Source organism: Dendronephthya gigantea, unplaced genomic scaffold, assembly GCF_004324835.1.
Source record: "Dendronephthya gigantea isolate DGI-Jeju-01 unplaced genomic scaffold, DenGig_1.0 000011F, whole genome shotgun sequence".
Classification (NCBI taxonomy): Eukaryota; Metazoa; Cnidaria; class Anthozoa; order Malacalcyonacea; family Nephtheidae; genus Dendronephthya; species Dendronephthya gigantea.
The window spans coordinates 854,231-926,319 of NW_021163021.1; the positions used below are offsets into that span (position 1 = coordinate 854,231).

General features: G+C 36.4%; 2 pseudogenes; both read left to right on the forward strand.

Moving 5' to 3' along the window:
* Positions 1-6,333: 6,333 nt before the first annotated feature.
* Positions 6,334-8,364, forward strand: LOC114518594 (annotated as a pseudogene).
* Positions 8,365-11,722: 3,358 nt separating this feature from the next.
* On the forward strand, positions 11,723-35,657 carry LOC114518595 (annotated as a pseudogene).
* The last annotated feature ends 36,432 nt before the right edge of the window (positions 35,658-72,089 follow it).

Genomic DNA, 72,089 nt, shown 5'->3' on the forward strand with positions numbered 1-72,089 from the left:
CTTCTTGCTACACACAACTGCCGATATATAGACATAGAGTTGCATTAACTCAACATATTGTAATACATATATTTTTTGTATTCTTTTTTCTCTCTTGTAAATATAGTTTACTTATCTTTTCTTTGAATTCTGGTTTTTCTATATTGATTAGATTGATTGACTGTTAATTATTTATGTAAATAGAATAAATGATCATCACTAGGGACCTAAATTAAAAAGTCTGCAAAGATTTCTAGTAGGTCTCTATCCCAAGATCCTGAAAATCATTGTAAATAAATTATATTCAGTTTAATGTACATGGGAAAATACAATAAAAAAAAAAAATCTAGTAGCTCTTCTTCGTGTTCTTCAGAAATAGTATTGCGACCAGGTTGATTGATCATTTCCACGGAAATATTCTGCTTCTGGTTTTGCTTGTAACTAACCTTGCAAGGGTTCATGCACAACTGATCATGCGGTTCCCACACTTTCTCATATGATGTCATATGACTCCGTAGCGACCGAGACCAATGATGAAACAGAATTTGTTCTCATGATGCAGCTAATGTATACAAATATACATAAAGGGTTTTTAACACTTTTCAGATTATATGTTGTCAAAATTTCAGAAAAACAAACATCTGTGGATTTTTGTCTTCAATATTTACCTAAACACTAATTATACAATTTCAGGTGGATGCTGGGGAGATATTACATTGGCACATATACTTCAGTTTGCAACCTCAACTAATGAAGAGCCATTCTTGGGATTCACAGTACCCCCTTCATTATATTCCAATAATTTAGGCCCATTAAATAAAATTTTAAGTTTTTCATCGCCACCCTCCCATGAAATATTGGCCGCCCGAATTATTTTTTTAAATTATATTATTAATCGGAATTAGTCGGAAGTAGTAGAAAACCGAAGATAGGTGGCCATATTGTTTCAACATGACTTTCGTCGTAGCTCAGGTACGAGCTGGATCAAAACCAGAGAAGCGAGCATCAAGAAAGAAGTTTAACAATGAAATTTAAGCAATGAAAGTAGAACTGTACAAGGCTACAAGTGACAATGAAAGTAGAACTGTACAAGGCTGCAAGTGAAAAAGGCTATTAAATTGCTATTTTCAATAGTCATATTCCTTGTGGTTCAAATTAATTGTTCTTGTTCCTTTAATAAATTTTTCATTACGCATCAGTGGTGCGCTATCACAGTACAACAATGTCTTCTATTCAGACATAGAAGAGTAAAAGGGCTCTTGACTGTGACTATTTCTTGCACAGACCAAATGTATGAAATGGAAAAAACCTTTAAGCGTGTTTTTTAAACAGGAAATACACTACTTCTGCTATTAGCGAAAAAAATAAAAAATAAAATAAAAAACCGTCCGCCCGCCCCATGTTTTTCAAAAAATCTGATGAAAAACTGAAAATTTTATTTAATGGGCCTTACTCAATCATTTTTGCCTACAATGAATACATGTGTAAATGCCATGACTCTACCTCATGCATCCATAACTGTTCAACTGCCTCGTGATCAAAAGCTGTGGGAAATATATGATGAAGCTCTCTTGAATGCATATTTTAAAAATATGTGAGTGTAATGCTTATAGCATTGTGATCATCAGGCTTCTGGTTAAATGGAAACAGGAAGTAATATAAATGATAGTAAAGCCACTACGAACTTTGTGTTTTGTTTCCTAATATTAGTTAAGGGTCCATACAGTATAAAAAGTTAATATATACATTGTGGGAGTCAAACAATTGAAATTAAATCTGTTTGCATGATTAAATTGATAATGAAAATGTTATATAATATAACTTCTGTATAGTACATTCTGCATAAGAAGAGGAGAAAATCTCATAATAATTCTTGTGCATAAGTTAAGAAAATCCCAAAAACTTTCATTCATTGTTATCTTTACAATGTACAACTGGACTACCTTATTCCCAATTTTCCAAGCATCTCTTCAGTAATAAATGGCAATTGTTTCCTTGTCTATTTTCTCAACTAAAATAAAAGGGATATTTCTTTAATTAAAAATACCTAAATTGTTAAGGGAAGTTTAGTAAAAGATTACTGATAGATAGTGATCCCAACCATCAGAATTGCTGATGATATTTTCCTGGCAATAGCTACAATCATTGACAAATTCATTGAAACGATGAATCATTTTGGCAAAATGAATCCCCCCCCCCCCCCAAAACAATGTTGTATTGTTTTGCAGCAAAAATTTTTAAGTGATTTTACCTCACTTACGTCAACATTGATTTGGGGTGTGGGGCGGGGGAGGGAATGAGGTGAATAATGCTAATTTTGAGACTTTCGTAAAAAAAAGGGATGTTTACATGCCATGTCCCAATATTTTTTGTCAATGATTGTCTATAAATTACCGAAGTATTTAAAACGCTTTTTGCAAACATTTAACATAGTTATTGAGATAATATTGTATTCCCGTTGAGAATGAGTTATGCATGACGTCACAGATTCAATAAGTGACGTCATAAACGTTTGGTGTATGGCTCAAGTTATCTAATGGCATTGAGAAAACGACTCACTGCAGAGCAGTGCGCTTTTGCATTATTCTTGTATAAAGAAAAAAACTACTCGCTGCGGCAAGTAGCAGTCAGGGCAAAAATGTCAAAGTCCAGTGTGTTTCGGATTGTTCGAAACAAACGAAAAACGATAAAAGATAAAAATTGTTGCAAACGTGGACGTCGTAGAGCACTGACAGTGCGTGACCGGAGAAAACTTAACAGAGCGGTACTCGCATTGTGGCTAGAAGATCCTAACTTCAGTGTAATGAATGTGGTTAAACGTAGCGGCATTTTACAGACCAAGGCACACTACCGGACTTTCCTTACGGAAATACACGACCTTGGTTATACGTTTCGACCCAGCAGAAGGAAGGGTATTCTGACGGAGAAAGATCTAAAATTACGACTCGATTTTGCGAAATCACGACTTAAAGAGTGCCCTCCAGAGTACTGGTCAAAACATGTGGCATTTTATTTGGACGACGTTTTGTTTATTTTCAAAGGGAATCCGATGAGTGACGCTGTAAAGCCAAAGGGAAGAGTATGGCGAAAGAAGGGCGAAGGTCTGACCATAACCACCAAGGGAAGTAAAGATCTGGCTGGAGGCAGAAGGCTTCATCTAATCGTTGCTATATCGTATGGCAAGGGAGTGATATTCGCGGAACCGTATGAAAAAATGACTGCGGACTTTTTTGCGCATTTCGTACGTTGAAATTTTCCAACACTTTTTGAAATTGCGGATAAAGAAGAAGAGGATCATAAGATTTTTGTTATGGATAATGACCCTTCACAGACATCAGCCAAAGCAATGGGTACTATAGCTGACATGGGTTACACAATGCAGAAAATCCCAGCAAGATCACCAGACCTAAACCCTATAGAAAATGTATTTCACGTTGTCCGGAAACGTATTGAGGCCCAAGTAAAAGAAAACAACATTGTCCATCAGACATGGGAACAATTTAAACAAATGGTTCAGTATAATATATGGTCGACGTCAAAAGACTTGATCGATAAAACAATTTGTTCTATGAATAGACGGTTGCACGAAATTGTCAAAACAAATGGTAAACGCACAAAATACTAAATATTCATTGTTTGAAGCATACTAGATGTAAGTACTTGTGTATATGACTGTATGGTGTATAATTTTATAAAACATTTCAGTACGGTTAGATGCTGAAATCACTCTGTAAGAATTTTGGAATAATACATCACTACACACAACGTATGAACATTCTAACATTCAATCCCTTGATCATTGACGCTGGTGCTCGCACTCGTCAAGTGTTTATAATTATCGTATTCCTATGCTTAACGCAATTTTGCTGGTCTCCAAACAATTTAGACAACATGAGAAAAACTCCCAGGAGGACACGACTACCTTTAAAACATGGCATAAATGACCTCACGTTCCTATACCTTATAGTGATTTCGTCACATAAAATATGTAGCGAAGTATAAAATTGCCTACTTAACCATGCCACAAAGATGAAAATTGTCTACCTTCAAATTACATGCACTTAACCGCACTTAACCACACTTAACCAAATAAAATTAAAAAAAAAAATAGCATTAACTTTTTTAACCATTTATTTGGTTAAGTGTGGTTAAGTGCGGTTAAAAGTGGTTAAGTGTGGTTAAGTGTCATATAGATGCTTCAACGTATCGGGCATACAGTGCTATTCGCTTATTAGTTCCACACATTTAAAAAAGCGAAAGTTGTTTACCAATCTTCTATGTGTGAAATTAGTCTCGCGAAGCACGATGAACACGGTTCCAAATCTTTTTGTGCACTTTCTGGAATTTGTTTCGTCAAGTTCAAAACCTTCCATCTGACGCTCATCATCTCAGTTTCACGATGATCCAGGCAGCCGTTTTTAACGTAAGTGAGCGGTCTTGTGGTTGTGCAAAAGATAGGTGTGTCTCCATCGAATGTAACATCTTTGGCAAAATGGGACTTAGGAGCAGGTAGGTTTACTTGTTGGCCTTCGAGTAGAAGCAGTTAGCTTCTTTGCAATAATAATTTGCGATACATCGTATGCTGACAGACGTCGACGTTTCCTTGCCCGGGATTGATTTGCATTCTCGGTATTTGATGTGCTAGAAACACCGTCGGCACTGCCACAGGAAACAGCGGTTGAGTCAGCTTTTTCTCGATATTTCCTTTTCCTCTTAATGGCATCATGCGCCTTTGACGTTGATGGTTCACCAGCATTTGAGAGATCCGGGTGAGATTCGCTTTGCTCATAACCTTCGTCGTCTTTCGTAACATAGCGCCATGCACTGTAATAATTTTTGTGTACATTTGAGAAGTGCACAGATATCCCGTGTTTATCTTGTAGGAATTTCTTAGCTGGTAACCAACGTTGGTTCTTGTTTAGCTTTATAGCTATATGGTAGTGGACACCAGAGCGCCTATGCTTTTCTTGTGAACAACACCATTGAACGACCGGTGTAGTCGGGCCTCGAGAAAACGATGAAACAACAGCCTCGGCGAATGATTTTCTTGTAGGGAACTTGCTGGTATCAGCCTGGCTGTATGTAACTAAATATACTTGTCTAACTTGCCTATTGCTTGCTCGTCCTTATAAAAGTCGCTGTCTGAAGAAGAACTTTCATACTGCTGTAGAGATTGCATGTTGATTTCATCTAAACCGTTTAATACTTCGTTCGAAAGCAGATGCTAATTAAAACCTATGCAAATGACCTGTCGAATACCGGTCATACTTCAAGTAAAATGTCGTTAAAACGTTGAATGTGGAAGGTATTGTGACATAAATAGGTAGATTAAATTCCAGACAATCATTGACAATTTCATTGAAACGATGAATCATTTTGGCCAAACGAATCCCCCCACGCCCCCAAAACAATGTTGTATTGTTTTGCAGCGAAAATTTTTAAGTGATTTTACCTCACTTACGTCAACATTGATTTGGGGTGTGGGGCGGGGGAGGGAATGAGGTGAATAATGCTAATTTTGAGACTTTCGTAAAAAAAAGGGATGTTTACATGCCATGTCCCAATATTTTTTGTCAATGATTGTAGGTGTTGCTAAATATTATATATTATGTAGCTTTACCACAGTGAACCTTATTTATTTAGTAGCAAAGCCAGTCCAATATTTGGCCATGGAAATGCTAATATCTTAGGGCTTGCATACTGTGAAACAATAAATTTCTAAACAAGACTTTACAGCCCTCGCTACTGTATTAATGTACTTTTAAGAGAAATAAACTGTTCTTGAAACCACTACAACATGAACTTCATAGTTCAAAAGAACTACATTGTACTGGGTCGTGTTGGTTACACTTATTTTCATCTTTACATTAGAATTAAAAGTATAAAAGTGTTAAAAACCACAACGAAAGTATATCTATAACCAAAACAACTTTCATAGCTAAAAAAAGAAACACACAAATGGACTGAACCCAAAGGCCAGACTTAGGGAAAATTACTTTTTCCAATGGCATTTATGGCCAAACAGTTAATGTCTTTCTATCATACCAAAAGGCTCATTATTGGAAAACAAAAAAAATTTGAGCGTATAGTTACTCGACGGCTGCTATATCTACTGTCTACTGACCCAAAAGGCAGAAACGTCCAAAACACATACATAAAATATCCTGTATATGGTTTTAAATTTATATACAAAACAAGTATAAAATACAAATAACACCTACCAGTTAGAGCATCTGCAACTTCACCCATGTTTTCACTTTCCAGCAGCCTCAAAACGTCATCAAATTTCGACATTTTATTTATTTTTTGAATGCAAATCTAATTTTTCTTTATACAACTTTGCCGATTAAGAGAATGTTTTGGCGGGAACCAAGCAGAGCAGCTAGTTAGGAAGAGGCCTGTATGGTGGCCCAAAACTGCCATTGGATTTTTACATAAATTATTTATTTATTTGATTTTATTTTAGAAAAAAAAGGGTTTTTTTATGAATTTAGGATTATTATACTTTTATTTGTCTTTTAATATATTTAATTTTCTTTATATCTCCTCAATAAAATTTGTTTTTCTAAAGAAATGTCATCTCACCACGAGGCCAAAACTGCCATAATATACCACAATGCGTCGCGCACATGCACTTTTGAATCATAATTTATATTTATATTCGCGCTTTTGAAAGATGGCGTACATGAGAAATTCTGATTGAAAAGACGATGAAAGACTGAAAGAAAGTTTGGAAAAATACAGTAGGCAAGGACTCCAGCGGCAGGAAATTTTAAGTTTTATGGAGAAGGACTTCAGCTTTTATTCTTGGTCTTTGCGAACATTAGACAGAAGATTGCGATGGTTTAATATTTACCGAACGGACAAAACAGTGACTGAAGAAGCATTGAGGGCAGCTATAACAGAGGAATTGGATGGGCCAGGAAAGCTTCTAGGGTATCGTGCCATGACAAATAAAATAAGACAGGAACACAATCTCAAAGTTCCAAGACAAATTGTGCATGCAATGATTTATGACGTTGATCCTGAAGGTCTGGAGCAAAGAGCGTTGGAAAATAGGAAAAAGCCCCGTGTAAAAGGAAGGTTTACCACAGCAGGTCCAAACTGGATCCTCTCATTGGATGGTCATTGCAAACTCATGGGATTTCAGAGGGATACCTTTCCCTTGGCAATCTATGGATGTCTTGACACTGCAAGCCGCAAACTACTATTCCTGAGGGTTGGAACTGGTAATTCTGATCCACGAGTTATTGGCCTATGGTATCTTGAATTCCTTTATGAGACCAAGCAAATTGCATCAATGATCAGGATCGATAAAGGAACTGAAACAGGGAAAATGGCTACATTACATGCATACTTGTGCCGCCACCACAATGATATGGACCCATGTCACACAGTTATTTATGGCAAGTCAACATCTAATCAGGTAATATAAAGTTATAAAAGTCAGTAAGTTATAAAGTGCAGTGGCAATCTTATTTTGATAAAATGACAGAACTGAAAATATGCATGTCCATTTTAATTTAATTTTAACATAGGGCATAGTAGAGATGCATAAACATTGTGCTGCACAATCTTTTGAGGAATATTCTGATCACATTATGGTCTATAGATTGAGAGGTGGTGGAGAGAGCTCCACGAAGACTAGAAAAATATTACAAAGAGAAGTTGTCTTATCTTAAAGAACAAGGTTACTACAATCCTGAGATTGAGAGAGACAGGTTTGTGTATTACTATTAAAGTGCAAATAACATGAATGGGTTTACTTACCTAATTCACAAATATAGACAAATTTAACCCTAATGATGCTACTTATAGATTTATGCTGGCTTATCTTTTTGTTCCTATCTTACAAAAAGAACTTGATGACTTCAAGGAAACAGTATGGAACAGTCATAGAATCAGGAAACAAAAAGACACATACCTACCAGATGGTGTTCCCAACCATATTTACCAGTTCCCTGAAGAATATGGACTTAAAGATTGCTGTAAGTATTTCTTAAATGTGTTCACAATTACATTTAACTCATTGAACACATGGAACTATGCAGACTAGTGATTAATAGTAATCCAACATTTGCATAATTCCAGCATGGCCTCTCACAGTTAAGCAGTTGAAAGAGGCTACTATTCAGTCGGAATTGTTGAACTATGAAGAGAAGTATATACCCGATGATATTAAAGCCAGATGTGAAGAATTAATTCCCAATCCAGTTGATGTGCAACCAAAGGATTGTGTTGATGCATTTCTATATTTAAAACAAGGACTGGTTTCCATTTGAGAAGTTTTTGCACAAAGCCTATCCATGATTTACACAAGCTGTAAAACATTGTTTATTTTACAGCATCTATGCATTGTAACTTTTTAAAACAGTATAAAAATGATATGGTCTTATTTGAACCAGAATCAGGCTGTTTATATGGCTTCAAGTTCTATGAACACTCTTCCAACTACCCTGGCAGAGAAAAATTAAATTCATATATGTATACATGCTTTTATACTCAGCTAATTTGGGGACAACCTGAGGGTTGGATTACATGCACAAATGAATTTAGTTATTCACAGTCATACAGTCAAAACACAGAAATTTGTTCTGAAATATTAGAAAATATTGTCCTAAAATGAATGACAATCTTGTCTCTAGGTAGGTATCCTGCCTTTCATACTGAAACCAGGCTGCAACTATGTAAAAAGCTCCTTAGAATACTCTAAACATTAAATTAGTTTTAGATTAACCTTTTATTAACTTGAATTTCTTCATATGCTTAATTTTAACTGTTTAGCAAAACATTGTACGTAAAGTTTATATTTACAATTCCATAGATACAACTTATTAAGCAAAACAATCAAATTAACACAACTTTACAATTTGAACTATAAATTATTGACAGTTTGCTCTGTAAATTATTCACAATCTCATATGTCTCATAACTTGTGTCAGTTAGCTTTCATCATCCCCTGAAGCAGGCTTGGCAATAGGGGTTAATCCAAGTAGATGGCAGAATTTATTGCATTCGTGATGTTCTATGAATACACCAATAGCTTCAGATGTTAGGTTTCCAACACCAAACAAAAATTCTGCATCTACTACAATGGTGGCAGATGCAATTTCTGGATCAAACAATGTGTACATACTACCTTGAATATCCAGAAGCATTAATTTCTGTGAAGACTTTTCATACGAGTAATGAACCAAGCACTCAGCTTTCTTGCATTCATCTGTTGATCTTTTGCCACAAACTAGGCCGGTATTGTTAATATACTTTGTAAAGTCACCATCTATAAATTCCTCAATGGTCACATATTCACCATCATCCAGCTTGGCCATGTAGATATCTGTATATGTAAATGACTTCCCAAATTGGTACTGGCATAGTTCCTTTACCTTAATAGTGATGAAAGTATTAAAATAAATAACAATTAATCCTATATCCCTTTAACAAGAAACAACTTGTAAGATGATAAGATTATACTTTGCCTCAGTTGCCTTTAGTGAATATTTTTTATATAAGACTATCAATTTTTGTTAGTCATTTGAAAAGGCCAATTCAATAATGATTGGTTAAATGATAATATATTCTCCTCTACCTTTGCATACATACAACCAGTTATGTTTTTTGCCAATGATTGCATTTGGACAGACTTTCTGGTGTGATCTTCTATCGTTTGCCCCAGTTGGTTGATCGACTCTAGTGTTGTTGGTAAGTACTTCTTCACCACCCAGAGACGTTCACTGTACCATGATGTTGGACTTCTTGCTTTAAACACTTTTCGGAACCCTCCAATTCCAAATGGCTCCTTCTCAATAACAAGCTCGACTCTTTCTGAAGACCATGCCATATTCTCCAAATTAAACTTGTAAACATCTGCAATGGTCGTTTTTTGACGCACGACTTTGCCTAGATTCATCATTTGCGTAACTGATAGGCTCTTTGGATAAATAATATTCACGTTTTCTTTACCTTCTCGTCTCCATTTAACGGACCTGGCTCGAGGCGATTGATATGAACTGCTTACAAGTTCTGGCTGTTCGCATGTCTTCTTGCTTTTCGGTTGACCGAGTTCGGAATCGGCAAAAGGGTCGGAATAAAAACCAGATGATTCTCGCTTTGCGGCTCCAACAAACCGAATGTGGATCAACTTCAGATTTGGAATTTGGTCAAGACTAGAACACGACGGACCTGGCTCACCGGCAAGAACGTCACATTCGACGTTCATCTTCAGTTGAGAGAGGAAATGAGCTTCACATGCCTTCTTTATGTTGTCGATGGTGAGATCGCCATGTGGGTAGGAAACGAATTCTTGGGGACCTATCCTGGAAAACTTCTGAGCTTTTCCCGAAACGTCCGAGCTCAATCGCTGTACTGTTAAATTGTCTACCTTTTTCGGTGTTGCTTGTTGCTTTCTTTTGCAATTAACAAAAGTGCATGCGCGCAACGCATTGTGGTATATTATGGCAGTTTCGGGCTCGTGGTGAGATGACATTTCTTTAGAAAAACAAATTTTATTGAGGAGATATAAAGAAAATTAAATATATTAAAAGACAAATAAAAGTATAATAATCCTAAATTCATAAAAAACACTTTTTTTTCTAAAATAAAATCAAATAAATAAATAATTTATGTAAAAATCCAATGGCAGTTTTGGGCCACCATAGGCCTGGCCTGGTGGGTAGTTTCATCCACTTAAACCACAGCATTTCCAAGAAAATTGCTGAAAAATCAATTTCTTTTTAAAACGAAGTTTCCATAACAAAAATACATGATCCTCAATATGGTTGGCATTTTGTTGCAAAATTCAACAACATATATTTGCATTCAACTTTACATATTTTGCATGCAATTCCAATGTTGAATAATTATATTCAAGCAATTATTTCATTCAACTTCAACAAATGTTGTACATTTATTCAACTTTAAACGTTACAATGGCACATATGACAGCATATCTATTCAACTTCAACAATGGTGTGTATCTATTCAACTTCAACAATGGTGTTTATTCAACTTCAACTATGAACATTTGTTCGACATAAAATTTAAAATTCAGACTTAGACATTCTATTCAAAGTCGAAACTAATATTTTTTCAATTTCAAGAGTATAAAATCATTCTAAATTGCCGAATATATAAATTCAGGAAAAAACTTAAGTTCCCGATCCCTGAACCCGATCAAACTTGTGTGGCATTAGCTCAAAACCACGCCTCCGAGCAATTGTCCAGCTAAAATTGAAAGACGCTTTGGTAAATGGCATAACCGAAATTTGGGGTCGAGCGATGACGGTTGGAAAATGCAAAAGATACATTAATCACTTGCAGAAAGTATTACGTGCTGTGGTAAAATGTAATGGACGTGCTTCAGGTTATTAAACAAAAAAATCATAATATATCTGCATATACAGTATACTAATATTGTTAAGAAGATGACTTTATTTCTTAGTTCTTTATATTATTCATTAATTTTCAGAATGCGACTTTAGATAAGTGGAAACACTAGTCGAGCGGTGGACTCGTAATGACTTTTCAAAAACGTTATATACACGTTTTTGTATTGTTGTGTTAACAGTTAAGCGTGTCTTGCTTTCACAAATTTAAAAATAAGAAATTTTAAAGTTTTTCAGTATGTGGTTTTAAAAGTGAAAGGTTTAGTACATGTGGAGCAAACGTCTGCACAACATTTGGCGATCCTGCCAGGACGAATATTAAAATTATGGCATATTCCGGCCAAGAAAGGAGAACAGATATGTCCGACAACGAGATGAACAAGATGACCACGAACGAAAATATGATGCCGATAGGAAGTGTTATGGTCGAGAAAACCGGAGAATCGAAGGAAAGCGAGCACAAAAACTGGACTGTGCAGCACAGAGAAAGGTTATTCAAGTTAAGAAGACAAAAGGATCCAAGAGACTAGGCTAACCAAGTTAAAGCACCGTTTGCAAAAGCTGTTTACACTAAAAGCTGAAAAGGAAGAGATTGAGAGCTGTATCGGAGAAATGTTGTCGCCCAGTCTGTCCATCCCAATAGCACCCAACACTAACAACCTGGTGGTGCAGTCACCCAGTGTCATGGGTGAATCGATTAATAGAAACTTAAAAGCATTAAGGGTTCCTAAATTTGATGGAAATAAGACAACATTTGATGAATTTTGGTGCCTTTTTGAGAGCCTTGTTGACAAGTCAACTGAGCCTGTGAACATCAAGATGGCAAGACTTAGAGAATGCCTTTCTAGCAGAGGTTTGGAAGCCATTCGTGGGCTGGGTGTTTCGGAGGCGGAGTATAATGAAGTGAAAGAGATTATTTAATTGAAGTTTGGGGGAGAGCGTCGACAATTGAGAGCATACATGGATGAGCTTGAAAGGATACAACCATTGCAAAACAACGACGTTCCCTCATTTGATAGATTTACGGACCTTGTCCAGGTTACTGTAGCAAAACTAAAGGCCAAGCTGGGTGAAGGAGCTTTGCATGATCAACTAGTGAAGAGGTTGCCCAGTCAACTAGTAGAAAGCTATAGCCGTTGGTTAAATGTACATGGCAAGACCCCCTCGGTAATTAATCTGTGTGATTGGTTAAAAAAGGAAGTGGCGATTAAGATGAAGGCAGTGGAAATGGCACATGGATTGGAGTCAAAACTGGGAAACAAATCTTCATTTAAGAAAGGCGCTGGGTCAAAGTCGAGGAGAACATTCCATACTGAGGTAGACAACAAAGTTAGTCAACAAAGATTACCATGCTAACACTGTGGTCAAAGCAATCATCCAATATGGTATTGCAAGAAGCTTGAGGCAGCGGTTGTTGAGGAACGATGGAAAACTGCAAAAGAGAAGAAACTACGCTTTGGTGTAATTGGGTGTGCCTTGAGACATCACCGTCTGTTGCATGACCCTGATCGGCAAAAGGGGGCTAGTTCCTCGAAAACGTCTTCAAGGGATTTGGACACCCCAAGGGAGGGGGCAAATGCCGAAAATGGTTCCAATTCATCACAGAAGGGGGCACGTGTCAATGCCACTACAGTGATTAGTACAAATTGTAAAACAGAATCTTATTCTTTACGTACCGTCCCAATATGGGTCAAGGGCAATGGTTGAAAGATAAAAGTGAATGCAATATTAGACAATGGCTCTATTGAGACATTCATGAATGAGGAACTAGCCCGAGCATTGGGTTTAAGCAATTCTTTGAAAAGCGTACAGGTTAATGTTTTGAACAGCTCGGTCGAGACTTTCAAGTCAATGCCTTTACAAGTAGAAATCGAAAGTGTTGATGGAAAATTCTCAAAAGTGATCAATGTTCAAACCTGTCCAAAAGAAGTTACAGGTGACTATTATTGTGTTGTCGATTGGTCCAAATCCCAAAAAGCCTGGCCTTACCTGAGCCTATGCAGTTTCTTCCCTTCTGCTAAAGATGGTTTGGTCGATGTTCTAATCGGTGTTGACAACCTCGAAATGCATTTCTCAATGGTGGATTTTCAAGATGTTGAGGGAGGCCTGTTGCACGTCTTGGCCTGCTTGGATGGACTTGTGTTGGTCCTCCTGATAATACTATTGGATCAGTTTCCAGATCCCACTCAGTCCGGTCTTTTGTGAGTAACAAGACATTGATTGCGGACAGTGGAGATGTTGGTTGCTGTGATCTAGATCGTACCTTAAAGAGCTTCTGGGAAATTGAAGATTCTGGGTTTGTTTACAGTCGTGGAGGGAAGGTATCTAGTCGGTGTGCCCTGGAAACAAGGACAGCCAAACTTACCGAACAATTGTTCTATCGCTATTTCACATTTGGCCTTGAAGATTGCTAGTTTGGTCCAACTGGCCGAAGATATGACTTGGTGGGAAGGTTCAGAATGGTTAAAGCAAAGCAACAAGCATTGGCCGAAGAGAAAATTGGGGCATCAACCTGACAGTCTGCCAGAGCAGAAGCCCTCGAAGGTTAGCACCTCGCTGGCGACCAAAGTCCTCAGTATCTTGCAAGGCGAAGGAAGAACCAGTGATGGCTGAATGGAGACTGAAACCAGAACGTTTCTCGGACTGGTCCTGGGAAAACAGGTACCTTCGACAAGTCAGTTGGCAAAGTTGAATCCCAGAAACGATGAAGATGGTATATTACGTTCATCCAGCCGTCTAGAATTTGCTGAGGAGGAATCAACGAAATAATGGTGAAAGCAGCCAAGAAGGCTGTTTATGCGGTTGTAGGAAACTTGGATATTAATGATGAAGAGCTATTAACGGTTTTTGCAGGGGCAGAGAATCTTCTGAATTCACGTCCACTGACGTATCAATCTGCTGATGCTCGGGACCTCGTTCCTCTGACACCAAATCATTTTTTGTATGGTCAGATGGGTTGTCAGTTAGCGCCGGAGGCGGTTGGAACTACAGGGTTTCACCCACAACAATGGTGGAAAAGGGTACAGCATTTAATATAACTTGTGCCGCACCGGTGGTTAAGGGAGTACCTGCCAACGTTGATCCCGCGATCCAAGTGGCTAAAGGTGCACAGAGATGGGTGGAAGCAGAAAGTGTAAAAGATATAAATAAAATATCAGCGCTCATCATGACAACACAGTTTTATCTCACCTTGGCGATAATAGTTCTCTAAAAAACACCATTACAAATTTACGGGTAAATTAGCTGAAATGATTGTCTTACCCGGTAGCGACAAGTCGCGTTGACAGAGTACACTAAGACAGGGAGTGCAACAGTCATTTATTTATTATGTGAACAAGAATGCAACTGATTTGTTTAAAGACACACATTGCAAACTGTCACAGACCTTGTTAAAGCGATGAATGCATCCATAACTAAGGAAGGCCAAGCAAAAATAAAATGCACTTATAATCGTAGCACTCGCAAAGTCAGCATTGATGTTAAACTCTGGGCTTGATGAAGACAGCTGGAGTTTGGTGAAGACATCGTGATCAGAAAAAAAATGACAAGCCCATTTCTAGCAGGATATAAATGCCGGATTTTCTTCAATGTATGTGTAGATGCACAGTTCGTAGGCGATGTTAAAGGCAGCAAATGCTTCTTTGATAGTCTTTTGATGTTTTGCTCTTTGTATCTTTTTCCCTTTTTTTCACAGTTCTCAAAGCTGGGTTCAAAATAGCGGCCGGCTTTTCACGACAACTACCGGCGATTTTTAAACAGGTTTGAGGCGATGTCTCTTCACAAAGTTTCTATCAAGAATTGTTCATGCAATTATGCTGAATCGTCAAACTGTTAATGCTTTAGGGCATTTTTTAATTTATGCAGGCCTTCTTCTAAGGTCAAAGTGCACTGAGACAATAATAGCAAAAATGCAAAAAACATGCACATTCAGTCGCAACAGTTTTATAGCAGTCAGGTTAGTAAATATTCAAGCAATTTAACAAATTTACATCGCAATCGTAGAGTATATTAATAACAAGTTTAAAATGAAATAGTTCAGTTGTAGATTTATTACATTGAATATTATAAAACTCACTGTGACCTTAGGCCCATTTATACCAGTAAACTCTATATATATGGAAGGCTTGCTCTAGTACATTGCGTAATCTAAAAGTGAAGCCAAACATGGCGGATCATGAAGGCTGCTTGGGTACCGAACCAGACCTCCACACACGAGCGGTTAAAATTCAATATGGCGGCAATGTCTAGTAGTTGAACTCAGTCAGTTTTGTAAACACAACACAAATATACTGCATAAGTTACCTCTCTAGAAAGAATAACATTGCCAGGTAAGTTTGTAACAAATTGTATGTATTCATTTTTAAAAACTTTGTATTTTTAAAACTTTGTAACGTCCGAAATGTTAGCTTTTTTATTTTTCGACATATTTTCATAATTTGTTTTTAATTTCTATGCACGGTTCGCACATTTTACGCTTTGTAGAGGACTGGTTCGGTACCCAAGCAGCCTTCATGATCCGCCATGTTTGGCTTCACACTTTGAACTGGAGCAAGCCTTCCCCATATATACAGAGTTCACTGATTTATACAGCAAAGTAGATGAAGATCCAGCTGCAGCAGCAAGTTCGCTTCCAACAGTGAAACACATCTTATCTGTGATAGAAGAAGAAGGGTCTGACGAATCTAACCTATACCAGGGTGTAAAAGTTACAAACTTATCCCAAAACAAAACATTGCTGGGTCATCTGATAAAAGATAATGTTAGAACATTTATCAATCCCTTCCAAAGCGTTATGGTAGCCTTGTTGATAATTCAGATGAGGGGACTGAATCTTGCAAAGAAGCAAGAGAAGCTAATGAAATTGCCCATTCAGGTGCAAAGATCTTAAATTCTAAGGTATGGATGCCCATGAAGAAGCCAGATGCTACTCTTTAACAATTTTGCACCATTCCTCAACTATGTCTGAGCAGCAAAGAGCAGATATGCGAGCAGTATGTTATGCTTGTGCATTGGGCAACAGCCTTCCTCAATGATGATGTTCTTGACCCATTGGATCTCTGGCCACATATGAAGAACCTCAAGCAAGATGGTGCCAAAGACCTATTTCTACTCATTGAACTATGTTTAACCTGTCCATATGGAAATTCAGTATGTGAATAGTTAATTTCATACTTTGCGTGTGCTGAAAACGGACTGGCGTAATAGGCTATTTTATTTATTTGCAATAATAACCCATGAAAATAACCCATGAAATCATGGTTTATTAAAACATGACAGTCTGCAGCGAAGCTTAGCTCTTTAATGCAGCAATCAATTAACTCAGATTGTATATTAAAAGTATTAGAGACTTTATGTTCATGTTTTGTTTACAAATAAATATTTCAATATTGAAATTTATTGTCCATTGTATGGTCAGCATGTGCAACACTCTCTAACCCTTAATTTTACATCGATGCAAGAAATCGATTGTGTATATAAAATACAAAGCAACCCTGAGGTGAACTATAGCTGCATGTGGCATATGCTGTGTGTAACACCTTATAAAGTCACTTTGTAATGAATATGCCATCTGATTCCCTCTAATCGTATTCAACTGAATGTCCATAAACAGCATCGCATAAAATCTCAGATTTTGTCAAAATTCACGTCTGAATTGTTTATACGATTGAAATTGGAGCTCCCTTGCCCCATTCTATTCTATAATGAATATACTGTTTACTGGCACTTGATTCAAAGACAAACTCGTAATGCATAGTACATACAGTGTATGAACTTGTATAACTGTATCTATGACTTTAATAGAGCACAATACGAATTTTTTGCATTGCAAAAGAACACAATGGGTGTTCCATTAAACCCACATGGTTTATATTATTTTGTGTAAATTTTATTACATATAGTCTATCACCTGAGAGCTGATTTTTCACAACTCATTTGCAGGGACCAAATAAAAACTACAAAAAAGTTATTCGCTTCTAGTTAAATTAAAAAACCTATGAAGGACATACGTATCAGCCTTGACACATATTTTTCACTTTGTTTGAACATGCACCACCTGCCGAGATGGATACGTTTACGTTTTATTGACTTTCTAAATGATCAAAACTTGTGTTATGGCCTCTTTTAAAATATCATTGTACTTTCCTTTAAAATTTCAAATGTTCTAAGGAGATACTCTGTTTTAGCAGAGTTTTATTGACGTTCTGAGATTCTATCTTATGATGAAGCCTGTTTTGGAATTTAATATTCTGTTGTAGAAAAGAATATTTATTTAAGGGATACAGAATTCTTACTTTTAGAAATTGACAAAGATATAATTCATTGGTTCTTTCTGTAATTCATGTCAGAACTGTATTTTGGCTGTCTTCGAAAGCAAAACACACAACTTTCCACCATCTTGAATTTATAATACCTGGGCCTGAAACATGTTTGCCAGCAGTTTTATCCAAAGGCGGGAAAAAAGCCAGGAATTTTATTTTTAAAAAAAATATTTATCGATGGCTGAGAAATAAAGTCATTTAATTTCACAATTTAGTATATCAAGTGCAAAATGTAAGGAAAAGAGACATTCTCATTCATCACAACTAATATTGTAATTGCGAATAATAAAAATGTATGTTAGCTAGAACTGAAGTGATTAAGCCATTGATGATTAAGAAAAGGCATTGATTATCATTTGTTGATAGACGAATAAATTGATTAGGAAGACATTATGGAGATTTGGCATGGGGACGTGAATGTCAAAGATGACGAATGAATGGTGTGGCATGTCCATATTGTATAGAAGCATCACACCATTTATTCGCCATTTTCATGTCGTCTTCGACGTTCGCAATCCCCCATGCTAAATCTCCATATTTATTGATTATGAGCCTTTTCAGACCTCTGGGTGATAGACTAATGTACATACTTTATTTTTATATTAACCTAAATTTAATGTGAAAGTTGACTTATTCCGCTAGCTTATCTGATATCTATATAATCTATGTTAAAATTTATATTTTTAAATTTTATTATAGTACAAAATTGTGAATATATATCTAAATAATTAATTACATGTAATTGTTGAAAAGAATTGAAATTCAAAATAATTCTACTTCTCCTACAGTGTTCTGTGAACTATGAGGAATATTAGAAATGTCTTGACTAGCCAATGCAGAATCAAGATTCTGAAAATCTTGATTATCAAGAATCTGAAAATCTTGAGTATCAAGAAACTCTTCCAGTGTAGAGCCATCTCTGATCATGTTCCATCTTGAAAGATTAATCTTATCTAGATTTGCTTGTAACATTTCAGTCAGCAGTTCCATGTTTGTCACCAAAAATGTCCATAATAATTCTCAATGTGTTAATTGCATATTTCTGCCACCATATTTCAACTGATGCTTTAATATATTCAATGGTTAAACAAGCCACAATTGGAAATTGCACAGAAAAATGGCCACAAAAATAAAACCCCAGGTGCGTGGTCCATACATGCCACTTTAGCCTGGAGTTTTTGTGTGTTTCTTATATGTTCTGTTTTAGGAAAACAATCGAAGTATTTGTCTTCAAATGGAATGGTAAAATAAACTGAAAATATTTAATGTTAACCACATTTATACTGCATGTTATTCTTTTAACGTTACAGGTGTCCAGTGTAGTTCTGCTTCAGTGGACAAACATATTCTGACCAAAACTGTTGTAACAGAGTAAAGAAGTTTGGAGTGCAAGTGAACCTGACTTCACTCACTGCTGGAGATCTTGAAGGAGACAGTCAGAAGACTACAATCTTGGCCAAAACGCTTGGGCTGATTGCATTTTTTTCTCTAAAAATGTGTTCTCCCCCTCCCCCCCCCCTCTCATTCAATGTTGAATACTAATGCACTTTGGTTTTTACAACATTACAACAATTAATATATTATTAATTAGGGACCAACATTGAAAAGGGGGGGGGAGAGAATCAGCGAAAATGTGAGCGTAGGTGGTCAAAGTAGTTGTGATATTGCGATAGCATGTGCCATCCTATCAACTTTTGGCCAAGATTGTAGATTTTATACAGGATTTGTAAATTTTGGAACTTTTATGTTTATTTTCAACAATTTATTGGAAGTGGGTGACAAGCTAAATTACTGGGATGGAAAGGACTCCCTTAAAGATAAATTATACCTAGAAGATAAAAATATGCAGAAACCTGGACCCAAAAGAAAGATGTGATTGATTGACGAATATTTGATGGTCTTCATGAGGCTACAACTTGGATTACTGGAACAAGATTTGGCAGAGCGATTCAGAGTCTCCCCATAAGTACAGTTTTCTGTGTTCTAATTACATGGTATAATGTACTTGCTGTTCATTTAAAGATGATGTAAAGTCCGTTCTGAGCATATATTCTGCGCATAACAATGTTTTTTTACCTTGGTTATATAATCTTTACATGACGTATGCGTCGTTATAATTTTATTATTTTCTTCTCGCTCGACGGGCTGTGATCTGTGATGAATATGCTTATTTTTTATTATATTTTGAAGAAAATATTGTTATATTTTGAAGAAAATATAAAGCAAAGCTTGTAAATCAACCGGCCGTTATTTAAAACGTTATATATTTGTAATTGTAGGACAAGCGAGAAGGTGGCGTCTGTAGCGACAACAAATAGCCTCGCTATTTCGGGCCTTATTCAACAAATAAATTCTTGGAGCATTCCTTTCAGCATAATATTCTTTTTTCTAGCAGCTTTATGATAAGATAAGTTATCGTCGTGACTCGCAATTCGAGCCTCCTCGCCTTGCGACATAAAATAAAATAATTTTGCTCCCGAACTGCCGTTTGTAATACAACGCGTTAATATCGCATATCATTAACATTCCAAAAGTTGCTCCCCCACTGATGGAATGTGTTGATGCGCGGAATATATGCGCAGAACGGACTTTACCTCATCTTTAAAGAAATTAATTGTATGGTCAAGGAAGGGAGTTAATGCTTTAAATATGCCTCAGAGTGTTAATATTTTAAAAAAATTTAAAAAATTGATTTGGCCCAGACCTGCCATATGTAACTTTTATATCAATGTATGACATTCAGTGTAGGGGATAGGCTAGCATAAAAAATACAAAGCTTTACATAATTTCAAACCAATGTGGTGTTTTTTTATTTGGAAATATTAAAATTTATATGCAAATATTAAAATATCAAACCAATGTGGGGTTTTTTTATTTGGAAATATTAAAATTTATTTGCAAATATTAAAAATCGTAAATCAGTCCCAATGATTCAACTCATACTTATGAGAAAACTGATCCCTTCGAAGAAAAATGTTACTGTGCATTTAGAAACTTTTGACGTGGAAAGTCAATCATGAAGAGATCCGAAGCAATCTTGTTGATAGATGTCAAGAAATTTGCAAAAGGTGGTTGTCGCGATGCATTTCTGGCTACAGGTTTAAAGGGTTGTGTGGGAAAGTTAGTTGTGAAAAAGTACAGGCCTGACAAAGTTCAAGAATTGTTGAATAATTTTAAATCGACACTGCGGAAATTGGTATAGGCTTAGCCGCAATTCTCGATACTTAGACTTCAAACTTGGTGAGGAAAAAGATTTATAAATATTCAAGAAAATATGTCTTGCACAAAAGATTTGAAGCTTGCTCACGGTAAAAACGAATCGTCTGAATTAATAACCTTGTGTATACTTTAAGCCTCAAAATGGCCATTTCACAGCGGTCAGATGTGTATGATGAGCTGTCAAAAGATTGCAGAATGCGTATTCAGAAGAAAAATTGAACTTTTTTAAGATATTCAAAAGGTTTCTCTTTGATAGGGCGATACAGAAATGCACAATTGTGAACCAGCGATTAGATTTTCGGGTTGAAACGTCTTAAACACCAATTTCTGCGGTGTCTTTTAAATCACTTGATGGATCATACAAGGAAAGTGGGACAAATTCTCTTCTCTTATGTATGATCCGTAGAGTAGTTCACATTTGTATATGACGGCCCCCTTTTCACCAGCAAGAATATCACATTGTTGCATTTCATCAATTTCAAAGTGATCTTGGCACACTTTTTTTAATATTTTCCATTGTTTTTTCATTAATAACACTGGTGATTCTGATGTACAGATCTCAGAGAAAGCAGAAGCATTTGCCCATTATTTGTTTTTTAAGTCAGGGAATCACCTCTTAGTTGTAGATTTACAAGGAGTATGGTATACTTTACGTGATCCTAAAATTGCTAGCAAACATATCTTTGATGCAGATAATAACGTTTATTTCTGGTAATTTGTTGACAATTTCAATTTACACATTCTTTTCACAACACAAATGCAACCGATTCTGCACTTTATTATCAAGTGACATAACATAGGACTTTATGAATTCATGTTATTGTTTATGTAACTACTGGTAGTATGGACAATATTAAGGGGTTGGGGGTTTCAAGTTATTCCACCATAATGTTAAAAATGGATTGTTATGTTCATACAGCAATGACCTCATTACTATTTTTAAAAGTTTGAAGTTTGTCCAATTCTGTTTGGGTGAGAGTTACTAGTTCAAATTTTTAGCCACAGTATTTTTCTACTTGCAGTGTCTATCAAACCATATACAGCTAATGGGAATGTACTGTTCTGGTATCCCATTAACTTGTCATGGCCGTCCATCGAATGTACAAAATTGGTGCCTCTTTTTGTAAAATTGCCTTTAACTTTTCTTGTCGGATATGTACGCATATTCATCAAAATCTCGCTTCATAAATCTAGTATCTCAACACCTTGCATGTTCATTCTTACATATTCTCAAGATCGTCTACTTTCCAGTCTGCATTGCAAATCCACCTGATCCGAATGTTGTATACAGTAAATTACTATATATTATAAATTCATCATATCCAGTAAGTTACTGGGAATTGTTAGAAATTTACGGGAGCTCCCCCCCCTGGGAAGTATGTTGTACTTTCGCATTCAAGATGGCAGACGTTAGAGGAATGTAGCAATTCTGTATAATCATGTATTTTCAAAAAGGTAAAAGAAAAGGCAATTCTAGCTTTCAAATTGTTGATGCAGGAAGTACCCGGTCACGATTTTGTGTTCCTGCTCCAATTTTCTCTGAAATTGGGGAGGATTGTGCATATGAAGGAGAAACAAACGACAATGCCGGTATGAATATTTTCGCCAATGACAAATTGGAATACGATAGTGATGTGGGGCCAACGGACGTACAAAAGACGTAGAAAAAAACTTGGATCAAATTGGGGAAAAGTTCGTCCCCAGTTACTGAAATCGGCGGAACTTGATGAATTTTTGCCAGAAAAATGTTGCAGTTCTGACTGTTCACAACCAGCAAAAACTCAATGCAGAGATTGTGGATATTCTGCATACTATTGCACAGAATGCTGTGATATTATGCACAAGGAAAAACTTCAGTTCCATGTTTGTGAGATACTTGAAGTAGGTAAAAAGCATTTGAGTTTGATCACTTTGATGTTATATGATTCTTATTGATTCATATAGCATTAAATATCCCTGCATTGGAAGACTGGTGCAGGTATTCCTATAATATGAATACCTGGATCAGGCTTACAATGCAGGGACCATTAGCTATACTGTTAATATATGGCTTACCCTCTAGAGTGGTATGTACAGCATACATGTATGTACAGTATGTTTAGTATGGTATGTACATAACACTGTGACATCTGTGAGTCACAGTGTGAGCTGGACTGAAAAAGTCGAAATTCAAAACCTTTTTTCCTAAACATTTTTAGTCTTACATGTGCATGAACATTGAAGAGACAATAAAGTAAAAAGCAAATTCCGAACAAACAAGACACATCTTGAGAATCAAAATATAATTCAAACAAGACACAGATTGAGACTGTAAATTTTCGACTTTATTACAAAGTCATCTTCAGACAGAATGAAATACAATACTTTACAACGCATATATATACAACACAGAGAGAGAGCGCACGTGTCAATCCAGCATGTAGGCGGAAGGCCGGTAAACCAAGCAGAGCGAAACATGATAAGGTTGTGAATAAAACTAAATATGTATGCTATATTTACAACAATATGTTAGATAGATTAATTTAAGGAAAGAATTGAGAACATGCTCAATTCTTAGCCACACTACAAAACCAGTTCTCACTACTCAACGATATACCATTATCTTTGAATAACCCTTCTCCTATTGAGAACTTAGTTTTCAATAACTATAGAATTCTACACATAACTAAATCGAATAACTATCATATTCTCGCCTTTCTTGAAGCACTCTTAATCAAACACAACAAACCTTTCCTTAACACTGGACTTAAAGCCAGCAAAGAACTACAACTGTTCACTTAATCTCTCTATTTTAATTGTCGGGTCTTTCTTTCCTTAAATTAATCTATCTAACATATTGTTGTAAATATAGTTTTTTTTTTTATCATTTTCGCTCTGCTTGGTTTGCCTTTCGCCTACATGCTGGATTGACACGTGCGCTCTCTCTCTGTGTTGTATATATATGCGTTGTAAAGTATTGTATTTCATTCTGTCTGAAGATGACTTTGTAATAAAGTCGAAAATTTACAGTCTCAATCTGTGTCTTGTTTGAATTATATTTTGATTCTCAAGATGTCTTGTTTGTTCGGAATTTGCTTTTTACTTTACTTTCTTAAATTGTCGGCTGGTCATGGTTATTGAAGAGACAAATATCATGTCTGCAAAAGATGAAGCATTCACCTTTCTTAGTTATGATGTAGGGCTTCTATGTCTGTTGTGTGTTTTTTTTAAACCAAATCACGGAAAGCACAATATAAGAAACTCAAAAGACTGGGCCTAGCATTGGTGCCGCCCACAGGCAACCAACATGCATCCGATTAGAATTTGAACTATATGGACAGACTTTTGCAATACCTTGTAAGCTCTCAAAAATTGAGATTTTGTTAAATTTTCTCCTTAAGCCCACGCTCCAGATGGAAATCTCTGTATTCTCCAGCCTCTGTACTTGATTGTGGCTGCCAAATCCATTTGCTTATTTAAATGTATATTTACAGGAAATGAACCATGTGTTGGACTCGAACCAACACTAAGTCAACCTGACACAGTATATTAACTTTCCTCTCATATATACATTTAAAAAATGACAAATAATTTTTGGAAATTGGATAATTGATATTGAAGGATTGAAAGAATAGAAAATGCGATTGTGGAACAAAAAATCAATTTATATCTACTAGTATTGAAGTAATTTTAAAATCTAAATATTTACACATCACAATAGTCTTCATATTTGAATGTCAACGTTAATTCTTAACAGGGTTTAAAAAGGCCTTTGGCCACGGGACAAAACTTCCATTTTCTACTAAATTGGAGTGGGTCGGAAAGTCGGACCACGGCTTGATATCCGGAGCAATATCTTGCACCATAATTGGCACCCACCCATAGGTAAACTGGCGGCCATGAACCTCTTCTTGAGCCGTAACAACACCTTTTCCCCCTTTTTTTTTTCCATCCGCACTGACGATTTCAACTGCTTTACCTACAATGGTAGAATTTTATATATAAACGATTAAACTTATGTGGCTTTCAAGGTGAATACACGTGACTCCTGCTACTTTTGATTAAATTTTTATACCGTGGCAATGAATTTTTTCCCTAACCAATGAAAATTACCCGTGTTCCATGTGTTAATTTTTTTTTTACAAAAAAAAAAGCATTTAGATATAAGCATTTAGACAACTTTAATCTAAGCTCAGACATACCAATCTCCACACTCGTTTCAGGAGCATGGGCAGATTTATCTGGGTCTAGGAATATAAAAAATTAAATTATTTAAATAAAAAAGGTCGCGACACATGCATGGCCAATTATTACTGATTTCGTAAAAAAGTTTTGGAATTAAAACAATATAGATGCTTATTTATATCTATGCATGTACATATACACTCAAAACCATGATCTCTTCACCCTGATGGTGATACGGGCCATTGGGTTCATTTATATGTACTTGTTTATCATGGCATATTTATAAAATAAAATAAATAAATAAAATGAAACTGCACGTGTGAGATACTATCTAAAGAGAAACCTTAAAATCTATTAAGATATACTAGCTCAACTACAGCTAGCTAGAAAAAAAACAATAGGAAAAAAGCTCGTTCGTACAAATTACCAGAAATCTCAGGACAACTTGGCTGTGTCTGTGACTTGGTTACATCTGAAAAATAATTTAGATTTTAGTAAGTGATTTACTCACAAAAATATAATATTTATTCCAACTCTTGCTTTCAGATATTATTATTAGCTGTACATTAAAAGGCTTTACAAAACCGCACCATTAGTTTTACCAACGGTTTCCCTCTTATGTTCGTAACATGGTTTCTGTCCACCAGTTACTGCCTGCATTTGTGATCGAGCTATAATAACCAAAATTAAAGGCATCAGATTGTCACATCCTAATATAATGATATCTAAAAGTATTCAAGATCTCTTTTGACTGAACGTTGTATAAGTTACCTATTGTTACCTATTTTGTTTACCATCTTCGACACAACATAATTAGTGAAAACACCGTCGTCAGCAAGATCAACCATCTGTGGCGAATAAAGGCGCTCTGGAACTTTTCCTCCATATCCCAACTACAGATAGATGGGCAACCCAACTCATCAAGCTGTTTCATTTAATATGATTAACTATCACCGTAAATTATCATATAATTTTAAGAATTATTAATTTGGTGTAGTCAAAAAAAGTTGCTTGCTTTTTAATTCACTAAAGGTTACTTGTGTACAATGGTGTTGATCCGATTATTTTTGATATAATGTATACTGTAGCCAGTCCTTTTAACTTTTTTTAACACGGTGGTTCATTCAGCTGGCCATACTATCACCTTTTTTTGCTTTAACCAGATACCATTGAGACAAACTGAAAAACCACCCAAAATATATGATATATATGATCTTACATTTGTTTCTATATTTGCTATAATTCTCTTAACCATTCTTTCCTTGCTAATTGAACCCAAGGTCAAAAGGTTTTCATTTGCATTTGCAGCAAGTCCCTCAAATTCAAGTATTTCATCTTGACTTAGATTTTGGTATGCCTCATTTCCTCGCCTTTGAATTTCAGCATAACTAACGCCTTCATTTCTCAGTTTCCTAACTAACAGTAAGATTGGATATACAAAATTAAACTATAAATAGCCATTTCCCATGTGATGAAAATCCTGACAAAGTCTGAACTTATGTTATAACATTTTAATTTTAATTTTAATTTTAATTTTAATTTTAATTTTAATTTTAATTTTAATTTTAATTTTAATTTTAATTTTTTGGTTTTTTGTGGCTACACGTACCTACTTTAGGCATGCAGTATAGCCGAAGCAATTTTCTAGAATGTTTTGTTTTATTAAAAACACTGCCACATTGCGACATTGTTATGTTAAGCTGTGTTTACACTTCAGGCCAAGACCTGGCCTGGACCATGTTCACACTGTCTTCCTTGAATTGAAAATTTGTCAGGACTTTAAAGTACTTTTACTTACGTTCAAAGCCATTCATGGAATGACCCCACAGTATTTAAGTAACCTTATTAGTCTCAAAAAATCTAATAGATACAGTCTCCGTTCTAGCAATACTTTGCTACTTAGCACTCCGTCCCTCAAGTCATTTAAGACTTTAGGAGATAGAGCATTTTGTATGGCTGCTCCAGTGTTGTGGAACAGTCTACCATACTCTATTAGAAATTGTACTTCTGTAAATAATTTTAAACAATCAGTCAAGACGTTTCTATTTTGCCAAGCTTTTGATTAGCTTGGAATGTTTCTTAGTTTAATATATTTTTATTTGTAAATTTCTTAACTTTTGTAATGCGCATTTGAAAATTGTAAGGTTGATAAATGCGCAATATAAGCTAATGAATTATTATTTTTATTATTATTAGAGCAGCCAATGAGATTGCAATTACAGCTCATATACTGTGAGTTGCTATATATCATATACATCATATTGCTATATATCATATGGATGATATATATCATATATCTCATTATATATTGTATGTGAAATTATGAGATATATAATGTATATGATGTAGCATGGTACATGGGCAGACATGCCAAGTCTCACGCATTATGTGTGTGACACACGCCTCAGCATTATTTCTCACACTCACATGCATAATATGATATATCTCACGCATAAATAGGGAGTTAGCTAAAAAGTTAAAATTTAGAGGAATAATAGTCATTTTTAAAAAGATTTGAACAAGTTAAATGCTTTATTTAGTTTACTTTTTAGAGATTATAGTAACATAATTCCAATTTTAAGCTATATTATAGACAACAAGCCGGATATTGCAATATTACAACAACCGGTATACTATATCAGCCTATCGCAGTAACGCTATCGAATTTCGGATTAGAGTTTGACGCATTTTACTGGGCGAGAATGTGTTTTAATACCATGATCAACCTCGCACCTGGGGACTTTTTACCTCCGAACCTCTTGATCACACCCTGTACGGATTTTCATGGCCGGTTTTGACTTATATTTAGTCAATAGTGACTGAGCTTTCTCTCTAAATTTTTTTTAAATATATCCTCAAAACGCTGGAAATGCCATTTCAGAGACCCAAATTTCAAAAATCTTTTTTATATGGGTTTTTAGAATCACCCCAGAGTTATACACATATATACGCATATATACACATACATCAACATGTTTCTCATAGCACCATTCATTCAGTTTTTGTTTGGGCTCAAAAAATGGGGAAAAATAAATTTAAATAGAACAACTTTTAGCATTCCACTGGAAACTACCTACATCACAATCTTAGAATATTAGCAATTAATATTTGACCTTAATCACTTGCTCATCAAGACCAGTCATGTCCACTGCCTTTTTTAAAAGGTCCTTCCTTTTCAGTGTTGCCATTCCTTCCTCCCACAAATTTGATAACTTCTCTTTTTGTTCACTGCTTTAATAACACCGAGAAGACATCTAGAAAAGAAAATATTATATATTTATAGAATTATACCCATTTACTGATTATCATTACACCTGATCAAGTACCTGAGACCATTTAGCATCACAATAAAATGTTTTTTCATTTTTCAATTGAAAACTGTTTTCTCTGCTAACTCCCAAAACTACTTACTTTCACTTACAAAATACTTCCCATCCTATGCCTGAGTGCAAAGTTACAATATCACAGTATGCGATTCTACATGAATTTTGTGAAACCGTGGCTATAGGTGGTTTGCCGCAATTATTTTTTCATTGTTGCTGTGTATTTTAATACCCACCCAATAATACTGCAAAGATGATAAGCAATTACAAAATAAACAACAAAAAAGTAAATCAATGCAGTTTTTCCTCTTGAGAAGCAGAAGTAAACTTTGTAGAATCAACCAAGATGGTGCCTAATGACTGATTATGATGTCATATGCAAACCAAGAATATCAATAAAATAATTGTCCTTTTTTTTGAAAGTATTCTAGTATGCACAACCATATGATACAACCATATGATACAACCAATTAATACAGGTATAGCAGCCAAAAATATGTGCATGCTATCAATGTTTATCATCCTATATGAATGATATCCCAGCTAAAAGTACAAAGTTTGTAACCTTGGTTTTACTTGTCACATAATTTTAAAGCTGTACATTACATGTACATATTAACAGTTAACTTGAGTTATCCACTATATATAGTTCAAACAAAACATGTGTGGACATTATTACCAATTTGCATGATTAGATTCATCTTAATGTCTGTGTTGCTTTTGTGTTTTTTCGATATTGTATAAATTACTCCACACACCATACACAGCACACAGTAGCCAACGTTCCATATTTAGTCGGCGTTCTTGAGAATTTCAAATTAAAATACACTAATTTATAACAGTAGATTTATTCCAAATGAAAGACAAAAACTGTTTGGGCGATACAACTATACATATAGCTTTAAAAAGTTTATCCATACTGCCTGTATTTCAAAATAAATGCAACAAGTATTAGAGCGGTATTAAAAATGAATAATTCATTAGCGCCTAAAAATAGCCCTCTTGATGGCTATTTTTATGTAAATCCGGTTTATTAAACTTGACGTTATATACCCTACTCATCTCACTTTTTCTCACCTTTATATTTCCAAATTTTGCGTATATTGTGAAAACAGAATCCTATAGAATTTTATCGTTTTCAAGTTTCGTGTTTTCAGATCCTATGCGTACGCAATAATGGATATACAAGTGTACCATGGTGTATACACCTGTGGTATACACATGTATCAAATTGTACCTACAATAGCTTAACAATTCCCAGTAACTTACTGGATATAATGAATTTATAATATATAGCAATTTACTGTATACAATGTTCGGATCGGGTGGCAAATCCTGGCTGTCATTTTGAACTGAATGAGCCCACCATGGGTGCAATACTTGGTGTTAAGAATTTTAACTGGGTAGTCGAGTTTGCAAAGTATGCCGGTCTATGGCAGCTGTGGGCAAGGGTGAAAAATGATTTTGCTTTTCAAGAAAAATGTTATGGCAGTTGTGGGCCATGTAAATAATATTCATCTTATTTTGCTTTCATTTTGTTTTATTATGCTTTTTTTAATTTCATTTGTATTCAAATATTTTTAATTATTATAGTTTTTGTTAAAAACTTTACTAAAAACAGAATATTTTCTTATGGCAGTTCTGGGCCACCATTTGAAAGCTTTTAGCTGTTTAAAACACTTCAATGTCGTCTTTTTCATAAAATGTACATTTTCTGTACACTAGGTAGTCTTTAATCTCATTGACAGTTATTTCTGGGAGACATGAAAGATCATAGGTCCAGTTGCGCAGTGTTTTAAGATTTGAAAGATCCCTAAAGGGAGTTCTAAGTTTGGCACTCATTCTTTCCTCTTGCTCATTTTTCTCTCATTTCTCTGTCCACAATGAGTTCAGTGCCAACTTGTTTTGAGGCTACGACATAGGCTAATATGTGTTGATGTAAAATGTGCATCGGCAATATACCAGTCTATTATTGTACCAATCTTCACTTAATGTGGCACACTACAGCTGAAATTACCCCAAAGCAACTATTGAGGTTTTTGTCAAACATTAACACCCCTTCAGTTATCACAAGAATATTTAAGAATATTTTACTGTGATTGATCATAGCAAAGCAACAAAGAACAGTGCATAACTAATAAATCTACCAAGTATAAAAAATGAATATGCTCTTCTTTACGTGGTTGGAAATCTACAATGAACTGCCGATTGAACTATCTAGAACTGAGATTTTTCAGGCTTTTCAAAAATTATTACATGAACATTTTGATGAACTTTGATTTCTGTGTTGTATTCTTTTTATCCAATTATACCTGCATCTTTAATATAGATTGTATTTCTTAATAGTTATTTAATAGGACACACATTGATAACAACTAATTTTCTACAGATGAAGTGTCTAACCTGTATATAAATTCATAAATAATAAATATTCAAATTCGTGTTTACACAAATTACTGCAGTTTGAGATAGAGTCCTGCAGTTGGTTTTAAAATTCATCCTTTTCCTCATCCAAGGTTTCATTGGTTTGTGCATTAGTTTATGTTTGTTTGTGTCACTGTCACCTTTTTGTATTTTCAATAGAATCATGCCTTAATAATTCTCTTGCTTATTGGTATCCATTCCACAAAGGCTCTCTTGTCCTTGCACTCATCATGATCGCTACCCTCCCTTGTTTCACTTTGTCATCTTCTACATAGATCACTTTTTCGCCACCATATAAATTGCACCGAACAAGTCAGAAAAACAATACAAATTGCTGATGTATATAGTCATCTTATGGCAAAAAATAAAAACTGAACATGTATTAGTCTTTAAAATAACTATAGCATACTTCACTAATAAGACGAATAGAGGAAATAGAGGCAATAGCATGACATAACATTATAAACAATATACACTAAATGCATGCAATGCACAATGAACAATGCTGTGAAATTAAATATCAACTGACTATATACATACATACAGTATATAATACTGCTCATTATCTGCAAACGCGGAAGTTTGTTCATGTGGCATATATGCAACCGCATTTTAAATATAAAGACAACATGCATTTGAAGTAGTATTCATCAAGGCGATCGGATATAACAAATATATAAATGGTAATAAAATCTAGTCTGATAAAATTGTAAGAATACTAGGTTGGCAAAGAAAGACGCTACTGATGTATGATAGTATAATGTCAACTTTATTCAGTATTAGTATTGCTGTAATAACCATGCAAATTGATTAACACGCTGGGGCTATGTACCTCTCGAGCGTGTCTCTCGCGGTTGACAACAATTTTTGAAAATGGCGGCTATATTCGCGCAAAGGCGCCTGGGTATATGCTAACCTTGCCTAGATCGGATTAAATAACCGTTTAACTAAAAATAAAAGAAACTGGGTACGAGATTGCGTAATTTCATCAGCTGAATCAAGATGGCGGGATTCTAGTGTTCATTTTGATATGCAAATTGTGTGGTTTTATCCCATGAATGTGGCCCAAATAAAAGAATGACTGAGCCTGAAAACGGTGTTAGTGATTAAGCCAAAGACGTAGCAAGGTAGGTGTTTAAAAATGAAATTGTGTTGATTTGAATTTGAAATGATAAATTCTAAAATCATACGATTAAAATTTAGTTTATAAACTTATGTAAAATTCATGAATTTGAACTCAATCATGCATTACTAAACATTTAGATCATGTTGTTTTTATTCATTCTAGTGCACCCTCAATCTCAAAGAAACTAAGGTTTCAGCTAGGAGCCTATCAACAAACGAAGAGTGCTGTCTTACAAGCGGAGCTGTTAAAAAGGGCAGAAAATGATCGAAAAGTTCAAGAAATAAAAGCTGAGGTGGATAAACAAGAAACAGAGCTGCAAGAATTGGCAAAAAAATTGCATTTGAAACGAGCGCTTATATCGAAAAGGAAGCGAAAGGTAAGTTTGAATGATATACCTATATGCTATATATAGCAGCTTTGTATTTACTAGTTCTGTATGAGAGTGCATTTAATACAACCTTACCCAGAATTTACAGTTGTTATTAAATTTCATGTCTATTTTACTGAGATTTAACAAACGTCCTCTATGCCAGAATGTGATCTTTGGCAGAAGTTAATAGATTGCTTTCTAGCCATGGATGTTAGACTCACTAACACATTATGCACAAAATCCTTGTCATTGCTTGTGTATTTTTGACCTATTTAGCTGCAATGTGACCTACTCAATTCTTTTACTTTGTCTAATGCCATGCCTTTGTACAGTTATGCTAACAATCTGACCAAAGTATCTGCTAATGATGTCTTGTGTTAATCATTTATCCTAAATGCATTTTTTATTCTGCCGGACCCTAGACTAGGTCCTTCAAAGATCAGGTCAATTAAGTGTTTTGTGCTACAGTAAATGTGCTTAAATGAGTTCATTATTGCTTTAGGTTTAATATTTTTGAGATGGGCATTGTAGAGGTTAACTAATTCTTTTTCTTGCTCATAGCTTGAAGAACTGAATGAAAATTGCCCTGACAAGTGCTTATCTATTAATAACAGCTTATCTAATAACAGCAATGCCAAACAGCCAAGAAAGCCGAGCAAAATTTCCGAATCTTGTAGTGACAAGTTAAACCTTTCAAGGTCACAACAAATGCAAAGGAAGAAGAAAACACTTGCAGCTGTAAGATCAGTTCATTGTGTTGGAAATACAAAACCAACTACTAGTGAGTCAAAATCTGTTAATGATGGCCTATGGACAACCCTGTTAGGAACAGCACCAACATCTGAAATGGCAACATATATTTCCTAATCCAAAGTGTGTATGGCGAAAGTTTTGCCAGGAATTGTTAAAAGCAAGATCAAAAAGTACCAATTAAGCACACCAAACCAAGTGCGAAGCATGCGTGTGCTTTATGAAAGTGGACTGATTGGGAAACGAAAATACACAAGCATATGCAATAGCTGTGACATCGTCGAAATTGGTGATAACAAGAAGAGAAAGTTTCAGATAATGGAAGGATGCGAAATACCCAAAACTGTTCCTTATAAAACCTTAATGAAGTATGTGAAAAGCATAAACATTGGGCAGGTGATTGATTTACAAACTCTGGCCACAAAACATTCCATTGAATCAGTACCTGGTGTTTACAGACCATTGAAACCATTTCTGTTACGACTTGCTGATTTGTATCTAACTGTTGACAAAGAAAACCCTTGCTTGACTTGGTTCAACAATGAGAAGAATGTTTTATATGCTGCAATAGGCGCAGATGGAGCCCCGTTTGGAAAAGACGACAATGCAACTGGTACGTATACCCATAACCTATTAAGACGTAATGTGCCGTGCCCATTGTTTTTTATTTTGTCTTATGCCAGACAGTTTTTCTCCTCAATGGGGAGATTCTTGCATTTAAGAGAAAATTGTCTGACATTAGACAGAGTAAAGTAACGTCATCTGGCATTGGACAGAGTAAAGTAAAATCGTCATTGTGCACTGAGGTGCTTTACCACTTAATGGGTTAATCAATTAAGATGCAATGTGCCCTTGTGTTCTGTACTGGACGGTTCTACTTGACATCAAGGGACAGTAGGATCTTAAAGGGTTACTATGTGTCAAAGGCCAATAGACAATACAATGCAGTGGCAAGTTAAATGTTATGTGGTTGTTTATTTTCATATAACTTTAGCCAACCCCCCTCCCCCTATCCTTCCCCCACCCTAGACTTGGTTCCCATCCCATTGAGCATTGCCAAAAGCACTGTACCACAACATTGCTACTGGTACATACACAACGAGAAACGCCACAGACTTGTTGCAAGTTGTCAATTTTACCGACTTGTTTCAAGTTGTGAACAAGTTGCAACAAGCTTGTTAATTTCAACAAGTTGCAACAAGCTTCTAAAAATCAGCCTTGTCGCAACTTGTCATTTCCAGCCTTGATGCAGCTTGTTCAAACAACTTGCAGCAAGCTTGTGAATGACAAGCTTGACAAGTCTGATTGAACAATTTGCAACAAGTCTGTTAACAACTTGTAACAGGCTTGTTGACAACTTGCATCAGGTCTGATGAGAACAACTTCCATCAAGTCTGTTGACAACTTGCAACAAGTCTGTTGACAACTTGAAACAGCCCTGTCCGAACAAGCTGATACAAGCCATGTGAACACATCTGATATCAGCTTGATACAACAAGTTGCAACAGGCCTGCAGCAGACTTGTTGCAACTTGGGCATTTTTGGATGTGTAGGCCACATATAAGATTTAGAAAACACTATTAAATTGCATGTAAATAATATACTTAGTATTCTTTCTTTTAGCATATCTGGTCAGTTTTCTGAACCTTCTCCAGGGTGTACAGAGCTGTAACAACAATCACTTGCAATGCAACGTGGAAACCTTGGAAATATGACAGCCGACTAAAAATGGTGGGAAAGGTAGAAAAATACAAGAAAACGCTAAAGGATCCAGTGAAAAAAGAAAGAAATAAAGTAACTGCTTTCATATCCAAGGAAAAATCAAGGCAAGAATATGCTCCGGCTCTTGGTAAATATGTTGATTGTGTGAAAGCAGAGCCGCTTCATAACACCAATAATGCAAGGCAGCATTTGTTCACGTTTATGTTAGCGATAGCGATGCAATACACAGATCCTAATGTGCTCAGCGTGGTAACAGCTTTTTTTTAACTTAGCGGTTCTGTTCCAATTGTTAAGTTTATGTACTGCATTAGGAACGTTGTAAAATGTGGACGCCTTTTCAAGAGCTTTACACGTTGGTTTCGTGAGAAGAGGAAAAATAAAATTAGTTTTTCCTACAGGTTTACTGGGTTAGAGTCCAAGAAATTTTCCTGGAACTTTGCTTTTGCTATTCAGGAACTTTTGAATTTCAACTCAATCAAGCAGAGTACAAAGCTTAAATTGCATGCTTTGGCTTTTGCGGCATTGCAGTTGAGGGAGGCTGTAGCTATATATAGCAGAATTGAAATAGATAGAGAATTAGTTCAGAAATTGTTTCTAAAATGCAATAATTATTTCAACACAAACTGCTTGTTCCTCGGTAATGCTCTATGTCCCACAACGTGGACAGTTGGATATGCGATTCCTTACCATTGCAACCAGTTGTTCGAGAGCATTGGGTATGGATTAGGATTGAACACAATGCAGGGAAGAGAGGCTAAACACATCAAATTGGCTAAGTATGTTCAGAACACATGTAATGTACAAAAGAGTGACAGATGGTGGGCTGTCTTTAGACATGAGTTTGTGTCTATCGTGTGGATGAGAGAGCTTGACTGAATGAGCACCACTTACTGGTCAAAAGGAAAACCAGGAAACTCATATGTACCTAAAAGGATCATTGAAAATCCAGGAAGATACTGTTTTTGTGGAAACACAATGGAACCCGAAAATAACAATAAGTGTGTTGTATGTAGTAGTGATATAATGAGCATGATACAACAGAGTGTTACAGATTGTAAGGTTCACAGTTCTTTGAAAGAAATGCTTGATGAGGCATCATTGCAAAAAAAACTTTTCCTGTGGGAAGAAATGGAGAACCTGGAGAAAACATGGAGAACCTGGAGAAAATCCAAGACTTTCACCAGAGCATTGACAGACTTTTTCACATAGCTAGAATTGAACCCAAGGTGACTTCAAGGGTCACACCTGGCAAATAAAATTGCAGAGGGCACTGGGGTGCATTGCCATTTGATGTGTTAAAGCTCATTGAAAAAAAAATAGTTCATCTTATATAAAAATGTCTTCAAATAGGAATAACTAAACTTGTGGATATTAACCCATTAAGCGCCAGCACTTTCCACATGAAGTAAAATCGTCTGGCGTTAGACGGAGTAAATACTAAAAGTAGGGTGCATCAGGGCGCAATACCACTTAATGGGTTAACTATGCCATGGGCAGATAGGCCGGTTAATCACCAGTTCGTATTGCTATACAGCTTTGAACTCCCAGGCTCCCCACTATAATCAGTATGTAAATAAGCCCTTTGTTTTTAACTGTATATATGGATGCAAACAAAACATTTTTGCAGTTTTATCTATATCTTAAACATTTGATAGAGTGTTTCACTGCATAATTTTTAATACTGCAAATTAAAATCCTTATTAATATGAAATTTCATACTGTACAGCACACAACTGTCTTTATCCTTTGTGTATTTAGTTGACCACATGCAGTTAATGCTGGGGCACACCATGTGAGTTCCAGTAACCATAACTAAATTGCACAGATAGCACTTCTGTGTTCTTCGAGTACTTAAGAGAATTTTCATCTTTAGATTTTAATTTCTTTTGCAACAGTTCGTCTTTCGGTATAATATCCTTTTCGGTATTGATAAAATTAAAGATGAACATTGCCTTCTTCTTCTCAGTGACACTAACTTCAATACAGGCTGCCGTTTCCTTGCCTTCGTGTCCATAGCCATTGTGTTTTATGATTTCCTCAAAAATTATTGAAAACACTTCCTTTGGTATGTCCATTGTAAAATCTCCACGCCAGGGTGTCACTAGACTTGGCGATGAACGAAGCCTACAACAAATTTTTAGATGGATTTTTCGTAAAGTATTAACAACCATATCTTTTGTCCTGACCAATTTTTGAATACGCTGCCGTTTGAGTGGTGGTTGAGAGCTGTATTTATCTTCTAAAATAGCCATTGCTTCGCCGACTTCCTTGTAAAATCTGGAAATATCCTGATGCGTAGCTGCCTTGTTTGTTTGGGCAAAGTATTCATGCTTGTTTCGGCTTAAAAAAACGATTAATTTCGATCGTTGGCGGTTTTCTTTTAAAAAGAACATTAATCTTCGCATCCGCCATATTGGAAATTACCCAAAATCCACAGCGTGCCCCCAATTACACAATTTAAGGGCTTTTGGCCCCAGCATGTAATACTCTGCATTTCATGAATATTATTGCACTTGGTTCTCACACTCGCAACCGGCACTCGGTTATAGCTCTACTTTTTGCTCCCCTTGCTCTTGCTGCGGCTTTTATATTTACGGTGATATTTTTTTGAATGCGGAGACTGATCACATTTCTTCTCGGGATGAATGGCTGATGGCAGTTGTAAAGTAGTTGGTTGGTCTTTCTCTTCATCAGATATCCATTCAATCTCTGAATTTTTCGCGTCTGACAGCGAACATTCTGATTCACTGCTAGAATGGTCCTCTTCCGCACAAATTCCAAAACCTTGTAACACTGTCAGTGGCGTAGCTACCGGTCCTGCTCGTCCTGCCCAGCAGGACTAAAAATTTCCCCAAAATTTTGAAAAAACCACTCCAAAAAAATTTATGAAATATTTTTGAAGCCTAAGCGTGATAAATTCCGCAATTATATTTTTCGATTCGTTTCTAGCAACAGTTACAAATCGGAAGCTCGCGCCCGCAAATATAATCTATCCCACGCATTGATGCTTCAGGCCTAATAACATATATGACATATATATGATATATATATATATAGATCAATGGCTCACTCCTGCTATTTTGCCAAGGCAGGAGCTGCTATAATATTCTATAGAAGAAAATACTCAATTCTGATTGGATAAATGGCCTCTTACTCACTCATAATTGGCTGGTTACAACTCCGCACTCCTGCTATCTCGACAAGGCAGGAGCTGCATATTGTATTGCCTTTTCTTGCGAGGTTTCCGCGTGAGTACACACACTTGAGCGTAGTTTGCATAGTTATTGTCTTTGAGCGAGTGTTTTTGTAATGGCTTCAGCAAGCGTGACGAATCTAGCTTCAACTGAAGCTGATATCATAAATTCTTTGTTAAGAAAATCATTTTCTGTTCGAGCAACCGCGGAACAAAATGTTATTGTTAAGCAAAGGCCAATGGCTTGGTATGAAAAGAAGGATTGGCTTTGTGGCAGCACAGAGTTAAAAAGATTATTTTGCTGGCCGTGTCTTTTGTTTTGCCCTGGAAAGTCGCCGACTTGGAGCAAGAATGGTTATAGCGACATGCATGGCTTCCTCTCTGATTGCAAAAAGCATGAAAAGGTGAAGTCACACATGGCTGCTTTCAAGACCTGGAAGACGTACGGTTCCGGTGCTCGAGTGGATTCTCTTATCTCCCAAGCAAGAAGAGACGAGATACAACGCCACAATGAGGAGGTAAGGCAAAACAGAGAAATTTTAAAAACCATAACCGAGGCTGTTTTGTATTTATCCAAACAGGAGTTGGCGTTTAGAGGCCATGATGAATCTGAAGATAGCTTGAACCACGGTAATTACAGGGAGTTACTCGAGTCCTATGCTAAGTTAGATTCTGTATTTGAACGACGATTGCATGGCAGACTAGCTGAATCTGGTCAGGGTGGAGATTCACGTTTCACTGGGGTCTCTCCTGAAATACAAAATGATTTAATCTGTTGCCTTGATTCCATTATTGAAGATACTATTTTTAAGGAGATTAACGAGTGTACCTTCATCAGTGTGCAGGTTGATGAAACTTCTGATGTCTCAACTAAGGAACAGGTAAGCATGATAGTCCGTATGGATAAAGGTTGTGAGATAGTAGAAAGACAATTGGGATTTGGAGATGTCAGCACAAAGAGAGATGCTGCTGCCATATCCCAGTTTGTGAAGGATAAGCTTAGTCCCCATTCCAACATCAAGGATAAATTAGTGATGCAAACCTATGATGGTGCTGCTGTTATGTCTGGTCATGTTAGTGGTGTCCAGGTTCGAGTGCGTCAAGAATATCCTTTTGCATACTTTGTTCATTGTGCAGCTCACAGATTAAATCTAGTTTTGTGTCAGTCTGCCTCATCTATAGCCCCTGTTAAAGTTTTCTTTGTTGATATAGGAGCATTTTGTACTTTTACTAGTAATGCCCCTCAAAGAAAAGCCTTTCTTAATTCTCATCAAATAGAGTTCCCCAGCCCTGGTGATACTAGGTGGTACTATCGATCTCGTGTGATAAGTGTCTTGCATAGAAATTACCAGAAACTTCATGACATTTTTCTTGGAGAAGTGGATGAGCCTGGGAGCTGGGATGGAGAATCATTGGGAAAGATCATGGTTTGCTACATAATATTAGTAGTTTTTTGTTTTGCTTTTTGGTCTGTGTTTTTCAACAGATTTTCCAACAATCATCAATCCTATATGAAATTCTGCAAGGCCAACAAACTGACTTTAACTATGGTATGGTAAGAATTCAGCGTTTTGTAACCTTTGTTTCTTCTCTTCGTAGTGATGATAAATTTTCTGAATTATACCAAGAAGCAGTAGATATATTGGGCCCACCAGAAAGCAGACTTGAGAAAAGACACAACCATAAGCAAATTTATTTTGAGATTATCGACTCCATTGTTAGTATGATGAATGAGAGGTTTCAGGATATGAAACAATATGCATTTTTAGATCTTGTCAATCCAAAAAAATTTGCATCTTGGGGTGGGGTGGTACCACCTGAGAAAATTAATTTACTAAAAGAGATGTATGGGCCCCTTTATGATATCTCCATGCTTGAGAGCCAACTTTCTTTCATTTACAGGGATCAGGATTTTCATAAAGACACATGTAATGAATTACTAACCTATATTTTTAAGTTTAATCTCCAATCTAGTATTCCTGAAGCTGTCAAATTAATGAAAATGAATGTTGTCTTGTCAGTAACTAGTGCTTCTGTTAAAAGGTCATTTTCCTGCTTGAAAAGGGTAAAGACCTATTTGAGAAATAGAATGAGTCAAGGGCGCCTTAGTTCTCTTTGTAGGATTTCAATCCATAGAGACATTCTAAAAGAAAAAGAAGATGCCAATGTGCTACATAGTGAAGTTGTGGAGAAGTTTGTGGAGAAGCCAAGGAGACTTGCCTTTCTTTACAAATAGTAGACAGGTTAAGTATAAGAGACATTAGCTGTTGAATGTAAGTATAACTATTTCATTACTAGTTCATCCATGTTAAAGGGTTCTGGGTTCAATTTTTATAATTCATTCATCATGAGCAGTCCTTTGTGCACTCTTGCACCTTATTGTAATAGCCTGTTATATAAAATATAAAAACTTAAAAAAATTATTTGTATATACATTTAATTGGTCCAAGGGGAGATATTCACTGCTGGTGTGGTGACCCCATGGGCCATCTGTTCACACTGTATTAAATAGTTACTATTCATTCATTAATTGCTTATGAGTTATGAGCAGTTTTTTGTGCACTCTTGCACCTTTTCACTTCATGTAATATATGTGTTAAAGAAAATATTAAAATCATAAAAATATATTCTTCTAATTATAATAATAATAAAAAATCTTTACAGAGGAAAACTTCCATGACCAATAGTGCTTTTCAGGAAGGTCCTCTAAATTGGTTCTAGGGGAGATATCCACAAGTGTGGTGACCCCAATATATAAATAATGGGCCATCCCTGCTCATATTGAATGGAATATTTACTTTAAATTCATGTATGAGCAGTCCTTTGTGCACTCTTGCACCTTTTCATTGTAACCTATGTGTTTAAGAAAGTATTAAAAACATATAAAATCTTATATATTTTTTCTCCTAATGGGGAGATACCCACACTTAAGGTGTGGTGACCCCAATAAATATTCATTCATCATGTATGAGTGGTCTTTTGTGCACCCTTGCATAGTTGCACCTTTTCACTGCAATATACATATGTGTAATGTGTTTCATAGTTCTTAGTGACTTCTTACTTCTTTTGCATTTACCATTCTGTTCATACTGATACTGTATTAGATATCTATATTCTTACTTTTCATCATGTTATGAGCAGTTACTAGTGCATTGTGCACTATTGTACGTTTCATTGTTCTCTGTTTCTTCATTCTCGTTAAATGATATTTTGAAAACAAGGTGACATCGTCTTTGTCAATCATGAGCCAATTTGCGCTAAGTGTGTGTACTTGCAATTTGAAAATAATGAGGAGTAATGGGCCATGGCATATTTAGTTGCAGCAATACAGAAATGCAATTATGCAACTCTTTTACTTTCTGGCTATGATGAGCGTTGTCTATTTGACTTCTACAGTGCAAAAGCTTTTTTCTCTGAGCCATTTATGGTCTATCAGAGTTGCAGGGTTAGGGCAAATTTTTTGTTGATACTGCCCCCAGAACGCCGCAAATGCAGTTTCCAGGCTTCCAGATATCAAAAATTTCCTGGGGGAGCATTCCCCCAGACCCCCCTAGGGTGCTCGCACCTTCGGTGCGCGATGAGCAAGACCTTCACCGAGGTGCTGGCTACACCACTGAACACTGTGGTATCTTTTTTTGCTGCAAGTTCTTCAATAACGTCATGGATCTCTTTCATTTCAAGCAAAGCATTGTTAATCTTCTCTTTCTGTTAATGAAAGTTCCAGAAACCGTGCAGCTGCCATTTTACAACAAACATATTTAATGAGAAGCTTGTCTTTCTCTGAGCTTGCCAAATTACAAAGTTCCCTGAGAGTGGTTTTGTCTAAAGAAGAACTAGGTTTTTGTGTTTGCCACACTTTTTTCGCAAGTGCTATGAAAGAGCTGTATTCTATGCCTTCAATCTTCTCAGTAACATACAATTTCTCGCTTTCAGGACCTATTATGGCCATTTTGAATATGCATATACGTAACTGCATCATTTTGTGTACTGCCAAATCTCTCTTGTACACTAAATGAGGATAAACTGCTAGATATGTGGCAGAAAAATCTACAATTCCTCCATCTTTTACCAACTTGGCGAACTTAACCAAACATAAACATTCAAGGCATCCCTTGATATGCTTACCAGAACAAAACAACCATCTAACTATAACAAAATCATCCAAAGTAAAATTGTTGAGAGGTGAAACATAAATACCCGCTGTTACTTTATAATTATTTCCAACACCTCTTGCTTTAAGAAGTGTATTAGTTGCAACTTTCTCCTCATGATCTGAGAAATGTTTTGTTTTAGTAATGTCTGTTTCAACAATATTCTCAGTAAACTGCTCAATGGGCGGCACTGAGTTCATATTTCTAAAAAAGACGGGTTATCAGGAGCACTACTTTCACTTGACTCATCTGCATTACCAGAATCGCATGAAGGTGTACCTGTAATTTGAAAATATTAATCAATTCTTCCACTCGAAGCAGTTGTAGTTTGTGTAGGTGATTCTTGTTTATTCTTCTGTGATGTCTTCTTCTTGTAACAACATAGAGATTTAGCTTCTTTCTTTTAGAGACTTCCCAATTCGGAAAGTATATCTCGTTTCTTTTTCATTTCTTTGATTTCCTTAAAAGCACCAATTGCTGACTGATACTGGTGTACATTGGGAATTTTTCTTGGGCTCGCTCTACAAATTTTAATTGAAGTTTAATGTTTTTAAGATCCTCTTGACATTCCTGGATTTCTTCTGATTTCTGTTGACAAACGAGGTTTCTTTGCTGTAGCAGAATGTGAATACGTCTGCACAGCTCCAAAAACCTTTGACCATTCCAGTAGAATGCCCTTTTGCTTGATTAATGGGAAAACCCATCCCCACAAGGGCATAAAAGTGTTTCAAAACGGAAAAAAACCCCACATCCCCCCACCATATCCCGAGGTTGGGGGGTGGGGGTTACAATTGACAAGTGCATTATCTCTTGCTTTTTATTGCAGGAGAAAGTTCAGTTAAAGTAGTTAGAGTGATGATAACAACAACGGATAAACAGTGGGGGTCAAAAGTCTGAGTCCAGTCAATGTTTTTTTTTAATTTACACACTTTTTTAAATTTTGCTGCAAACAATACAAGTGTATCAGCACAGCTTCAGCATATTAACAGTATTAGTGTAAAATGCTTTTGCACCATGAATGTATAATATTATAAATTTGTAACATTGTGTTATACATTTGGTCTGTTTTAAGCAATAAAAAACAGCAATAAAAAAACTACATTTTTATTCAAGTGGGCAAGTTTATTTTATTGGATAATGTAAATCTTGCAATTTCTATGTTTCATTGCATATGGTCATTAAGCAAAGTGTCAGAATCTATTTTCAAAAGAATCTTTTTGATTGTATACAGCTCATTGTACATTGTTACATTTAAGTTGTCATGTCATAACTTATTATAACTTTATTGGGATACATTAAGAATAACAATAAAGGCGATACCCCCAAAACGAAAAGTGCGAACAGGACAGGAAAAACCCATGTGAGGCACACCCCCCCGTAAAACATTACAATTACAATTTACATTACATATATGACTATTGTTGAGGTAAAGTTTGATTTGCGCAATAACCACAGAGTTTTAAAATACATAATTGTGACATATATTAGAAAATTGTTCGGAAATGAAAAGTAACTTGGTTTGAAAGCATGCATGCGACCTAGGCATACACAAAACGAACTTTACTTCAGTCAAAGAAATTTACATACTAATTTCTGTGACATGGGCACTCACAAACAAGAGACCAGGTACATTCTGAGTTAAAAGCAGAGTTATGTAACAATAAATAAATCTGGTGTTGTATAGCCCTAGAAGATTGAAAGGCTTCGCATTGACAGATGAGAGGTTATGAAGTGTCTTTGGTCATACCTTCATCCCACTGGAAAAATTACAAAAGAAATGACTGCTAGCCACCGAATCAATGCGCTTACTGATTAGCTTCCACATTATGCAAGGTATGTAGATTGGTATGTTATTGTGTTTTACCTATTGCACTAAAACAATTACCTAATGCTTAATTATGGAAAAATTATAATCATCTTGGATTTTATTGTTCTGTACCGAATCTGGAGGTTTGTAGCCCTAGCAAAACATCTGAACTGAATGAATACAATAAGAAAAGGACTTATATTTTATGCTAATTATTTAATGACAATTATTGAATTATTATTGATGACAGGTAATCGCTAATTTCCCTCGTATAATGGTATTAATTATTTTTCTATATGTACATTAACTTCAATTGCAAAAGTTGATCTGTTGTGTAAATGATGCAAAATACCTTAGAAGTGCCAAAGTACAGCAGTGAAGAACTTTTAGCTTCAAAACTTGGAAAGGATGGTGAGTACTGATACAGCAAAACTGGAATAAGTAAGGAAGTTTATTCTGTATACTTTATCTTATTATATAAGTAAGGAAGTTTATTCTGTATACTTTATCTTATTATATATATATATATATATATATATTATATATTATATATAATATATATATATGTATATATATATAGCATCAAACTAGTATACCGAAGGCCGCTGATTCAAATCCTTCTGTGGTCAAGTAGATTTTTCTGCTTGCCATGGCAGACTGCCACTCGGTGTCATATTCTACTAAAAAAGATATATATATATATATTATATTATTATATATTATATATATATTATATTATTATTAATATTATATAATATATTATTATTATATATATTATATATACCACTTGTTAACCGAATTTGAGGTCCGCACTAAAAAAATATCAGACTAAGGTCTTGACTGTATGGACCGAGCAATAGCGAGGTCCGTACATAAAACACCAAGGTCTGATATTTTTCCAGTACAGACCGAACATATTCAGTTAATAAGGGATTTATTATATGGCATACAGTATTTAGTTTATTTATACAATGCGCTGCAGCATTCTTGCCGGCTCTTTCGCCAGCCAGTCGCTAAATAAGCACTGAAGTGGCTTTTAAAAACTTTGTTTTTTACTCCGGTTAAATAAGAATGATACGGTAATATAAACAAAAATCAAAGATGAATAAATATAATATTCACATGTACCAAATAATGCTCTTATTCGTCCATTCTCCGTCGATATTTTTCGTGTCAAAAATAAAAGTGCAAGCTTGTTTTTGAGAGTTGGACTGTTACTACGGCAACAGTCTAATACTGGGAGATTCCAGACCGGCAAAGAGCCAATCAGCGCATGCCATTTTAGTCACGAGACCGCGTGATATAATAAATTATCTTAATATAAAAATTTAGTTTTAAAGAATTATCATTAAACATAGAAAATTTGCTTATCAATTGTCCAGATGGTATCCCACTATGAATAATACTGTATTTTAGATAGCAACATTAAGTGTTATATAAGGAACTACAGTATATTAAAATTTTGCACATCATGTACACTAAATGCCTTGATTTTAGTTTGTTGTATTTATTTTTCATAATTATTCATTGTTCACTTTTTGACTGAGTTTGTTGTATATGCGTCTCTGACTCACCAGCATGGAAACGAACAGTTGAAAATGCACTGAAGTAAAAAATGTGCTATCAGCTGCAGATAAGATTGATAGCCAACTACAAGATCACTGCAATAAAAAAACAGTCTATTTTACAATTGTCTGAGTACAAGCTTAGGGCCTATGGAAAACCAGTTAAAAAGACCCAGAATCTAAGTATCAACCCAGACCAAATAGCCATTCTAAGCAACTTCGTAAACCAACTTACAGATCGTACCAGACCCTGAACCAAAATTTGAAACCTAACCACCAACCTAAGCAAGCTAGCAGCCTTAATCCATTTTTAAAACCCCCTTTCAGACAAAACGAAGGGCATCAAAGACACCATCAAATTTTTTTTCGGAAGAAAGCATTGTCAGAATGGAAACGAACCTTGATAAAACATCTAAACTTTGTTTCAACCCAAATCGGACCCTCAGCTCCCCATTGTCAAATACTAACATTAATATTAGTGTAGCTTGCAATACCCATCATTTCAGGAATTTCTTAACTGTTCAGACAGTTCAGTTTTTAAAATTTTAATAGCCATTACAGTGCCTTATCAAAGTACAGTATTCCTGTGCGCATTACAAATTGTTGCCACCACCCTTATTCCCCAACATGTGTTCAACGACCTAGTTGTAATTATTGGCATAATCGAAACCAACATTGCCTTCGGAAAATAGATCCAACCAGCTATGTCCCAAATCCTCTGCCCTCCCTCTTCCTATCGAACTTGAGGTCTTTGAGCAACAAAATTGATGAACTGTCCGGGACAGTTTCTAATTTTCCTACAGATATTGTAGTTATCATGGAAACTTGGCTTTCCCCTAATGTTGGCGATTCAGTTATCAACTGAAATGGCTACATAACATTCAAGCATGACCATCTCAATAGTAGAAGAGGCGGTGGCGTTTGTGCCTACATCAGCCTTTGTCTGCCCAGATGTTGAATCGCTATAGCTCTTAATCAAACCTAATCGTTTACCACAAGGATTTAACTCCATCATATTATCTGTAATCTACCACTCATATTGGTCACCCTTATATGGCTTAGACACTTAGTGACAAGTTCCACTACTTTACCTCAATTCTCAATAACATTGTCAATCAATATCTTCCACTGAAACAAATAAAATCTTACAACACCGACAAGCCTTGGGTCACACCTGAGATCAAAAAGCTAATATCCAAGCGCCAAGCAGCTTGCAACAATGGAAACAATACCTTGTTATTACAGAAACAAGGTAAACATGGTTTGTAAGAGTGCTTGTTCAAAATTTTACAAGCAAGCAATGTTGATGACTTTGAATCCAACTCACATAAGTAGTGGTCTAATATAAAAAAAATAGGTAGTCTTCAAACAACGAAAAACGTCTCCACGATCCTATTCCACGGCCAAACTTTCTCAGGTACTGCCCTTGTAACTACAGCGAAGTTGTGAACCAAACGTGCTGATTCCACTTTCGACATTTAATAAAATTCAAGACCACACAACACAACTAAATGAAATCGTAATATTCTAGTATAAAGCTACATTCAATACTATACTTCAACATAATCACTAGTAATGCACACTGGAGTTTTATTGTTACTTTCCTATGGGTTTTCTCATGGTTCTCAACTGAATAACACTATTTTCTATTTTATATCAAGGGCAGACCTCCTATTTCAAGGGGGGGGGGGAAGCAGGATATACTGTATAGGTTCCTCACTTTCCCCATCACTACAACCTTACCCCCTATGAAAACTTGTTAAAAATTTTTTGAACACCCTATGATTTTTCCAAATACCCTGAAACATTTTTGACGATTTAAAGGGGACCTGTGAAATAGGGAGCCCACAGAGCAATCACCTGGTCTACCACCAGCCAGGGTGACTGACCAGTCCGCCGCAACTTTCTGCGCAATTTTTCGACATGGTACATATAGGTCAAATGCCGAGAGCTAATACTTGAATATATTTTTAGGAGGGAACTTGAACAGCTAAAAAATGCTCTACATCAAAAACACAATGTGGGAAATGTGGGACAGTCGCCAACTATATATGATCCGGATGAATTTCAACAATTCTTTGTTACTGTAGGAGCACCAACACTGTTTCAAACACTTCTGTCTGCTGTTACCAGTACACAGGATTCGAAGAGGAGAATTAATGCAAACAAGAAAAGAATCATATCGGTTATTTACACATTGGGTTTTTGTTTGAGTCAACAGTGTAATAATATGCAAATCGATTATGGGTTATACCTTCATAGTAGTCGAATCAACCAAGAGGAAATCGACACCCAACACCAACTAGGAAACACATGCACTAGACGTACCCTAAATAGTGTCCTTGACATGCTAGCTACCAGCCATAATCAGCAATTAGAAAATTTCATAACCACAGCTATAGAAAATGAATGCCTTCTGGTACTGATCATAGATGATTTTACCAACATCCATACCTTCAGGCGACCAAATGGGAACAATCCATCACAAGCTAACATCATGTGCACCATAGTTATAAAAGCTTTCAGAAATATTAAAGCTGTTGAAATCCCACAAGACATTAATATACTACATGATCCTCAAGGGTTAAATGTATCAAGTTGCCAACAAGTAATTTCATCTTTAACCCAAATGTCAAAACTGGCAACCATATATGCTTTAACAATGCCAGATTGGATGACTCAGGAGTTTTTTTAGCCAGAATCTGAAAGAAACAGAATTTCAGTTCGTGAATATTGTGAAAGTACATCTGTTCGCACAATGCGAAGAATGGATGACTTGCAGTTAGTGGATTTTTTTGAACAACAACTAAAATCTAAAGACAACTTTGCCAGTGCATTCGAACATGTTCTGAAAACAAAAATGACACAATACATGAAAAAGTGTGTGTTAATACAACCAGGTGATTGGCCATATCAATTTTTTAGTAGACAGCTAGTATATGAAACAATTGCAACCTACCCCACAAATTTTGGGGAAAAATGATGACCTAACAACAAATAACATGCATCCACCTCCCAGAGCGGTGAACCATGACTCGGCAAGAATTGACACATCATTGTCCAGACCTAGAATTCTTCTACCATTGGCTGCAGCCACTCCAATGATTGGCTCTCTTCACATCTCAATCAACAGTCGGGAACATGTTTTGCTAAGCTTTCATCCTTTTTTAAAAAGGTATATGAGCATCTATTTCCACACAAAAAGCTTCCTGATAAACCTAAGCCATGGCGTATCAGTCTGCTGTTGGAAGTTGTCTACGGAGGTTGGACACTAATAAGAGATACAACAAAACAAACATTTCCTCATTGTAGGGACTTGCAATATGGAACACTTCTGAATCTTCTTGATAGTATCTTCCTTTGGTCCTTTCTATCTATGCAATTACATTCAAGCAAAACCTTTTTGAAGAATTCTTCGATGCAATGATGACAATATGGATTATGTTCACATCCCTAAAGAGACGGCACTACAATAAAACCATTCTTGTCTGGATATCTATGATTAGTCATTGGAAAACACATATTCCAGACATGTGTAACCTCCTGAAAACTTGGATAACACTTTCTGATGAATACCCTGTCGAAAATACCCAGGGTCATCAGGGCCCAAACAAGACATTCTGACACAGCAACGCAGCTAGTTAACAAAGTTTTTAAGCATTTTTGTCTCCAAGACCAAGCAAGCAAATTTCCGCTCAAGTTTTACACCCCCAAAGTATATCTCTTTCTCTCACGGTCAATTAAAATACCTAAAGTTAAAGTGCTCAGAATTTTTAACCACCACATTGGAATCAATTATAAAAGATCAGTCAAGCACCACATTCCACCACACAAAGAAGAAAAATGGAGAAGGCCGAATTACTATGCCTCACTTGTTTGGAGACAAGATCATGAAAGAAAACATTCTCCCAATGAGCTTCCTCAGTGACACTCCATCAAATGAAAATACCAAGTGTGATTCACCAGCATGCAAAGTTGATGATGACGATGAAGATTGGTCAATTCTCACTGGTTGCTGGCACTCCTTCCATCATGTTTGTATGGAAAGTGTAGTATGCTCATTGTGTAAAGAAACAATAAAAAAGAAGGTTGAAGAACTAGGCAATGTTGCAAAACAAGCAATTCTTTTTGGAGATACAGCTGATTTAAATGATGAGGACAACATCAGTGATGAGAAAGAAGAAGCTTCCATGGAGAATTATTCTAATGTTACCAACAACTAATGATGACCAAGTAAGGGGAAGTGTGAATGAAATGAATACCAGAATAACCAACTTGATCCCATCTGCTCCCTCAGAAATCCATGCCACACAAGAGCCAAAAAAAGCATCTAAACCAAGCAAACTACCTCACTGCAAAACTTGCCATCATCCAATGAAGGGTCATTCTCATCGTAAAGATCAGACAAAGTGTACAATGTTTCCAAATTCCCTATGTGTCAAGCATGGGTGAATCATGTTCATGTTCATGGCACACTTAAAACAATTATCACAGCAAGCAAAGAATCGATACAGACAAGAGACCCATACATGCACAAACATTTTCAATAGCAGTTCAAAATACTTACCCTGGGGTGACTGAGTGGCTGCCTCCTTACAACATTTCACAGTCCACATCACTTGGCCAAATTTCTGGTAGCAATGCTTGTACTGTAATATCAGTCTTAGGAGCCATAGAAGCAATTAATAATAACCTGGTTTTCCCATCTTCATCCACAGATCTTTCAGAACTTATCAACATATTTTCAAGCACAATGGAAGAAGGCAACATATTTTATGAACTGTTTAATGTTGATCCAGACCACCCAAATCTAGAGGTAAAAGAGGTTGTAAAAATGCTAAAATCTGTGAACATTAACATTAATATTAATGAAGATGAGGGTTTTTTCTTGGTTGAGCAACTATGTGCAAAGTTACAAAGTTTGACACAGAGTGAAAAACTTGTGGTTGGTGTCTTGATTGTTGCTCCAGACAAGGCAATGCTGATATATGTAAAGGATGGAAAACTTGAGTTAATGGACAGCCACCAGCATGGGACACACACATGGTGCCCTAATTGGTCAACCACCAGCAATGTTGATGAATTTGTAGCCTGTTTATCAGAAGTAGTTGTGAAGCAGGTTGTGCATTTTACAACCTTGAAAACTGTATGAGCCACAATTTTGCCAATTATGTGCAGGACATCAAATAAAAATGTATGAAACAAAGAACATTTTAGCAATGTTTGGTCGTGAGGCCACGGCCAGTTTTTAAAATATATTCATTTCTTTTCTGCTCGTCACCAAAAATTACGCTGAACGCGAGACTGAATATACGGCAAACTTTAAATTTCACCAGTTGCAAAATTATAGCTAGGAAATTGAAAATAAGAACTAAATCTTTAAAATAAATCATTCTTGAAGCGGTTTTAACGAAATAATATAAGTTTTTTCGGGCTTTCAGTTTTAGCATAAAATTCACAGTAACACATGGAAAGCATGTGGGTCTTAAACACTTGCTTCAAAAATTATAACCCACAATTTCCCTGAATATATAATTGCTATTAAATGCCAAAAAAGTTTTTCTTTTCTTTTACCTACATTTTAAATTGAGGCCACAGGCCATTTTTTTTAAAATTCAATTCCAAGTCATGCTATTTTCACACATTTTTAAAATTGGTCGAATATTGTGACCTTGAATCTTGAACTTAAATCGCAAGAGTTACTTTAAGCAATCTAGAATGAGTAATTTGAGGAACATAACATTAATTTTAACGTACATTTCATTCACACATCGCGTTTTAATCGTTGATTGCCTTTCTTCTAAGCAAGCCGATGATAAAGTATACAGCATTCCCTTCATGTTCACGTTGCCAAACTCATTTATTGCACCAACGCGATTGCAAAAAAATCCTCCCAAAACAAGGAACAAAGGATCGATTTTCAAAAGAATAACTACTAAGTTATAGATCGTTGGAGAGAAAGCCATAATCCTTCACTTAAAAACAGCCTTTTAATAACTTTTGATTTGTTTTGAATGAAAATACAATGTGTTTAGTTTTCGCCTGCGATCTCTTGGACAGCGGAAACAAATTTCCCACCTGTTCAATGGTGTTAGTATATATGCTTCACAAGTGGCATAAACCATGGCTAACACCTGGCACTTGCCTTTGTATTTGCACATTAGATATTTAAAAGCATTCAATCGTATTGATTTCAACATCCTTTTACAAAAGCTACAAAATATGGACATTCATCCCGTCCTTATCAACTGGATTGCCAACTTCCTTACAGAGAGAAGACACACCAAAATTGGCTCTAACTATTCCAGCTGGAGGCCTATTAATGGAGATGTCTCCAAGCTTAGCCCTTTGCTCTTCTTAATTATGGTAAACGATCTGATAGTTTCTGATCATGCTGTCAAATTTGTTGACGATACTACCACAAACAACCTACCTCCACGTTACCGTCATGAATTAAAGAATGTTGCTGATGGGTGGCTAAGAATAATATGAAATTAAATCCCACTAAAACCAAGGAAATTCGCATATGCTTTTCATCAAACGATTCCCCCTACCGCCACTCTGATTACTATTGATCATTGCAATATATCTCAGTTGATCCGCAGTCATTACTCGGTTTTATCATCTCTAACGATGTCAAGTGGGCTCCTTATGTCAACTACATCTATAAGAAGACTGCAAAACGTTTGTATGCCCTGCGATTATTAAAAAGATCTAAAATTCCGTCGAACAAGTTGATGCAAGTATTTAACTTGTGCATTAGACCGATATTGGAGTACACATGCGAAGTATGGCATTATAGTTTGCCCCAATACCTAAACGACCCAAATTGAAAAGATCCAACATCGAGCCTTTCGAATAATCTTCCCAGATTGCCCCCATGATAAAGCAATGGGCCGACGCTTTTAATACGAAGAGAGAAGATTTGTAAGAGATTCTTTGAACAGATGTGTATCGATTCAACACACAAACTGCACTCCATTGTTCCACCAAATTATAATACAACTTACTCTCTTTGCAGTGGTAATGATAAACTCTTAATCCTTAAGTGTATGTAGAACTGATAAAAAAACTGATAAAAAAAAACTAAAATGTCAACAAGTGAAGCCCACAACAGTTTTTAAGTTTTTTTAAAAAACTACATAGAGGGAAAAATGCAAAGCAGAATCAGAGACGTTCACGTCAGTAAAATTGAACATTTGAGTTTGAACTGTGTTAGCATTTCTGTCAACTCTTCTTCAATGGGATTCTTATAATTAACTAGAAATACATGCATGCAGCAACCCCTCGCTATTTCAAACCAAGTACACAATTTCCTGAGTTAACCTGACCTAAACATATATTATGAAATGATACAAAACTCAAATCAGTCTTATTATATTTTACCGAGTATCTTATAGCTAATGTGTCCATCATTCTTTATTTTATTTAGAGCACCTGGGATTAAGGCTGGTGATGGCTAGTATTGCCCATTCAATTTTGCTGCATTATACCATGCCAGCAATTGAGTAACGGTTTAAAATCAAAGTTGCAAACGATTAAAACAGAAAAGTACAAAATCTTCACAGACAAAAAAAAAACCTCAAATGTTATTTTATTCTGTAATTGCAGTCGACGCTGGCGCCTAAAAGTTTTATATAAATATAGACTTTTATAGTGTGTATTTTTTATACCAAAATTCAAATTACACTTTCAAAAACACTTTTTGAAGTTAAAGCAAAGGTGTATAGCCCTTCACATGTTTACACTTTTGCATAAAAAGCTAACAAGTAAATGGCATACAAAGCTGAAAAGTATACAAATACGGCTCATCCTTACCGCAAAACAAATACGAAATAAGCAAAGTAAACACATACCCTTTGAAAACATTTATAAGCTTGCAGATTATTAATTATTTCTCTTACACGGCTTTGTCTTGACTCTATCCATGTTCATATTTGCTATCTGTCATGCTTCATATATCTTGTTTCTTCTCGTTTTACTTTCTTTGCACAAAGTCTATGAAACGCTTTTTATACAAATTACGAAAAATAGGTACGCAATGCGTACATGTGGGTAGCCTGTTATGCGATAAAGCTGCTATAATCGCGAGTAAATATCAACTGATGCAAAAAAATATTATTTTCTAGTCTTATGTTCTAATGCCATAGACAACGGAGTAAACGCCATATAGTTAGCTGGTTGAATACAGTTATAACGAAGTCGATTTATTCAGGGCCGTAACTACAACGATAATTGGGGGGGGGGGTGTTTATTCATATATTCAGTTTTGCCCGACGGATTTCTATTGTAAGCTATTGCACTTACAAAAGAAACCCGTCGGGCAGAACTGAATATATGAATAAACACCCCCCCCAATTATCGTTCTAGTTACGGCCCTGGATTTATTATGCAATCTTTATGCAATCTATATATTATATATTTATTGTATTAAATACATTTTAAGACAGATCAAAACATATATAAAAGCATTTTTACAAGAGATAGGAAATGAAATTTTTTAAGCAGAATAGGTGAACAGAACGAAAAGGAGAGTAAGTTTCCAGGATGGTGGCACACATTGTCTGATAACATAAAGCTTAGTTTAAAAGGAGAAAGATCTTAACAAAGATTTCATTGAGGATAAACTACTTGATTGCCAGATCATTTTACAGTCACATAAAAAGAGTCCAAAATTGTTTTCAAATGTTTCGCATTAACATTTTTTAAGGACTTATCTATGTATCTGAACAATATTTTAAAGATTTTTGATCAGTTGAAATGCACTTTGTTAACAGTTTTGTTTTTTTGAACTCCAAAGCATTTGTTTAATAGCCGCATGTCCACAAGCAGAATTGACAAGTGAAATATTGCATTATAATTTATAAAACAGGGCAACTTGTTACTACCATTTGCTGAATTATAATTTATAAAACAGGGCAACTTGTTACTACCATTTGCATTAATTAAGGTAATGTATTTGGTTTAATAGCTGCATGTCTACCAGCAAGAAATTGGCAGGTGAAATATTGCATAATAATTTTTAATTCACAAAACAGGGCAACTTGTTACTACCATTTGCAATAAGGTAATGTATTTGGTTTAATAGCTGCATGTCCACAAGCAAGAAATTGACAAGTGAAATATTGCATTATAAGTTATAAAACAGGGCAACTTGTTACTATTTATTTCATATTAGTGTAACTTTGTAGTTGTAGATTCAACGCTCACCGATCACCGCTTTTTCGTCTTTAATTATAAAAGTACTCAACATCGCTTTAAAATTTGACAAACGTATTAACGTAACTTCGGTTGGTTCAAATGCTTCCGTCCTTCGAAAACAACGAAATTTTCCGGAAGTAAAACGTACCGTTCGTCATATATCCGACGTTTGCCGAAGATTATCCGACGATTGCCACACACACACACACACACACACAGATCCGGACACTTTTTCGACTACATAGTGGTTAGCCGCGCATGCGCAGGCTACCCACAAAAACGTTTATGAAATGACAGTTAAATTGCTGACATTCTCATTGAAATACAAACTCTTTGTCTTAGCCAATCAGAACTTTTGTTGATTACCAGTCATTACCCGCACATGCGCATAACTTACAAAACCACCCAATGTCGACCGTCCATGACATAGAATTTGGACAACTTTGGATTCGCCTATGTTCTTCCGGGTTTCGGGTGTAATTCCTAATTTCCGAGCGGAAATAGTACCCTCGCAGGCGCTCCATGCCCACTCGGGGACAAGACGTTTAAAAAAGGAAACATTCTGAGTTACCATTTGTTCAGCATTACAAGCTGTTACCATATTACCTTTGACTTCTATAACTTTGTATGGTTTGGAATTGAAAGGCAGAGACAATTTATTGTCCTTTGGAGTTTGTACTAAAACATAGTCACCCACTTTCAATGGACTTTCTTTTGCTTTATTTCTTCTGTCAGCATGCATTTTCATTTTCTTCTTTTCCTCTTTATCACAAATGTGGTGTTTGTCACTATCCTCACTGGGTTGGAGTGATTAAAAACTAGCAAGCTTATTCTTGATCACACAATTGAACAGAAGTTCTGCTGGACTGGTGTGAGTTGTTGAATGAGTAGTTGACCTGTAGTTGAGAAGAAACATGTCAAGCTCATCTTGCCATCTTTTTCTTTCAGAATGGGCGCTGCGTATTGCTTTTGTAACGGTTTTCATAAATTGTTCTGCTTTCCTGTTGGCTTGGGGCCAGTAAGGTGTAATTCGGTGATGGTGAACTCATGCTCGTTTAGGTAATTGGTGAACTGCGCTGCGTTCAATGGAGGACCATTAGAGGTGAAATCTTCTGGACACCCATGCCTTGAAAAAATTCGTTGCAATCTGGTTATAACCACTGTAATTTGCATTATCTTGACTTCTGGATATCTGGAGTAGGCATCAATCACGACCAATAACTTATCACTATTTGGAAAGGACCACAGAAATCTGCCTAGACAGTATGCCACAGGTGGGGCAGTAATTTCATCATATTGAGAGGCAGTTGGGATTTTGGTGACTGGTGGACTGCTGCTTGGCAGGGTATGCATTCTTTGACCAGTTCAACTTGATTATCAATACCTGGCCACCATACCTTGCTGAGTAGAAGCATCTTTGCTTTAACTATTCCGTGGTGCCCTTCGTGTGCAATTGCGAGCACTCGAGCCTGGAGACTTTTTAGAAGAGGGTTCATCTGCGAATTTCGGAGTACTATTTCACAATCCAACACTGCTAACTGTTCGTGTTAGTTATAATATGAGGTCATGGCGCGTTTTGCTTTGTTCCAATGTCCACCTTTTACCTTTTAAATGACGTTTTGCAGTTCTGGATCTTCCACAGTGGTAATACAAATCTCTTTGAGTGTTAGACTTTGAAATGGAGTGATCTTGTACGAAGTTTATGTACTCCTCAGCAATGGTGCTTTACTTGTATTTTGTAAACAAAGGCTGTCGAGACAAAGCATCAGCAGGATTGCTGGTTCCCGGGCGATACTTGATGTTGAACTTGTATTGCTGTAATCATAAGAGCCATCTTTCTATTCAAAGAAGTGGTTTTGAGTTGGGGCTGAAAATAATCTCGATTTGCTTGCAGTCGGTGATAAGACTGCACCAAGGCCAACTGTACTAGCGTCGATAGTCAGCGTAGTAGGTCGATTTGGATCATAGAATGCTACTGTACAGTCGAAAGCAATAGCTTGTTTCACTTTAGAGAAGGCTTGTTCATGGACATTGGACCAAGACCACTTAGATGACTTCATGGTTAAGTCGCATAATGGAGCGATGAGAGTGGAGAAGTCCTTGATGAACCGTCCACAGTAGTTGGCAAAAAACTACGAAGGTGACTCACATCTGTTATTGTTTTGAAATTCTTGATTGCCTTGACTTTCTTGGGATCAGCCGGCCTTTGACAGAATATAGCCGTGGATCCAGAGACCTGGTTGATTAAACTTACATTTTTCGAGATTTAACGTAAGCTTTTTCACAACTAGCAGTTTTTTAAACCTTATAAATTTTTGTTGTGCTCTTTTTGAGACTTTTCCCAGACTATAATATCATCTGGAATAATCCCATTTAATCCCTGGAGAGCTTGCTGTATTGCATTCTGGAATACTTCAGAGGCACACTACAAACCAAACGGCAGACGTTTGTAAGGGAACAGTCTCTTGTGTGTACAAAAAGTGGTTAAGTTGCTTGAATTCTTTTTCTGACTGTTCATACTCTGTTAGACACCCAATACCATTACCATACTACAGTCTATTCAAAATTTTCTGTGTGTTTTTATCAATGTTTCTCGTATGAATGTTCTCATTAACTTAGCGCTTTCCTAATGTATTCTGACTGTTTGCGCAAATTCCGTTTTTCCTACCTCCACTTTCGATTTTACTTTGACTTCCTGTTGTTTGTTGTTTGCTTTGAACTCAAGAGGTGTTTGTTTTACTTTGACTCACTTGACGAATTTTGTTTACATTTATTTTTAAAATACCTAACTCTGCAGCCATTTCGTTACCAAGTAGTGATCCTGCTTTACCCTTGACAACATAAATGTGGTTATTACACTCTAGCTGTAGCAGCTTTCAGCTCGATTGAACAATACCAGGAACTTTTTGGTTAATTAGTGGTCAATTATGATGCGGTAACTAGGTCCGTTTGGGACAGGGAAAGGTTTGCACAATCTTGTTTTTTGATCAGTTGGTTATGTCTATTCGTCGAGGAAACTTGCAATAAAAGTTTCAAACAAGTTTTCGTAACTCATTCAGCTGTTCGAACATCTCAGTTTGTGCATTGTTCGCTTCGACAAAGCGGGACTGTTATGTAAGTTTATCTTTTACAATTGTTATTTAGTTTGTTTGTAGTTTCTCTTTTAGCGTGTTAGTCTTAGTAATTGCATGATACGATTGAGCTCTTCTAGAACATTTTTTGGTGCATGTGATATGTATTCATAATCTGTATAGCTTATTATCCCTTTAGTTTAAGATACAGTTATAGTCATTTTAGCTGGTATAGTAATTAGGAATGCATAAACTTAGTTTTATATATTCGTTATTTCAGTTTACGACAACTATAATCGACAAGTTTAATGATTCTCGAGGAGTAAGGCTTGGCTTGGTCAAGACTATTAAATTATTGCCTGTGAACTATATCCCTGAATTTGTTTCTTCGAACTCCAAAACGCATTGTGACATAAGAAAAATCGTCATCGTTTTGAACAGTTTCCACTGCGGCCGTTACAGTAAAATAAAACCGATTGGTGAGTTTAATTTAAATTTACAAACCAAAAATTGAAATGTCCTCAGAAAACCTGAACAAACATATTTCAAACATCAAATTCAGCAAAGGGATTGATTTGGATTGCAAACAATGCCTACAGGTTGGCACAGAAACAATAGAAAATGTTTTACCTAAGAAACAGAAAACCAAGAAACTGTGTCATTGGAAATTAAAAATGATCTTTGTCCTTCCTGAACAACAACTTGGCATTTGTTTGAGGAAACCCATAGAAAAGGGTTTTCAATACCAAAAAGAGATTTTAGGACAAAAACGTCAAACTTGTTATCGCAATTTGGCAGAGCATATACGGTCGACATGAATTGCTCAACAATCCTGCATGCTTGAAAACCTAGAACATTTAAGAAATTTCCTAGATATGTTGAAGGAAGAGCTTAATCATGCCCATCAGAATGTTTATGATGCGATTGAAAATTAATGTGAAAAGTGTGAATCCTATGATTGGTTTGACCTTTGAGACAGAGAATTTATGGAATGTAGACAAAGGCTAATAGAGTGCATTCAATCCTTTGAGAGAATCAACAGTTATACTAAAGCCAAGTTAATTAAGTCTGAGAATTTGTTTCGCTCGAAGCTGAATATCTAACCAAACCTTGTTTTAGGCATTTATGATGATCATTCAAGGCGACCAGAGCTGCATAGTCATTTGTCCCACTTGCCTAAACCCGCAGCGGTCATAGTATCAAGCATGATGCAAAATGTAAACCTGGGATCCAATCTAAGTCTCTGGTAGATGAAAACACTCAATCAATGTCATCTGCCCTCATGCCATCAACACAAACCACAGAACCTTTAATAAGTACTTTGCAGCAATTAGTTCAAGCAAACAAAACAAGCACATTCTTAACTAAGCATCACATCACAAATCATCTTCCTGTCATGGAACCACCAACATTTCGCGGGAATATATTTGACTATCCTTCATTTGTTAGAGCCTTCGATTCTATTATTTGCGATAAAGTCCCAACTGGAAAGGATCGTTTTTACTTCTTAAATAAATATACTGTCGGACAGGCTAATGAAGTGGTGAAAGGTTTTTTAGCAGTTAATTCAGATAATGCTTATCAAAAGGCCTGGAAATTGCTCAATGAACGTTTTGGTAATCCAGTGCATGTGGCAGAGGCCCACAAGTCTAAGGTTACATAATTGGTCGACAATTAAGGACTGAGATAGTACCGGATTGCGCTTCTTCTCTGATTATTTGATTCGATGCCAAGAGGCTGTAAAACTGTGGGGTCATTGAATGAACTTGACTCAACTCAGACATTATCAAAGATAATTTCTAAGCTTCCCTCTTATTCAGGCACTAAGTGGTGTTGTCACGCATACAAAACAAGAGAAAAAATGGGCTCAGTAACATTTAAAAACAAGAATTTGATCTAGCTAACAATCCTATTTTCTCCGCAGATGCATTAAAGCAGGAAAGAAAGCTACATGATAGGCCAGAGTTTAAGAATAAGCCAAGGTTTGGAAATCCAGTTAAGAAGGGTGGTAGTTTTGCAACCAATGCCAAACAGCAGGAATATTGCGCTGACAGCTTTAGATCAAATCAGAGCAGAGACTATAGTCATCGATCATCGACCAGAAGACATAAAGTGTCCATCTTGCTCAAAGGGTCACAATTTAGAAAAATGCCTAGACTTCAAGAGCAAAACCCTGGACAAAAGACAAGAGTTTACTCAAGGCCTTTGCTTCGGGTGCCTTAAGAAGGGCCATTTGTCAGCAAGTTGCAGATCACAAATGAAGGGTGGCAAATGCAGTGAATCACACCCACTGTTATTGCATGGTATTAAACCTACTTGTTGGTGGAGTAAGCAAGATCCCAAGGATAACATAAAACCACCTGCACAAGAGTCACCGAGTAAAAATCCGTCACTTAATCCAAATTATGAATCCGTAAACGCCTGCATCAACACCTTCGGTCATCAAACCATGCTAATGATGGTGATAATCATGATGGTGATGATGATCAATGCAATGTTAGTTCCAGTAATTCTGAGCGACAAGAATCGACCAGCTGTTGAAGTTTGTGTGTATGGCTTACTTGATGACGGTATTGTTAAGGAATCCGTTCTCAAGGATCTTGGCCTGAGTGGAACAGAAGTCTCCCTGAAATTGAACACAATGCATGGACGAACAAGCGCTCCCGTCCAGAGAATCGATGGTCTTGTTGTCCAGAAGTTGGAAAGAAGTGAAGCACCGATATCCCTACCGAAGGCCTAATCCAGAGAAACTATCCTATCAAGATGAGGACAGATTCCAACACCTGAAATCGCCAGCAAGTGGACCCATTTGGAGGGAATCGGACATAATATACCATCCCGGGAGGACAACATCGAAATTGGCATCTTGATTGGCTGCAATTGCCCGAAAGCGTTGAAACCCCACAGAGTTATTCTCGGATAAGATGACAATCCTTACTCTGTCAAAACTGGTCTTGGTTGGGGAATTATTGGACCCGCAAATATAAAGTTATCAGGAACCGACACCATCATTTCAACCTGCCACAGAATCTTGACTCGCGAGGTAGGAAACAACAAGCTAGAAGGGAACTTTGTCCTGGATCCACGAAATCAATGGCAACTCACGAGAGTCATGGAGGTTTACGAAGGCACTGATGGGTATGTCCGTTCAGTAAAGCTTATTCTAGCGGACAAGTCACTTGATGACAAAGGCGACGTACAAAACCGACGTACAAAACCAGCAAGACACCTGGAACGTCAGGTGTAGAAGTTGATACAGTTGCAACAGAACAAAGAAGTATGAAGTTCAAATCCCTGCTGAAGAGCCTTTGTTTGTATCCTTTCATGTTGATAATATTTTAACTAATATATAATCTGACAGTTGTATATAATTGTATATACTTATAAATGTGAAATGTTAACATTTCAGGGGAGCCATGTAGTGGCTTTCAGCTCGATTTAACAATACTAGGAACTTTTTGGTTAATTAGTGTTTAATTATGACGCTGTAACCATCGAGACTGGTTGTATGTTTTCTTGTTCTACGCTAATGAGTTCATATAAATCTACATGTACTCGTCGCCAATTGTAATATACTCCACAACTTGGTATATTGTGTTTAAATATAGTCTTTAATATCAATCAACCAACTATCTTAGACTCTTGCTAGCATCCACACTACTTCTACACGTGTTTGATTGTCATGTGATGTTCCCATCATGTTGTTAACTATGTTACAGACAGCATTAATGTAGTTTTAAAGAAAGTTCAAGGCCAAATTGTCACTGCATCCCAAATAAAGTTGGATGTGAATAAATTAAAAGACATGGTGTGTCAAGATCAAGCATACTTGTTTTCAAGGCAAATACCTGGTACTCCTCCATATTGGAAAAAGTATGTATGAAGTTGTAGTGATGGTTAAACAGCTTGGTATTCCAACATGGTTCATGACATTATCTTGTGCTGCTCTTAGATGGCCCGAGTTGTTTCAAATAGTAAGTAGAACAATGGGTAAAAATATAACAGATTACAAAATATAAATATGGCCAATTTTTTTCCAAACAAACTATTGTCGCAGAACCACTTAATGAAAATCTCGATGATGAAATTAAGATGATTTGGCGGTGACAAATCGTATGTAGAGAACTACCGTCCAATTTCGTTGCTTCCTCTTGTCTCCAAAGTCCTCAAACGTTGCGTATTCCACAACATCGAACATCACGTTTTTCAACAAATCAACCCCTGTCAACACAGTTTTGTCCGACGAAAGTCATGCGTGACCCAACTAATTGAAGTATTCAAAGAGATAGGTCGTAAATTAGACCACAGTAAGCAAATAGACGTAATCTACTTGGACATGTCGAAGGCATTTGATAAAGTCACGATCAGCTCTTGCACCGATTGCGCGAGTTTGGGTTTCGAGGTAACATTCTAAACTGGTTTTCATCCTATCTCAACAATTGTTATCAACAGACAGCAGTTGGTGGAGCAATATCAAGACCATTACCAGTGACATCCGGAGTCCCACAAGGCTCGATTCTCGGTCCACTACTGTTTCTCTTGTATGATAACCACCTCTCTGAAAGCGTGGACAAATCTAGCATTGCAACCTTTGCAGACGACACAAATATCTTTAAAACAGTCGACAATATGTGTGATGCATCTTCGCTTCAAGATGATCTAACAAATTTTGAAGAACTTTCTAGTAAGGTTAACCTGATAATTAATCGCTGAAAAATGTAAAGTTTTGCAAATAACCCGAAAACATCAGAAAATAGAATATCCCTACAAACTACATGATTCCGTCCTAGAAAGCACTGATCAAGAGCGTCATTTAGAAGTATGGACTTTTTCCAATTTGACTTGGTCCAAACATGTTGAGACCAATGTGCTCAATCAACGAGAATGCTCGGATACGTTAGGAGGTCTACACTGGATATAAAATCTATATTGGTTCGTCGTACTCTGTATTTAACTCTTGTACGTTCAAAGCTATGCTATGCATTTCAAGTCTGGGCGCCACAAACTGTGGAACTGATTAAACAGACGGAGAGAATTCAGAGGCGAGCGAGCAAGTATATTTTGGATCTACCATTTATCTGCGATATTACCTACAGTAAACGACTCGAAATGTTAGGCCTTATTCCACTCTGCTATTGGCACAAATTTTTGGATCTGGTGTTCTACTTTAAATGCATCAATGGGATGATAAAAGTTAAAGATAGTGTTCTACTATCATCTAAGAACCGGGAGAGGTCAACACGATCAGCTAACCCCGCGTGCTTGACGTTCATCACACCAAAGTGCAAGACTGTAACATTCCAGAAGTCATTCTTTTCTAGGTGCGCAAGAGTATGGAATGTTCTTCCAAAAGGGCTGACAACGAAGAACATAAGCTTTTGTCAATTCAAAAGCGATCTTTATAACTATTACCATTCGGCCTTGAATATATATGACGCCTAAAATCCTAGAACTTGGAAGTCTGTTTGTTTGTCTTGTAACACGTCCCGTAATTTGTCTAATTCTAACTCATGCTGCTATTAATTCAAATGTGTGTCCTTGTGTTCGTTTTGTCCAGCTTTGTTACGCATAAATTTCCTTACAGGCGGATCTTCCTGTGGGATGTGAGCAGTCATTTTACTCTCGGAGTACAATTCTATTCTGATCCTATCACGAGGAAGATTTTCCTAAGTGTGAACTATATATTGTGTGGAGATTGTATGATGTCTGTTTTATTTGTTTTGAAAGGGCTGCTGTAATTGGCGTGAGCTGTAGCAATACCCTGCCTCGATTATTGTGAATATTCATGCATTTGTATTAATTTTGTGCTGTTCGTGTTTGTAATATTGCATGTTGTATTCAAGTGGCAAAGCATAATAAATAAATAAATAAATAAATAAGAGTAGTATATTGACCAGACATAAGGAAGTACTGTCTTTAGTTAAGTAAAAAATTGATGAAATGTTAAACCCATCAACAGACGGCTATGATAGTGCTTTGACTGAGGCAGATGTTTTGATTTTGGCTGGTGTCACTGAAGATCAGTATTACTTGCCTCTTTCAATCTCTCCTAATTCGGACTTTGACTGCAACTACTTTGTTGCTGGTATTTTAATAATTGGTGCCAATGTTGATTCACACCCTGTGTTTAATAATTATAAATGTATCACATATGTTTGCTCCTACTTCTTTTCTGCATTGCGACGACTAAAATTGGCAAAGTAAGACTATCAAGTTCAGGATACTTTGACACCACATCTTCGTCAACTTTCCCAGATGTCAACATCGTCTCTAGCTTCAAGTACTGTGCTAGACCAGATTTGTCAGGGTCATACCTGTCTGACAAACCTGTGACTATGACATCGATGAACTCAAAATACTGCTTCCTGTAGTATTCTTCAGAGCTGTCAGGCCGATATTTCTCTGCTTCACCTGTGTATCTTCTTGGGGGGACTCGTATCCGAGGCACTTTCAGTGGATCCAGTTGATATTAATATGTGTTCATGATGTCTTAACAGCTTCTACCATCCCAGAGACATTTGCTGACTTTGCTAGAAGTGCGCTATTCAACTGTTCCAGAATCGCGACTGGCTTAGCGCCATCTTCAACCTAAGAAAAACCTTTCTCTTCTGAAACCAATCAAGTAGACCATTTGCTTTGGTGTCCGTTTCACCACATGCCATTTCTTCCAATCTTTGGAGAATAGCAGGGTACCGATCCAATGCTGAGTCTATTGCTGTTAGTCTGCATAATCACCTGGTGGCACAAAGTGGCTTGATGGCTGTGGGATGCAGATTGTCATCTTCGGTTGATTCACAAATTGCCAGGAATATCGCTTTGTACTTGCCAGATCTCTTCATAAGCACACCTAGCTCATTCAGCTACTGCAGAGAATCTCGAATTAATTGAGAGGATGTTACAGCATGTTGCATTACAACATTAGAAGCATGTGATTCGCAGTGAAAAAATGTGCTAGTGGTTGTCGTTCTTGAACTCTTGCCTTGCATCCAGAGTAACAACCACTCATTTAGCAGCACCATCGTATGTTTGAGCACGCATATTACTTATGGACTAGAAATACGTGCATGCAGTAAACTCTTGCCGGTTCTTAATGCAATAACATCATTTCCAAAAATCGGTTAAAAATATTCAAAAAATATATAAATACAAACTATGTGACAAATTTACAATAATACAAAATTTACAGAATAATAAAAATTTACATATTAATTTAAAACAATTTAAACAATTTCAAAATGTAATCATTAACAATAGCCCTGTTTACATTTCAGTCAATTTATCGGCAAGGCTAAGATTGGTACCCGTGCCCCATTTTATTAGTGTTCAGGCTACGAAAGCAAAGGCAGAGCACAGATGAAATGGGTACGCATTTTACCCGTGCCGTGCCATTAATAAATCGAGTGTAGTGTAAATGGGACTAATATAACTTGAGAACAACACCAGGCTACGTTTGACATACAGTGATTTATTAGCAGCTAGTTGAAAACAATATTGTCTGGTCTTTGATGTACTGATAGCTCATTGTTTTTTTAAATGTTATTCAACATTTGTATACTGGGCAAAATGTTCAACGGGGAGATTTCAATTAGACTGTATGTCAACGTAGCCTAATCTGCACATTTGAGAAGTTCAAGCATTAAACTTCTCAAACGTGCAGTTTGTAAACTGCATTGTGGGTTTTGCCCCCTGTGGAGTTTTTTGTGCCCCCTGTCGCTGGGGACATACGACTGAGTTAACTGTGAATTGGTGATAGAACTGTAGGATAATCAGTCGGGTCACCAGCTGGAGAAAGAAATTATTTAAACATTATTGTCATATATTGCGATGGGCAGCGTCTATACTACCATCTCCTATCTAAGAATTGCCCTGAAGCCATGATTATATTGTTTGTGAACCAGTGACCTAACAACTGACTATACATTTCGTGACAAATCATAAGGTACTATATACATATGTGCTTGGCATGTTTCTGCCCTGTGGCCACGCAGGCCACATTTGTAACACCGCCCTAATATCAAGAAATGATATCAAGAAATAATTGGTTTGCAGGCTACCAAAAATCTTGAGTTAACTGCATGACCATTATCAATTAAACTTTACTAACCTCTCACTTGTCCATGTAACACTAAAAAGACAAAATGTCATATTGAGCATCCTGGCAATGCAATATTTGTTGAGTAGCATCCAATGGCAAAAACCAGAAACAATTGTTGTGGATATAATGAATCATACAGTACCTCTGCCTCCTCCCCGAAACTGCCCAGGGCGTGGGTCATTATTTAAAAAAAAATAAATATGTAAAACAAACTTGGTTGACATATTGCATAAATCCATGTAATAGGAGGCAACCATTTTAATTTTAGAGTTTTAAATTGATGACGAAAAACTTGAACATCATCATCATCACTTAATACATAAAATAAATAATATTGAACAAAGTAGCTGATATATAACGTCAAGGTTTGCATTAACTTGCAAGGCTTGAGTATTGAAAATATAAGTTAGTTCATTTCAATATATATCAAGATGCAATTGCTTCACTATACCTTTCTAATCATAAAATGTTAAACAATATAGGCAGTATATACAAAATTTCAAAGAACATATAATTTTTGTGCATATTCAATAAGCAGGCCTTTCTTGAAGTAGAGGATTCACTAGATTAAATGAAAGTATTTCAGTTGTGCAGGGGAGAGTATGCATCAATAAGTCACATCAATCATGAAACTTACTGGGTTGCTCATCTGGTTGGGCTAGGTCAGGGACTGCTTCAAGTATTTCTATAGTGAAAGAACATTTGCATGTGTCATCCTTTTAGTGCTATGTGAAAAGACATACAAATTAACTAACTGTGACAAAAATAATATTTCAAATCGTTTTTTTAATCATATTTACCATCATCATTACCAATGTCTAAAATCCAACAAATAATTGTTAAATCAGATTTTTGAACATTGGAAATGATCAACGACATTTTAATCAGTTGCTAATTTGTACATTCAGAGTGAAAGATGTATAAATATGTGCCTATATACATACAAAGTAAGAGTTCATCCTCATTCTTCACTAAAATAGTTGGTAAAGTAGATGTATTAATAAGATAATTGCACTGCCAACATCATGAAAAAAGTGCTTTGTTGAAATAATTTTGCATCTTACTTCTTCGTCTCCTTTAGATCTTTACAGTATATATAAATATGCCATCAACATAAAAAAAATATATTGAGCAAAAAAGTCACTTGCATCATATAGGGTACTTAACTTGAGGCAAGCTCAAAAATCATAAAATACAAATATTAGTTTGGAAAAAATAGATCTATTGCAATATAAACAAACTTACATGTTTTAGCTTTTTTTCAAAACTTTTTTTAACCTAAAATATAAGAAAAAATATAATATTTTCATTATTTCATAAAGGTAAAGCGCATCAGCCATCAGCGTTGCAGAAATCGGTAAATTTATAAATGCTTTAAAAAAAGTTTTTGCAGTTTCTTCCAAAAATGTTTCTCCTCAAATTTGTAAATTAAAATGTCAACAAGCGAGAAGTCTAGTATAATTTATTGGGCGAACTTCGAAATGATCAATATTTGATAAAGTTTTTTATTATGAATATGACTTACCGCAGTCCAAACAGTAACACAGAACAGGACGATACCACCAGGTAAATCGCGTACATGACTACACACACAAATTATAAAGAGTTTTGAACAGTGAAACGGTTGATTGTTTATATTGTATCTTACCTGATTGATGTTCTAATTTTTTTAGTAAAACGAACAAACCTTAATAATGTAAATATGAATCAGTACTGCAATCAATAGATTTCGTGGACCCACATTCTCCACAAACCAAAATTGCTCAACAGTTCCAAAAAAGCCATCACAAAGACCAACTTCTGCCCAAAGGTTACAATGACATCATCACTTCTGCTTTAGTTGACAAAAAGAGGACAGCTTCCAAACCAACTGCTTCATCATGTTGCTTCACTTGCACCCCGACCAGAATGCCTTGCTTGAATTTTAACCAATGGTTGTCCAATCTCTAGCAACTTCTCATAATTATATTCAGCGACACTTTTTTATGAAAGTACAGCCGGATAGCATCAATAAATCGATCCATTGCAATGTAGGTCTGGATTGCTGTATTAATAGTCTCCAGTCCATCTCGGTAACTTGTCCATCTCTCACTCTCATCAATAGTGCCCTGAATGCAACTACTTCTGGGTCTTCACCAATCTGTCGCATGACCTGCTCTAAAATGACTACATAATCAAATGTCAAATACATACTGTGACCATGGTCACTGACTACGGATCCATTACCTGCAATGTACATTGGCTTATCGCCTACAGGAGGTAAGTGGCCAAATGGGACATCCTCTTTTCCTGTACATAGTCTGTTGTCAAGCCATGAAAACATCTTATGTCCAATCATTGACATTTCATCAATAATGAGAAACCTGTTACCTTCCAATCTGAGCTGCAACCTTTGTAAGGAATCGCCCTGTAATTCTCTGTATTCCCGAATCGGAAGTTGAGCAGCGGAATGCAAAGTTTGACCACCAATACTGAATGCAGCAATTCCAGTGGTTGCTGTCACAATACATTGGTCTTGCAATACTTGCTTTAGGGCACTAATTAAATATGTCTTACCTGTGCCAGCAGTACCACTTACAATCATATGTAGTGGTTCACATTCATCATTAGCCATGGATGCAGTGATAATGTCAAATGCCAGCCGCTGTTTGTCATTCAAGGTCCCTGGGTCAACCACCACTTGTTGGTCACCTGTGTGATACTGCATACCTTGCTCCTCTGCATCCTTTTTCTGTTTAGAAATCCACCCAGGAGATTCTCTTAACAAATCCCCAGGCACACCTCTTGCTGCTTCAAACCAGTTCACTGCCTCGTTATTTGCCATCTGATTTCCTGCATCCTCATAATGTTGGTTGAGTTTACATAACAACATCCAGTCCTCAATTTGCTTTTCCTCATTAGGTTGATCCTGTTCGTCATTGCTATCTGTCTGTGCAGCATGGACCATCTCTGTTTCAATAGAATACCCAAATACATTGTCTCTAGCAAAATCTGTCTGAAGAAATGAAGCACATGTGTTAATGAACATATCATCAGTTTTGTCCATATTGTCACATGCATTTGATGACTAACCTTCCCATGGTTTAAACTTAATGAGTTGATACTTGCAGTATTTTCCAAAGGTAGGGTTGCCAGGATTGGCCGTAACCTTTGGAAATGTCCTGACAATGTAAGGATTTGCTCGTTTCGTCAACTCACCTCTGACTTTTGTGAACTGAAATGCATACTGCATCGAATTCAACTGAGATAACCCCTTGTACCTACTCTCCATAATCTTGAAGAACAGAATTCTGAAGTACTTCCTCTTGTGGATTTTCTGCATCAAGGATCACTTTTCTGCTGTTTTCTAAAGAAACAGTAACAAAACTATACGTACAGCCTACCAAAGGCAAACTGGGTAACATATGGGCTGTCTCCTGAGCAGCCATGTCTCTATCACCAGCAACTTGTATCATTGCTTTCTTGATTGCAGGAGACACTTGGTCATCATTGTGTAATGAAGACACAGACAACTTAAGTATATCAGAAGCCTATTTTGATCGTGGTTCTCCTTTTGCTGCATACTTGACCATATATCTTGCACATGCCTTTTCATCCACAATTACCTGTAAATCCACTTTGGCCCGCCAATTTTCAAGCATGACCCTATTGTGTGAATTCAGCCTCTCATCATTTCTCTTGGTTTGCAACTCTGAGTGTACAGATTTATTTTTCTTACCTCATACCTAATAAATCAGTGCAGTTTCCTCTTGTAATGGTTTTGGGAACCCAAATCTGCACTGTGGAGGCTGCTCAAACCTCTTCTTTTTCAGGCAATAGGCTGGACTGCATCTGGTGTGCCTTTCTACCGAATTTACTAACCTGTGATAATCAATGCCACGATTATCAACTAATGTGGCTCTCACAGCAGAAGGGTGTGGATCTGGTACTGTCCAGTTCTAATCAGGCAGATCATCATTAACTGTGGTCACAAGCCAGTCAACATACCTTTAAAAGGGATAAAAAGTAACAAATTGGTTAATACCTAATTTGTATATTTTTTTCATATTTGCTGTTTACACTCCCAATTCCTTAACAATAGGAGTTACCAATTCCTGAAGAAAATGTATGGAATTTTGTTTTGTTTTGTGAATGTATGTGGAAGCTGTATTTTTAGACATTTTCAACATATTGCAGCATTTGTATAGTATGCTAACCACTGATGCTAACTGTTTACAGTAGGCTAAAAGTTTAGAAAAAAGTCTTATAAGTGTTCCACAGCACACCTTGGACACAATCTGTGCAATTTATATGCATGGTGAGTGTAATATTTAAACATACCATTAATACGTGATGATTTAAACTTACCTAATTAGCTTTCTTTCCGCATCTTGACCCTCTCTGACAATTTCCTGGCAAGAGAATTCAAGATCGTCAGGGGACATTTCATTTTCTTTCTCTTAAGCACTGCTTGGCATGCACATTTACGTAATAACCGTATATCTGGATCATTATTTAATTTAGCACATCCATGAGCATGTATACTTCCTCTGGCCTGATATTCAAATTATACCAAAACCATTCAGCATCCAAGACTCCTTGAAGCCAATGTTTGATGAACTCCTGTAGCCTTTGCATGAAGAACCAATCCGTCAGGTGTGGATTGTCTATCACTGCTTGTGCTCTTTCTGTTCTTGATGCACCCTCATTACTTTTCAACAGTCTTTGCCAGTCTGGCCAATGGTTGTCAGCTGCATTAAAAGTAAAAAAAAAAGGTAGGGCGACATTTTTGTTCCATCAGCGCTAATAGTTCTTGCAGTCGCTGATACCAATACTGATTTGTACCTTGAATTTTTGAAACATATCGTTGCAAATGATTTACCATTTGATTTGCACTCATCGAGTTCACCATTGTCTTCAGCTCCTCCATAGTCATGTTTGCATCCGCTGGATGTTGCCGCAAGTAAATGTTAGCTTGTGACAACAACTGATGTCTCTGCTTCATATTCAGTGCCCAGTATGGGAACCGAGGATGAGAGGCAAACCTCCATTCAAACTTACCATTTGGTAGCCTCTCTGCAAACTTCATGAGGTGTTTGAATGCCTCTGCCAAACTTACCTCATGTTGCCTGGCTCTGTTTGTTTGGTCACCTTTCCCATGTGGAAATAGTGTGGGAAATGCCATGCTTGCTAAACCATCTGTTTTAAATTCATTAACAGCATTACCTTCTGTAGATGGCCAGTCCAAAGTGTCAACCTCATTTACTGCATCTTGGATAGCTGCACCATCCTTTCTCTGTCTTTGACGCATAGGAATAAATGATGTACTGCCATTTCCTAAAACTAATTCTTCAACTGTTGCATTAGCACTCATTACAGGTTCTTGCGGGGAACCCTCATTTTCAACATGAACTGAAAGTTCATTGTCATCAAGAACATACTTTAGCTCTTCAGGGACACCATTCTGTGGTAGGCTTTGGATAACATCCCTGTCAATCTCAATGTCTTTGAAAAGTGGATTGTTTGTTTTCAACCACAATATAGCTTCCAGCACTCTGTGGCAACTAACTGTGGAATCTTTATGTGTCTCATCAGCACCACGTCTTCGCACAATCATAACAGGCAAGTCAGCTACTTGTGCAGGCAACCTATTCAAGAAACTTTGAATATCCTGCGGTAAGTTTAGTACATGGCCTTTATAGCCCCTTTGCCCACCATGTTTTCTGTAAACTCACATTATGGCGGAAACCCTTGAAATCAGCATTTCCTCTACCTGTGTCAAACCTCTCAATTGCTCAGGAACAATACCTGGGTCCTGGGTCCATGTCATTGCCAGCACTGAAATTTTTTGGGGACTTCTTGTCTCTTTGACACCGGTAACAAACAAAGGGATCTGCTGTCAAGTTATGCCTTGTTGGCCAAGCTTCTTTACAAATTGTACACTGGCGATGCTCTAAATGCTCTTGATCTAAATGAAAACTGTGCATTTCATTCTGAACAAATTCCCGTTCATGCAAGGGGTTTTCAACATTTTGCCAACCACCTTCTTGTAAATACTGCTCTTGATTGTCAACAACACCATTTTGTATAGTCCCTACTGACCCTACATCATGCAATCTTACCTCAACATTTTCTGATGGTACCCCTGGTGTTCTGTGCTTTCATTCATACATGTACCTCTAGTCATTTCAGCATTTCCTCTTGCATGTTGTCTCATACTTCTGAGTCTTTCCTCTTGCCTCTCCT